A 72,089-nucleotide genomic window follows, 5' to 3' on the forward strand; every position below is an offset into this window, starting at 1 on the left:
TACTGAAGGTCGTGAGGTCAATTCAAGTTCCTTCGTAGCGATTTTTACTACAGCCTTCTATCCTAATCTATCCTCGGCCTTTCTGATAGCTTCCGTGATCGGGAGGCCTGTGAGCGACTTTACCTAATTAGACCAGCGACGAGGTGATCGGCCACGTGGTCTTTACCCTCCACCTTACCTATAAGTATTAACTTATCCATATTACTGGGCAGGCGTCGAGCAATCGTCGAGTAATAAGTACAATAGTTTTGAGTAAATAACGTTTTTATTTTGAAAATGAATCATAGCAAAATTCATTGTTAAAATATTAGGGTTGGGAATCCTGAAGTAAGTTTTAAAATAATATAATACCTGTGTTTCAAGGTAAAAAAAAGGGTGGATATTTTGATTGAATTATAAATAAGATGAATTCAATAAGTGAAATTATTAAAAATTACAGTTTTTATTAATACTTATAAGATAAAATGTTTGTCAAATACGTGACGAAAAAAAAGACAAGGTTTCGTGTTGCCGATTTGACCTATCGAAGCGAGATGTCTACTTCAACGAAAACAATGCACTGTCTCCAGCTGTATGAACCATTTTGTTTTTCTTTCATGGGGAAATCTTTATGGATGCCGCCGAAATTCGGTACGAATTTCATAATAACAATTAAAGTAAAGCACACACAATAAATAAAGCGGTGAAAATACAAAGGCCATACGCTACGCAAACGACATACGCTTGCAATTAGCTTTAGTAAACCAATTTAATTGAAAAAATAAGGACATTTTTTTACTGACTCTACCGCAGTTAAATCCGCGCTAACCGAAAAAAAGAAATTATTTTCACAGAGGCAAGAGGCAAGAGCAAAAAATCTGATTTTCAATTTCGGAGACTGAATTAAAAAGTTCCTAATATAAGGGACCCAGATTACGAGGGGCACATTGATATAAAAAAAACTATAGACAGGTTGCTTACAATATCAGATATTATTAATTTTAATTAATTTCTAGTGGTTCGCCTACTATAAGTCGCGTTAGATGATAAATTATTCTTTTAGTTTTTGAAAGTAACGAAATGTTATCCTTAAAACGAAAGACAAAGTTCAATTCCCGGTACGCACCTCTGACTTTCCTTAACTATGTGCATTTTTAATTTAAGCAATATCACTTGTTTTAATGATGAAAGGAAACATCGTGAGGAAACCTGCATGCCTGCTACCAATCCGCTTGGTGGACTTGGCCAGCTTGGTAGACTACAGCCTAAACACTTCTAGTTCTGAGAGGAGACGCGTGCCCAGTGGCGTGCATAGAGGGTATGCACAGGGTATGAAGATGTTATAAAATGAAGAAAATCTCCAGTACGGGTTCTAAAAAACTTAAGGATAGGCATTGTAACAGTTATAAAAAGCCCTTTAGTGTTTATAATTCGTACTGGAGATTTTCCTCATTTTATAACATCTGTCCGTGCCCTGTTTTGGACCAGTAATGGGTTGATAATAACGGTACAAAAGTTACAGTGTATGACTATTAACTAAAAAATAATTAAATAAATAAAAGATTGGCATTACCGGAATAATACATATCTTAGGTTTTCTATGTCAACGAAGGGACATAATTTTTGTCTTAGCAAATTGAATTCCGGATCTTGGTAGAAGATTGACTGACCACAAATTGGGGATTCGTTGTTGGGAGAGATAACATCTAAGGAATCTCATTACAGTAGAGCATTCGTCCTGGGATGACCTTGTGTGCTTTTAGTTTCTCCTGGAATCTCGAGGGATTAGTTACTTGGACTTTAAGATCGGGTTTTGTCTTGTCGGACCTCGGATATTAACTAAACCGTAATAAATAATTACGGTTTAGAGAATTTACTTTTATGGGTATGAGATATTCTACTACGCATTTTGTTTGCTGAGTAGTTCTAAGGAATTAAAGCGTTTGATTTTATGTTTACATGTGGCGTAGACGTAGCGTGTTTTTCATACCAACCCCCACCTCAGGGGTAGGTACCCCAGAAGTATCGTTGTGGGTCTGGGCATTAGACTATAAGTTAAATTAAATCTATCAGGCTAATAACATCGCCATGTTGGGCACAGGCGTCGGCTCTTATAGAAGAGACGGTTTTAGAGCATAGACCCACCACGCTGCTCCAATGCGGGTCGGTGGACTTTAACGACTATTATCACAATTAAGTGATAATAATAGGGACCGACGTCTTTAAGTGCTCACCGAAGCGAGGCAAGCGAGCTGCAGCAGCAAGAGCCCCAAAGGCCCGAAGCGTCTTATGATCTGCAAGAATTCCAATAACTACAAAAGCAGCAAGTCCCAGAAGCCGCAACATTTGCAAGTTCCAAGAAATACCAGAGCAATAAGAGCCGCAAGGTCGCAAAAACAGCAATAGATATAAAAACCGCAAGATTTGCAAGATTCGCAAGCATACCAGAACCACAAGAAAAAAAAGTCCCAGAAACAGCAATAACTACAAAAGCCGCATGACCCAAGTCACAGGCAAGGGCCACAAACTCACATCTAGAAAATCACAAAAGCAAAACGCCGTAACAGACCTTGTGATCCGGCGTCGAACTTGCCAACCACTAGACATTCAAGGCAAATCGTCTGACATGCGTCTGTAGACCGACTCGTCCTTACGTCATTATTTATTTAGCACTACAAAATGCGCGATTCGGCTTTTGCGGCTCCCGCGTCATGCAGATCAACAATAAAAAGGCTTTATTCCCGAGATTTGTTTCGCAAAACTTAATAATATACGTCGTTTTAACTGTGCGCGATTGTACCGCACTGCAAAGGCCCCGCTGGCGAACGGAAAATTAAAAAGCAAAACGAGCACCGCTTTCTAGCCCATTCTTTTTAATTTTTTCCAACGCGATGGGCGATGCGATGTGGAATCATTAAAAATTCTTATGGTGTGTTTATATGGCGGGAATTTTGAAGGAAATTTCGGAAAATCCATTTTCAGGGAAATATGGGTCACTAAATTAACTATGTCAAATTTGCTCAATTTGCCCACCCCCATAATTCATAACATTTTGCGATCTGCATACAAATGAGCAACGGTTGTAAAACTTTAAACAATGAATTTTGTGTGTAGTTGCGAGATATAATAATGGACTAAATGTAATTTTTACTAGCGCTTATGAAACTTTTACCCAAAGGTTAGACGTTTTAAAATACACTCGGAAAAATAAATTGACCCACTTTCCAATCTTACTGGAGAAGTCCTATACGCGACAGTAAATCAATCATCAAAAATTTATAGAAACAAAATGAATGTTAAGTTTTTATTTATACAAAGCTTTATGATATGGAAGAGTTTGATGGCCTTGGGGTAATTTGGACACGCATTGCCACAAAAAGATTTCTTGGAAGAAAAGGGGGAAGGCCTTTGCCCGCATTCGGGATGACCTCTAAACATTGTGAGATGGTGATAACAAAAAAAAAAAACACCCGGCTAAGTTTGTTGTGGGCTTCTTCTTAGACCAGGACGCGTTTGGAACCCTCGTAGCTTTAGTTTTAAGTTTACGAATGTGGTTATCGCCATCATCTCACTACCGTGTGGTTCTTATGTACGCATCAAAAGTGCCACCTGTGAGCCTACTTGAATAAAGATATTTTTGACTTTGACTTTGACATTATAATGTTAAATTAAAAAAAAATACTATACCTAAATATATATTTAATCTTCCAATTCAAATTCATTTATTTCAAGTAGGCGTACTTTATAAGCACTTTTGAAACGTCAAGTATGTATGTTTGTAGTGACTCTACCACCGGTTCGAAAAGCAGATTCTACCGAGAAGAGCCGGCAAGAAATTCAGTAGTTGCTCTTTTCCAACATCAACATTTACAATCATTTTTATATCTTGCGGGAGATGAGTGCGAGGCTGGCTGCTACCTTGTCATTGAGGAATTCATCGAATGTATAGTAACCTCGCTGTACCTACTAGATGCGTTTTTATAAATTTTTTAAATGTATGCATTGGTAGGTCAAGAATTTCCTTAGGAATCATGTTTAAAAAAATCTTATCCTGGTTCCGGTATGATGTCGTGTAAAAAATATTAGGTGCATGGGTTAAATATTATTACCATACTCCTTAACAGGTTAGGTCGCTCACATCTCATACTGCATCATCACTTACATCCAGGTGAGATTTCAGGCAAGGCTTGTAGATTTTTTTTTAAACCGGCTACCGTTTTATTGTGAGCCATACTGTGAGGGCACGGATCTGTTTAGATTTTGCTTCGGCCGCGTTTGTTTTTGTTTTTTTAGTAGTCATCATTTAGTATATTGTTCCTTTATTTACCACAATAAAATCATCTTACTAACATTCTGAGGTAGCTGAAAGAGATCTCTTATAGAGATAACCTTTCCTACCTATACTTCATGTATAATATGTTCACAATCAAAATGTATGGTACATAAATAATAAAGAAAGAAATAAATAAATATTGGTATAGGTATATATATATATATATATATATATATATACCATATATATTCCTCAGAATACACATGGGATACTGAATATTATAATGGAGACCATCAACAAAACATTCAGCTTGTCGTATAGGCAGTAAATTCATCACAACCGCGGTAAACAAGCCGACAAAATGTTCCAATATAGACGCGTCCTTACCACCCTCACAGATTTATTCGATACGAAATGACGAAGTTAGACGACTGATATAGAATTTCCAATGAGATCGCATTAAATCACTAAGTCTGAGTGAAGATTGGGATTCGATACGGGTATTTGGGTAAAACAATATTTTCGGTTCGCTCAAACAAAAGCGGAAGGCAACCTGAATAGATAGATAAAGAAAGGGTTCCGATTATAATATTTGAGCTTATAATATTTTAAAATCGAACTTATTTGTCTTATTATTTAATTATACTACAACTCCATACATAATATTTATGATATTTCACACACGCAAACACACACACACACACACACCCACCCAGACACACATACACACACACACATAGCCTCATGTGCTTGTAATTACACCGACTCCCACGCCCTTAAGACCGGTCACAGCATTGTAACAATGCTACTTGGCGGCAGAAATAAGGTGGTAGTACTTCCCCGGTCGAGCTCTGTCACAGAAAACTCTACTTCAACTAATTTAACCAAACCGATTCAACAGCCACTACAACTTATTTGGCCATATACAGGTAATTGCAAAAACGAAATAGAAGTATAACTTAATCCTTGAAGTATAGAAGTATAAAACATAACGTTCCCTTGATTTGAGGCTATCGGTAAAAAAGCAATCCAACCACACTTCCCACCAAGTAAAAATTATGACATTACAAAATAATAAAGAAACCGGCCCATTACTCCCCATAAATTCACAGTAATCCTCTTAACATAATGCCAGAGTAAATAGGATTTTGGGCGCGAACCAAATTAAATACACGCGTAGGTAATAGTATTCATAATCGTAATAAACGGGCCGCCATTAGCACACAAATTCTATAATTCTATTTTTGACGGCCGATTGGCGCAATTTGTAGCGATCCTGCTTTCCGAGTCGTGGTTCCAAGGCCGTGGGTTCGATTCCCACAAGTGGATAATGTTTGTGTTATGAACATGAAAGTTTTACAATGTCTGGGTGTTTATTTATATATTATAAGTATGTATGTATATTATTCATAAAAAATGTTCATCATTCATCTTAGTAACCATAACACATGCTACGCTTACTTTAGGGCTACATGGCGATGTGTGTATTGTAGTTATATATTTATTTATTATTTTATTAATATTATTGATAGACGATCTACTAGTAGTAACTGTTTGAGCCTTTTAAGCCTAACATGCCCTCATGTTAGGCTTAAAAGGCTCAAACAGTATGAATGTTGGAAAAACATATTTTTTTGTGATAGAGCTTGTACAAGGAACAATCAGATTTTTTTAAACTTTTGTCTGTCTGTCTGTTATTAAATTATCCGGAACTACTGAAATGCAATATAGTTTACTATATTAAGATACTCCGGATTAACCGGAGAGTTATAGAGAGTATGTATTTCTGTCCCACTGATTTATGTCTGATAACGAATCATGGAACACATTTTGAGGTACTGGAAATAGACGTAGATGGGCCCGCGGATTTCTTTTAATTTCGGAACAAAAAAAAAATCGTAGACGAAGTTGCGGGCGACTGCTGGTCTATTATAAATGTGTGTGTGTTCGATCGTTTGTTTATCCTTGCTGTACGCCTAACTAAGTTACGAATCAACTTATTTTTTTTGGCATGGTTACCTTAAAAGACGGAGAGTAACACATACATATGAGACTTTTCCAATGAAGCGGTGATAGCCTAGTGGGTAAAGCTTCGTCTTTCCTTTCGTGGAGACAAAGTTCGAGCCCTCTGACTTTTCGGTGTTATGTGCGTTTTAATTTAAGCAATTTATATATCACTTGCCACTTGGCCAGTTGTCCCCTTCTCATTCCGAGAGGATACCCGTGCCCTATAGTGGGCCGGTAATCGTTTGATGATGATTTTAACGAAATTAAACAAAAGATTAAAAACCTTACTAATAAATGCGGAAAAAGAACGCGGGCAACAGCTATTTTTTTACACGCTTTATATTAGTTTTACTTGTATGTTTGTATGTTTGTAACCTACTTCTTTGGACCCTATTTTACCCACTTACAAATTTTGTAGACATATTGAGGACCGATGACAATACACTAATTTCAGAAGATTATTCCAATTTTCAATATAAAAAATAAGATTTTTATTAGCCTTGTTGGTATGTTTGTAACTGACTCCTTTGGACTTATTCTGACCCTCCTCAAACGATCTGATTTCGTTCAAACTTTGAAGATATATAGAGGACCGATAACAATATACTAATTTGATAAGATTATTCCATTTTTTAATTTGTAAAATAAAATTTTTGTTAATTTATATAATTTTCAACTATTGTCACTAAGACAGGTATGATGTTCATTTTAATTTCCAACCATTATCTTTAACTTCTCTCTTTGATCTCCAATTATCTCTTTGATGGTGAATGGATTACCGATAAATTTTGCTCTAACAAAAATAATAGATCAAGAAAAACAAAAAAAATAGCTTTTATAAATATAGTAAACTAAATGGTAGAAATCAGTTTAGTTATTAATACCAAGCGTGTTTTTTAGTTCGTTTGAACTATTTAATTTATTATAAATACCAATTCCCACCTGCAATTTTACAAGAAGCATCCTTTTTGTATAATGTACTACCTGTTCTTTTAAAACAATTGCCACTCTACTAAACAAAAGCATTCATACACCTTAGGTATTTAATACTCCAAATGATAAAATACAATATATTAAGTAACAAGCTTGCCTATAAATTTACATTCATCCGTCCACTGAAATATCGATAAAGGACTATTTATTACGGCAATATTAATAAGCCATAGAGATGTTTACAATCTAATTAAGTGTTTTATGATCATTAAGTCCATTGTTCACAAATGGAAAACACATAACTCTATATTATGTATTAGGAATAGGTAGATATTTTATCGTACAGTACAGTCATCCGCAAAAGTCTTTAAAAACATGTGTTTATTAATATAACAAATTAAAAAAAATACGGTCACGAACGAATAAATATTGACGGACGCTCTCCTTTTTTAGTCGTTTTAGAATAGTTATTTTTTTATGATCTTTCATTCAAAAAAAAAATGTGTGCACACGCGTTAAAGTTATACTTCTTTGGAGTAACAAGATAATTTTTTTACTTTCGCCTTATTCTAACGTTTGTTGAGAAAACCACACCAACAATAGAAAAAAGGTATTTAATACATCGAAAGCTTTTATCTACTTCTCTTATTATCGTACAACCAAGTTTAACTCACATTCAAATTTGAGATTTTGGAATGAGTACGAATGAGTAAAAAACCAACTCCAGGGGGTCGGTTTTTTGTGACGAAAAAAGTAAAACTTTTGTGAAAAGAAGTAAAACTTCCAAAAAAACTTTCTATTCTTTAAAAAATAACGCATAATACATTTTCTTTTAATTCAATATTTTCCGAATATTGGATGAAATAAACTTAAGATATAATATTAATATTCTTAGAATCGACTAAGCTCTCAATAATCCTAAACATTTTAGTAAACACTTCAAAATATCCTTTTAAGACTGACAACAGAAAAGAGGATTTATCGTTATTTGTATCTGTTGCGTACACTTTAAATCTTATAAAAATACCAAATTATATACATAGGTACAAACTAGAAATAACCTACCTTTTGGGGTCGATATTACCTAATATCGCCTACTGTAAGGTGATGACGCACTCTAAGATGGTCCTGGCTAGCCTGTTAGGGGTATCGCAGTTATATTGAACCCATATCCCAAATCAAATCGGTTTCTACCCAGCATTGTACTGGAACGCTAAGTCGGTCATTGGCATATATTTGTCGCTAGGGATCAAGCCACGTCACGATCACAGAAGACTAGACCAAAGATAATTTCTCCTGCCGGGTATCGAATCCGGGAGCTCACATTTAAAACCACAGCGCCTGCCACTGCGGCAGGGAGGTCGCCATCCTCACAAACGGTTCACCTTATTTTAATCACAAATCATCACTTTAACTTTAATTATATTCAAAGAATAAAACATTATAACTATAAATCTAAGAGTTCTAAGTTAAGTGTTAGTTTAGTGTAAGTTTAGTGTTAATGTTGATTAATTGGTAATTAGGTAGTCATCATCATGATCATCTTTTTAACCTTTTATCGGCCACGGGTCTTCTCACATAATGAGAAGAGTTTTCATTTTCATTTCATTTCATTTCATTTTCATTTCATTTCATTTCATTTTCATTTCATTTCATTTCATTTTCATTTCATTTCATTTCATTTTCATTTCATTTCATTTCATTTTCATTTCATTTCATTTCATTTTCATTTCATTTCATTTCATTTTCATTTCATTTCATTTCATTTTCATTTCATTTCGGTTTAGACCGTAGTCACCCACGCTAGCCAAGTGCGGATTGGTAGACTTCACACGCCTTTGAGAACAATATTGAGAACTCTCAGGATATTTTCCGTCACCGTTAAAGCAAGTGTGAAATAAATATTTAGTAAGTATGATATATCTTACTTTTTTAGTAAAGATTTACCAGTAAAATAATTGGCTGCGGGCTGGTGAGCGTATCTTTAAAATACGTCAGTTTCAGGTAGTAATAAAATAAGTGATTGTTGTGCGTATATTGCTGCGTAAAGTTACTGGATATGTTCAGAACTACGGTTTTGTTATAATAAGTCCTAATGTCCGCCTTCGTGACATACTCGTATTTTAATATTGTAATCCAATATTAGATAATTGATGCGATATCTAAAATAACAGACCTGTGTTAAAAACATATGAATAGATAATAAATATTAAAACAAAGGGGATTTGCAGTAAATTCTACATTCTTAATTACATTTCCAGTGTCTTTTGTTCCCGATATTACTTGCGTGGGCCGGGATACAAATGTGGGGAATTTACTTAATTTATCGTTAACTGTATCTTAGTATATAAATTGGCAATTTCCTCGGGCCGCGCCATCATCCGATAAGATTTATGAAAGAAGAGATAACTAGGGAACCGGTTTTTAAAAAAGAACTAATACGGCACCCATTTATAACATTGTGACATTATTATTGGATAGACGAAAAGAAATGTGGGTGCTATTTAGATAAATTCGGTGTTATGCCGTTTTAAAGGTTTTACGGAAAGAATGCGCGTTTTTATTGTTGTCGACCATGATTAGGATATACCGTTGAACCATTCTATTATGGTCAGGGCAATTTATCTCTTTGATTTTTCTCTCACGTGTATTAACATAATATTAGCATTATCGTCACCAGTCTTTTAATGCCATTCAGCACGACATAGGTCTCTTTAGAAAAAGGGGAACGGCAACCAATAGTGCAGTGGTTGAGCTGAACATAGGTCACAAACAAACAGGCAAACTTTAACACTCATTTGACGACCTCACTGGCTCAGCATTGAGCACTGTGGTTTTAAGTGGGAGGTCCAGGGTTTTGATCCGGGAAGGGGCTGTTTGGGAATTTATAATTTCAGAATTTTCTCTGGTCTGGTCCTCCCAGCAGGGAGGCTCCCCTAGCTTGGCTAGTTACCACTCAACAGACAAAGACGTTCACAATTATTCATTGTAAAGTCAACATCTCCTGAGGATGCTCCGGTTTCGGAGCGAAACGTGCGTATAGGGTCCATTGCCGAAGATCTGTAAATTACACCACACAGATTCTACTGCTTTTCGCGGAGTAGAGCAAATTAAGTTTAATTTTCATAATATATCATGGATTTCCGCAAAGTAACGCCTGCTTCTATCCAATATACAAAGACGTGTCGCCAAGCAATTATGTAGTAACCGATAAGAGGTATCGGTTAGCCTTTTACCATCTTAGACATGATCATTACTTACAACCAGATAATATTGCAGTCAAGGCATATCTTGTCGTCGAATAGAAAGATTAAAATTATTAAAAGGTACCCAATGGATGTATTGAATTAGTCTAAACTCACTGTTTAAATACCCTCCTCCACATGTTTCACGTTTAAACAGTGTTATAAACGACGAAGACACCGGAAGGTATCTTTTCATCGTTCGAGTCCTTAAGTGTATTTATATCAATGTTATGAACATTGATTTTTTAATCAAATATAATTTTTATTGTTTCTTGAAAACTTTATAATAAAATATCTGGCAAATATGAATTTATAGTTATTAAAACTTTAATTATTTACCCAATTTATGAATTTACTGTAACAAGTGTTAAAACTTATTCATTACATCCATTAGGTACCTTTTAATCAGTGGCGTGCATAGAGGGTATGCCCAGAGTATGCAAGTGACACAAAATGAAGAAAATCTGCAGTACGAGTTACAAATACTTAAGGGTAGGCTTTTAATAAATCTAACAATGCTCCTTAAGTTTTTTATAACTCGGAATGGAGATTTTCTTCAATTTATATCATCTGCATACCCTCTATGCACGCCACTGCTGCTAATAATTTTAATTTTTCTATTCGACGACAAGATAGGTCTTGACTGCAATATTATCTGGTACCTCATTATCATCATCATATCAACCCATTATCGGCCCACTACAGGGCACTGGTATCCTCCCACAATGAGAAGGGGCTAAGGCCTTAGTCCAACACGCTGGCCCACTGCGGATTGGTGGACTCCACACACCTTATTGAGAAAATTATGTAGAACTCTCAGGCATGCAGGTTTCCTCACGATGTTTTGTGATATTTTAATTGCTGGAAAAACGCACATAACTTAAAAAAGTTAGAGGTGCGTGCGATTCGATTCGAACTCCGCCCTCCGAAAGTGAAGTCGAAGTCCTACCCACTGGGCTATCACCGCTACCATACATCCATAACTACCTTCTAATAATTACAATTTTTTTCTAAGGTAATTTATTTACGTTGGGCGTTTTTAAAATTTTTAAGATATCTAAAACTCAACCCATTCTAATAATATAAACGCTACCTAAGCGTTTGGTGGTTTTATTTCTTTTAAGCAGCAAAAACGATTTTTTTTAATAGAGGTATAAACTACTGGTCTTGGTAAATGCACGGATTCTATGAGATAGGTTTACAGCACATTCCATCTCAATTCGCCTCAATCAAGTCGCCTTCACGCTTAAGTGGAAAAGGAGACTTTGTAAAGTTTTGCAATACGCTAGATATATTACCTGGATAATTTTTATCCTAAAAACACCCTTTTAATATTACAAAAATATGATTTTATAAGTACTCGTATGTTGGTTTGTTCTTCTTTTACGAAGCAATTCCCTATTTATAATATTGGTAGGTCAGCACGGATCGAAATTCAAATTCAAAATTTATTTATTTCAAGTAGGCCTAATATAAGCACTTTTGAAACGTCAAATCTGTCTGTTTGTAGCGACTCTACCACTGGTTGGGAAGGCAGATTCTACTGAGAAGAAGCCGGCAAGAAACTCAGCAGTTGCTCTTTTCCAACATCAACAATTTACATTTTACATTAAAACATTCATTTTTCTATCTTGTGAGAGAGGAGCCGGATGCTTCCAAGCAACCTTGTCATTCGAGTTAAACGAATAGTACTCGCGGTTGAAGCCGTGAAAACCTATAATAAATTATCTTATAATCACTACAGAAACAAATACCTTTAACCGCAAAGGCATATTTTCCTCAGTAATCAATAAGTATTTCGTAGCCCAGTTTACATATAAAATTAGGTCAGAGCCACCCCAGTTTTAATTCTTCTACAACAAAGATACTTTGAGCTCATAACTTGAATATTGTCCAAAAATAGTTTGGTCGCGTTACAGTAAAGCAAACAGTAGGGTATTAAATGTTTTGGTTTATGATATTTCGCCAGGACGCTACTGTAACATCTGCTTGGCAGATGCTTGGCCGTTTTCTACAAATTACCCGTGTAAGGACTCGGTTATTAACTTTAATACGAACTTAGTTTAATTGTTTCAATCTCTAATCATGTGACCTATTTTTTTTATTGCTTGTTTTTAATATGTGATTTGCTATAAGTTGGGTGTTATTATTACCTCTACCCGCGGTTGTCGTACGAGGCGACTAAGGGAATATAACGGAAAACGGACAGCAGCGCCCTCTGTACTACTACTACTACTATCTTATGTGATAGCCAACCCGTCTGCCCAGCGTGGCCTTTAGTCCAGTAGTGGACTGTTGTGTTGAATAATCATCGTCATTATATCTTCCCATTACCGGCCCACCACAGGGCACATAACTTCGAAAAGTTGGAGTTGCGTGCTGGGATTCGTACTCGGCCCTCCGAAAGTGCAGCCAAGTTCGTACCTAATGCGCTATTACCGCTTCTTTTAATTTTTTTTTTTCGGCATTTAATTTTTTATATTAGTTAAAAATTAGAGCTCTGGATCGGTACCAGTCAGTGGCGTGCATAGAGGATATGCACAGGGTATGCAGATGATAAAAAATGAAGAAAATTTCCAGTACTAGTTATAAAAAACTTAAGGATAGGCATTGTAAGAGTCATAAAAAGCCTTAAAATTATGTATTTATAACTCTTACTGGAGATTTTCTTCTTTTTATATCATCTATACAACCTGTGCATACCCTCTATGCACGCCACTGGTACCAGTCCCAAAGTTTTAACCAGTAGATTACCACCACTTTTCTATTGTCGCTAAGCACAATTAAATACGTCTCTTAAGTAAGATATCATTATCCAAGAACAGTAGCTAATAGTAATTTATTATTTACCGTTCCCACGTATATAATTACGTAAATCAATTCAGCTAATTTCGATAGCACATCCAACAATAACATCAGCAATCGTTCTTCGAAATAGCCCTCGACTCGACTAATAAATAAGTCAACAGGATATTTGCATGGTTGGTAGCACAAAGAAGTCGATATCGGTAATTATGGAACCCGACTCACGACAATAAATTTATCTCGAATTACAGGTTTATGAATCTAGGTCTGCGTGTTAGATATTAAGGTTTCGTTTGAATAATGATGTTTATTTTTAATCGAAAATCTTGACGTTATTATTACGTCAAGATTGTCGTATTTGTAATTTTTCGTTTCGTGTTATTATTACTTGACGTAAATTTCTAGCACTTGATCGCAATATCACCTGGTTAGTGGTAAGTTATGATGCAGTCTAAGATTGGAACGGGCTAACCTGATAGGGGTATCACAGTTATATTAAATCATTAATCGGCTTCTAGGTGACATCGCACCAAAATGCTAAATCGATTGGCGGCACGTCTTTGTCGATATGGCAGTGACTTGCCTGATATGGCAAGCCATTCCATAGAAAATTCAGATATTAAAATTTCTAAATTGCACCCGCCGGGATCAAACCCCAGACCTCCCATGTAAAAGAACTGTGTTACAGAACTCACCGCTGCGCAATAGAGGTCGAAAAAACATTAATTTTGTGTGTGTTATTATTGTATTTGGGAGTTCTTTAAAGACTAGCGAACTCGACAATGCCACAAAAATCTTGCTAAATAATGGCTTAGACTATTTTCAGAACATATTTCAAGGAATAACACAATGAGTACTTAATGTGTACATTTCAGTTTGCTTTCTTTAATTTAAAGAAGTTAAGAAGTAATATTAGGGGAAGAAGCAATAGCTTAAGAAATGCGGCTCTCCAATCTTCTTACAGCAGTATATAGAATTATACGTAAGATAGGAAACCTTTGCAATTTGGAATATGCGTTAATTATTTATTTTTATTAATTTAATTCTTATATATTGTTTGTTGTATTTTTAACATTTAAGTAGTCAATTCTGCGTATTAATTTAGTATTTAAATTCTAACTAGGAATTAGTTAACGAATCAATTAAAACTATAAAGCCTAAGAATTCGTAGCCCGTGTAGCTAATAGCAATTTTTCTTTACAGAATCGGCCAGCTACTTCCGCATTGATCTAATAGGAAACACGTTTAACTTACGAAGAAAAGATCGTAAGTTGTCGAAGCAGAAGAATCTAAGGTCACGCATTAGGTTTTCTGCTATAAAATTCCTACCAGGCCAGAGTATGGAAATCGGTTGTTTCCAAGAGAGTATGGGTGGAGAGTACTCTAGGACGTTGGTCTCTTTCATTAAGACCTACCTACACCTGCTTAAAATAAATCACTACGTCCTATATTAACAATCTGTCATACGCAAAAACAGTTTTTTTTTTTGTAAACATAGTACCTACTTAAATAAAGAAAGTTAGCGCTTAACTGTAATGTAGTAAGTGATGATGATGATGATGGTAGATGGTAGCGGGCTAACCTGTTATGGTTTATGGTAGTCATACCCCTAATCGGTTTCCACGCGAGAACGCGACACACCGGAACATTCAATCCCTTAGGCACGTCTTTGTCTGTATGATGGTAACTAGCCACGGCCAAAACCTCCCACCAGACCAGACCAGAGAAAATTCAGAAATTATAAATTCGAAGAAGGGATTCGAACTCGGTCCCCTAAGTGAAGTCGAAGGAAGCCGTGATATCCACTGTGCTATCACGGCTTCCTCAGTCCGATGTTGAAATATTAAACGGGCCTACGTTATGGTTGTTGTTATAAGTGAGAATAATGTCTAATACAAAAAGGACTTATGTCACTAAACGGGCCATTTTATAAAATACTTCTACACCATTATTACAACATCAAAATGTGTAATGCCATAATATCGCGTAGCAAAGCAATGATCATACGAGCACGCCTCGATTACAAAACGCAATTTAGTTTACAACAGTGATTTATTCAGCCAAGATGCAGCGAAATAAAGCGAATAAGGTCTAACGCAGATCGCCGATTTTAGGTCAGAGGACGCTGTTTGTTTGCTACTTGTCAATTGTCATCAGTCTGGGTTTGTGGCTGTGGTTCTGGCGCCTGTCACTTGGTAACATGTAACGAACAAAACAATCGATTAAAAGTAAGGATGCAATCTAATAAATTTCATTTTTTTTAACATAGGTAACAAATAAACAAACTATAATTATACTATTAGAATAAGCTTTTTATTTTCGGAAGTTTTAATACCCAAACGGACGATTAAAAGAGTATTTCGTATTTAAACTTGATAATCACTGGACTTTTGGTTTGTTTTATACCTAATTCTTGATATCTATAGTAATATTATAAAAAGGAACGTATTACGTTATTTTGTTTGTGCCTAATAGGCTCTTAAAGTACTGACCGATTTAAGCATTTCTTCGCCAAAAGAAAACTAAACTATCATGAAGTATATAGGTTATAACTTTTTTTATAAAAAGTTTGGAGATCCTTAAGAAAATTTCAATAATGTTACACAAAGATTTTAAACTAAGATTTTCGTGGTTAATCAACATATTATTTTCCTCAATATAGTTCAACGGGTACATTCCACGATAATATTTAGGCTTTGTCGATATTGGTCCATGCAACTGGGTCGAAATATCGACAAATCGATATCTATAGCTAAAATATATATGCTAGTAGAAGTGTAAGGATTCCTAAACTTTTAAATATTGGTCTACACGAATCGAATGGGGCCTTTCCCACCATTGCGCGTATGCACTTTTTTTGAGCAATAAATACTCTATTTTTATCCGTGGAATTTCCCCATGTGAACATAGAGATAGTCGGTTGTCTGCGTTAAGCCTAAATATCAAAAATTATATAGTCTCGGACGCGTAAATAAAAGAAAATATGATTGCATTCGCGGTGGTATAGGATAATTGAAAAAATGTCTCCAGGATTGTTGGCAGTAATAAGACGGGATTACCCGGGCGGTTACTGCTTGCAACTGAGTCGCATAATTTCATTGGTATCCAATCCGCCATTTGCTTTTTAGTTATGCGAGAATTTCTTCCGCTTTGCATGAACTATAAGTAATAAAATAGCTAAAAGAAAACGTTGACTTTAATGACACTAAAAAGTGATGTTATAACTTTTAGGTCTTTTATTTTATAAAATGCGTACGTACATAGTTCGTTTATCATGTATTACAATACTTTATTTATAATATAAACTCTAAAAACCTTTGACGGCCTATTAGTGAAGTGGGCAGTGACCCGAATGAATTAGTACGAGCACGGAATTTGGAAACTGGTGGTAATTAACCCCCGTGCCTCGGAAACCGCGTAAAGCTGTAAGTATTGCACCTGATCTCTTTCCGATCATTTGGAGTTGCCGTCCCATCGGACTAGGAGTGTGAGGTGATAGAAGCACAGATAGTGCACCTGTATTTGCAAAAACACTTGAATTTGCAATTTTTTTATACGCGGGTGGTATATATACGAGTATGTTATAAAATATTGCAGTGCACATCTCTACGCAGACGATACACAATTATACTATCATTTTAATCCCAAATCCACAAAAGACGCGGTGGAATTAGTCAAGCGGGACCTAGAGTCCGTTGCAAAATGGTCCGAGGACAATATGCTAGTTCTTAATGCGAAAAAGACTAAGTATATGATTCTGGGTAACAAACATCAAAGGGCAATGATACAGGGGAGGAACCCGTTGATTTCGTTGAATGGTGAAGTTTTAGAACGCGTCGCTGTTGCAAAAAACCTAGGTCTCTACAGAGACGAAGACCTGAGATTTAGTGATCACCTTAATATCAAAATACGTAACGCGTTCTATAAGTTAAAGGTACTATACTGTGCACGACGTTTTCTGACAGAGAAAGTTCGCCAGATTCTGGTGGAGTCTCTTATCTTGTCTCTGAAAATGCTATACAACGTGTGCAAAATGCTTGTACAAGGTTCTGTTACGATTTGCCCCGTAGAAGTCATATCACAGTCACAAAATTCTAAATATGAAATCACGTAGGAACCTGCACCTGACAATGATGATATACAGAATACGAGAAACTGCACTGGCAAAGAGATAATGATACAAGGCGGGTTATTAATAAATGGAAACTAGCCACCCCAAAACACAAAAAGGCAGGGTTCAGTGGCTGCTTTCGATTCGCTGCGGCCAAGATCTGGAATGATCTTCCTCCTCCTTTCCGTACATGTGATAATATTCTTGGCGAAATAGTATTTAAACACAAGCTAAAAATTTATACCTTAGCTTACAAATTGAAGCAGCGAGATTTGTCTATGCAAAATGAGTACTGTTTGGAATAATTATGTATTTATTTTTTGTTTTTTCTACAATTTTATTTTATTTTCTTTAATTACTTTTATTTACCTACTTGTTTAATTTAAGTTTGTGTTAGTTTTAGTTTTATTGGCTCTCTTTTACAGTTTATTTGGATTTATTTTTTTAATTTAAATTTCGTTCTTAAATTTACTCGGGCGTAGCGGTTGTTTGCTCAATCTGATACTGGTGCAGACTGAAAATCAGCGCTGAGCATTGTTGCTAATGCACAGCATAAGGCTGAGTTTGCGGCCATTTGCTATATTGTTAATATTAATTGATGATTCTTTTAGTTATTAATCTTGTACTTATTAACAATAGTGTATGGCAATAAAGGGTTTTTATTATTATTATTATTTATTATACCGCCCACGTAGTCTAAAAAAGGTAGGTAGGTAGTAGGAAAATGTCTCTTAAGATTGACCACCGTGGTCAAAATCAAAAGTTAGGGTTTTTCTTTGTCTTTCAAAAACTGCTTACTGTATGCGTAGTTTGGCCACATCCCTGTATTTTTTTATTACGTCAAAAATAATTTTAATTGACTGTAAAGATTTTTTTTAGTGTCCCTAAAACCGCCCGTCACGAAGGATAATCGACATCATATCAACTCATTGCCAGTCCACTACAGGGTTAAGGCCGTAGTCCATCACGCTGACCTAGTGCTGATTGCTGAACTTCAACTACCTTTGAGAATATTATGGAGAACTCCCAGGTATGTAGGTTTCCACACGATTTTTTCCGTACGTTGTTGAAGCAAGTGATATTTTAATTGGTTAAAACGCACATAACTTAGAAAAGTTAGTGGTGCGTGCTGGGATTCGAACTCCCCCCCCCCCCACTAAGCTATCACCGCTTCAAGGCATGTCACGCAGGATGCTCAAAGTAAATTAATTATGGGCTCGATTTTTTCCCCCCAAAATTGGAAATTCTTGTTAGAGTCGCGAACAAATAAAGAACAAGACGCCGATATGTTCATCAACGTGGTTCAAATTCCCTTTGGTCCATTAGCCAGATATTTTAATTGTTTGTTGGCGTCCCTTCTGAAACTTCGCAGCTGGGACGTGCCTACCGCGGCGCGCTATTTCGAGACAAATTACTTTCCAGTTGATGACTGTTTCTAAAGTGTTCGAAGTTTCTTCTGCTCAATAAAATGTACCTACTTCGAATGGGTTTATTTTTACTGCGAAAACTTTAAGTGATGCCTGGATTTTTAGAACAACTTTTTCACTGAGTACACAGTTCCATTGAATTTCGAAGCAATTCGTGATTTTTAAACAAAGTCTTGTGCTCCATTTCAAAGTTTTATCAAAAATTTAAAATTAATGCCAGAAAAATATCAGAGGAAAAGAAAAAATAGAAAGAGATTAAACTTCAAAGTAAGAAATTAAAATAACTTATTGTCTCTTAAGAAAGAGAGAGTCAAATTATATACTCGTACCTACTAATGCCCGGAGACAAAAACAATAATCAATGTTATCCTAAATCTTCAGATAAAATAAAAAAGTTAGTAGAGCAATCCTCACAGGGACAAGGAAGAGTAAGAAAAGGTTAGTACATAATCGATCAATTTCATTCTTTAATTAAAAATTATTCTTTTTAATTGAACTGTGTATTCAGTTTAAAGTATTAATACTTTCCTACCTACTTACCATCTAAAATATGTTCTTCAAAGCTTAGAAAACAAACTTTACAAACCGTGCTACACCAATAGATTATGTTTTTATCTACCTGCAACATATCCTTGAATGATAAGTGGGAGGAATTCATAGTTTTGAAAACTATGCAATACTTGTAAAATATATTTCTATTTTGTATCTACTGTTCGTTAGTAGACTAGAAGGTTCTTTTGAAACACTGCTATTCCTTAAGTGGTATAGAATAGCAGTGTGTTTCAAAAAATAAAGGACAAAATATCGATATGAATCAATAAATAACGAAGATTATAAAACTATTGGCTTACCAAAATTCGTATGAAATTACTGAATGTACTAATTTTAGAGAATTATTGTGTTTTTATTGATTTTGTGTTCATTAAAATAATAGGTATTATGGTAGTGTTTAACAAAATACATAAGCTTTATCTATATTTACTTGTTTCAGCTACTCCATAACTAAATGTTACGATAGCAGCATCTTACTCAACTACACCATTTCTTCCGCCGTTAACATAAAACCGTTCTTAGTATGGACTCAGTCTAATGATGCCCCAGTTAAAAGCGTATTCTCTACAAAGCCATTATCCGAAGTTCAAACAGTATCACAAGGAATCGGAATATCAAATTTCGTGGTAATATTTTATATATAATCAGACAAACCCTCAAAATTTCACAGCGATTGTCCGCTACCCCGGCTTTCGCTATCGCTTCGTATATCAAATTGAAATGTTAATTCAATAAGCACAACTTACGATCCGCTTCGGGGCGAGATAAAAGAATATAATCCGAATAAGCATAAAATTATGACTGCACGACTCACTTGGGACAGCTTATTTGAAATAATTTATGCTTTCATAGATACTTGTAACAATAACACCCTTGCGACATGACGCAGAACAAAGACGACTTCAATTCAGTGCGTTTTTTTTTAAATATCCACTATGATTTTTTACACCACCGTGGAAGGAAATTCTCTCAAATATATTTATACATGATTTTAGTTAATTTAGGGAAATAAATAGTTTTTTACTACTTATATTTAAGACGGTATTATAGATTTACAAAAGTCCAAATAATTTTATATTAACCATTCACACTATTGAGTGTTTTAGGCAGGAAACTGGAATTGGATTTTATTACAAATTTTGGTCAATTTAATTAAAATAAATTTAAGTAATTATAACTAAATAATACAGGGACGATTTATAAATGCCCAGTAATCATTAATTTAATTATAAATATGACTTTTCCATCTTAAATGAGTTTGTTTTTGTACCTAATTAAAAAAAAATACCTTCAAAAAATCCGTCTTAATAGTTTCGTCATGGCACACTGCAAGCGACATGACAAAATGTGTGCGCACAAAATGTCGCCACTGTGCATAGCGTTATTGGGTTATATTTTATATTTTCTGAAATAACTTGCGTATGGTGATTAGCGAGCTGGGAAGCTAAATAGATAAAATTTATGAGCGGTCGCTTATCTTTGTTGCTACTAGTCACGTGGCGGTTTATTCAATAGAAACTATTCAAATTTGATTAAGAAACATTAGAAAGTTATTCAATTGACACACTGTGCCCCCAGTCTCATTATCAAAACGGCAGTTAAACATTATGATGAATAGTTAGATTAAAAAATATTATTATTAACTATTTCACTCATTGGGGGAACATGTATTTATTTTTTATAAATTAAAACATATTGAATGTTTTGATACTTCTAACAAAGTTAAGACTTAATCATATTTGAGGATTTTGAAATCTTTTTCTACGTACTAATGTATTTTTACTATTAAATTTGCTCTCTACATGCTGCTATACATACACATTTACAACGCTTCTATTAGCTGATTAAAACTTGAACTATGTCTTATGAAGATATTTCTATTTTAATACGGGAAACACAAATATGCAGGGTGTTTTCAAAATATATAAAATTAGCCTTCGGAGATCTGTAACCTGCGTTATTTAAAATTTGTGCCGTTTCTGCCTCTTCCTTTTCTTTCCTATGTTTAGTGCTTAATAACAGTATAATATACTGTATAGATAGGTATAATATAGTGTACAGATAGGTGTCTACCGCAACTATTTTTTCTTATCCGTCAACCGAATGGGAAATTAAATGATGCGTGCCAAAGTATGAAATACAAGATGCAAAAACTGTCGTAGTATTTGAAGGAGCAGAGCAAATACGGAACGGGAATCGGGAGAGAGCATTATGGAGCTTCTGTCCGTCGTATTCGGTTACAAAGTAAACCGCCCACAACGAACCATCAAGTATGTTCTCGGATGACGCTTAAGTGACTTGTCGACCACCGCAGAATATTCCATTAAATTGTTTTCTTTGCTAAACACAATCCATCTCACGTCTCTCTCACTATTATCAGAATCAGAATCAGGATTATTATCATACTTATTTCATACTCTTTCGAATTGATCAAGTTTGCAAAAAAATATTTTTAGATTGTTGTGATGATAATTTTTAGTCTTTAACCGGACCGCTATAAGACTAGATATTCTCTCAAAATGAGAAGAGTTTTGGCCGTAGTCCACCACGCTTGCCTAATCCGAATCGGAAATGTTCAGACGTCCTTAGGAACATTAAGGAGCACTCTCATAATGTGGTTTCCTTACAATATTTTCCTAAACCATCAAAAGAATTGTGATATTAAATATCTCTAAACCAAAGGTAAAAATTATATGAAAACATGAATGAATACAGTTTCATTTTACACCACATAAATAAAATGCATAAAAAAAAACAAGAAAATAAAGGGCAAGTTAGATATAGGGTACAATTTGTCTTACAATATATATAAAATATCGGGTATTTTTATTTGTTTTGTGTAAGCCATCCCTGAATTTCGCCTAAAAGATTACGTTAGGTAATTGTTATTCACTGTAGGGTTCATATCAAAAATGTTGGCATCGACGGACAAGTGGACGCTTAAGTAAATTGAACGACTAATTAAAAAGAAAAGCTTTTAATTTTCAAAAAATTTTAGCTCAAAAACGTGAATACTGTTTCGCGAATAAAATATCGTTGTTATAAATTAAAAACTTTTTTCTGGTTAACCGTACTGCGCTAAGTTTGATTACAATGGGATGAGTAGACCCCGAGACCTTAACCTTCGCGGAGCAACTTCATTTAGATAAATTAAGCAGGTCAGTTTAATTGGTCAAGTATAAAGACCTGTACACTTATAATATACCATTATTCTTAAAGCCAATGTCAAAGTTATAATCGAATATTTCGTTATTGAAATAGGCACATAGATTGCACTTATGATGCAAACGTTACAATAAAATAAATTTGTTGAGTCCATCAATTAATATGTAACTGTCTGGTATCAAAGTATTTTGTATACGGTGGGTAAGAGCGAGCATCAATTAGCCCCCAAATCGCGAACAGACATTGGACAAGACTGTCGGCAAATAAACTTAATAAAATTGGTAACTAACACTAGTAAATAAGAAAGTTCCTGGCCCTTCAGTTCATGCGGGCTAAGACTAAAACAAATGTATTTAAGCATAAAAAGTATGTTAGCTGTAATAACCCTAAAATTGTTGACTGAATCAAAAAACGCTGCACCTAACCCAATTTTCCTAGTTTGTTTAAGCAAAAAATGTTTTCAATTAATTTTTGCAGTGCAGATTCATGATTTTTATAATGAATAGTAATTTGTTAGGTACTTTTAGGAATACTGTTATTGAGATTTGTGCTAAAAGAAACACAAGACAACTTTTTTTATCTGCCATTATAAAAAAAGAAGTTCTCACAAAGATGCGTACTATCTTCTTTGTTTTTTTATTCGGTGTGGTTAGATCTCCAATTGGTGATACTAACATTTTGTCAAAGTTATTTTCATAATTACCATCTCTTCATTCTTAATTTTTCATGCTAATTATTACATTTCTATTATTTTGAAAATAAAATGAAAAAAAATTGTCCAGGGATCTTTAAAAGATTGTCATTATCGTAGTCAATCTTTTAAAATTTCTCTGGTTTCCAATATGGACTAATTAGAATACTGTGTGGTTTGAATAGATGACGCTATTTTTTATTTTTGGTGTTTGAATATGTCAGTCAAAGATTCGTAGTGCCATGCCATCTTTGCTTTGTATATAATAAATATGTGGCTTTACATTATATGTTCCTAGAACCGAACTCTTCAAACCGACAGCTACAGAGTTTTCGTTAAACTGTCTTTGTATGGAGTATCAAATAACGACGTCAATAAAATGTCATACGAAAAATGTCCAATAAAATGTCTACTTGAAAACTTACACCCAGAATATAGATGTTTGCTTTGAGTTGAAGAATATGTTTTAGTATAAAAATATATAGTATACGTTTACAATTAAAGATAATGCCTAAGAGAATAGCATCATTAATTGGTATCAAGATAGTAATATTAGTTTAAATACATAATTAACAGTTATGTGCATTTAATATAAATCCTTTAATCCTGATCATCAGTGTTACAATAATTATTATCGTTAACGTAACAGTTATGTGTTATGATATGGATAATATGCTGCTTTGCTACCAATTATCTCGTTTTACATAACTAGTTAGTGTTATACCGTGCTATAATTTTTATATTTTTTATATTTATATTGTGGTTGGGTGCCTACAAAATTTCCTCATGATGTTACTCCTCGGCTAATACATATTGATTCTTAATATTTACATCTTTTATCCAGCTTTCAGGTGTTTCCATAATCCATCATAAATTACATTCCGGCTAGGTTACTAAAAATCATAGGAAAGATATTATTAAGAAAGATAAGAAATATTTTAGTGACCTGATATTGTATCGCAACTACCAGCAAAAAAAATCACTCATTCGCTAATTCAATTAAATTACATTTTTGACACCAACTATGACATCTTAATATGATCATTCATAAATTGTAAACTTCTTTGAGATTATATATCAGATTGTGGTTAGGAGTGCGTTGAATGCAATGAAAGAAGTAGTAACTAAAACCAAACCAAACCTAAAACCAAAAACCCCAAAATTACATTACATTTTGGGTTTTTGGTTTTAGGTAATTTTATTATTAGAAAGGCCTATCCCTAAACCTGGTTAATCGCGGTAATAACTGACATTTTATTGCATTAACGCGAATAACTTATACCAGCAGCTTTTTCGAGATAAATATATCATTTGCGCATCTTTAGGATGCAAGTTAATGTCTGTCAAATTTAATTGTGATTTCACACTTTTAATTGTTAAAAAAATGTATTGGATTAGCTTGCGATCATCGTATAAAAAAATAGCCTAAGTTTGTAGTAACAGTACCAATAATTATTTTTATTTCAGGCATAGTCAATAAGATCAATACAGTAACATTTATTATTCAGTAATCTAGTAAATTAAAAATCGTAAAGAATACTTCTCCCATACTCACAAAAATAGGTTAACGATCAATACCATTAAATTAATACCACGCTGAGAACATAAGTCCAACCTCTCTCGCACATTTACTACGAGCTATAAATAGGGATGACAATGATGCTGTGACACAAATTTCGCAAAGGATGACGAGAATTAGATTAAGCAACTTATGTTCCGATAAAAGTTCCTTAATCTAATTCTCACATTATTATTTGTAGAGCTTTTATTTATCGTTTCAGATCATATTATAATAATGGATTATCTTAATAGTATTAAGTTTGACAATATAAAAAATAATTTAATTTAGGTTTTGTCAAAGATTAACTTTCTAAAACTTCAAGAGTTTTTGGGCAAACGCTCTTTACATCACTGTGGTATTGTATGGTATTATTAGTATCATAGAAATAAAAGTTCAATATTATTTACAAACTACGAATCATACATCGTTTTCATAGCATAAAAATGTATAATAATTCACTTTTCATGTTTTCTTGCTTATTTTTATTTCTAAAGGAACATTGATTACATTAATTTAGAACGAAGACGTTAATAAAAGTGAAGAATTTCCAATGAAACCTTTATTGTTGTAAATTCACTAGTTCAGAGTATCGGAACTAATTATTATTGACGGAATAAAATATACAAGGGAGGAGATAAAGCGACCCGATAGACTGAAGATAAACAAGTCGCCTGTGGTGAAGGAACAAGGGAATATAATTGGTTCGTTAAACGTGCCAACTACGGTTAATTGTTGCAAATGACCGTCAGTTAGATAGCTATAAAAGGCGTCGCGATCATTCTGGATATAAAAGTTTGTTCCCATTTTGGTGGAACAGCCGTTTGGACGCCCACTTCTTGTCTTGACTTTTAGTTGAAACTAGTAATATATTTACTTGGAGTTGCTGCATTTTTGGTGCTTTCGCAATCCGCACTGGGCCAGCGAGAGAAGGGCATGGGGCCCTACTGTCATTCTGAGAGGAGATTCGTACCCTGTGGTGGGCTGGTAATGCTTGGATAATAAAAGGTTCGTTTTCGTAGATTCAAAGTTTCAGGTTTCTTGATAACCTTTTTTCATGTGGTTTTAAAATTAAGCGCATGTTACGTATGTTATGTAACTTAGAAAAGTAAGAGGTGCGTGCTGGGACTCGAACTTGGCCCCCTGAAAGTGAAGACGATTTCCTACCCAATACGCTATCACCGCTTCGTTTAATATTTTTCTATTAGGTATCCTAAACCTTCCAATCCAAACACAGTCGTCATTTTTGACGGTACGGAAACATTTGATTATAACGAAAACGGTCTCCGAGTGCACTTGCCGTATCTAGGGCATCTAGTATTCAAGATGCATCCGTTGATTATTTGATCATCTCTAATTGCGATTGAAAGTAGGAAATATAGCATGTGCAATTGTTCGTGTCTCATTTTCTTCATTATTGTGTCAGTTACAATATATATTTTGAATGTTAACTGACATTTTGAAGGATTTTCAATCGAAATTATAGATGCGACATTTAAAATTAGAATCAGAATCTATTACTTGGCTCTTGGGGGCCGTAACACTAAGACCAATACAGGCACAGTTTTTCAGTCCGTCGATGCTGCAATTTCCAAATACATTTTTTGTAATCCACTCGGATTTTTATATTAATTTACTAATAATACTCCAACCAGCAAAATGTAAAATTTTCGACGCATTGTTTTCATTCATTTCCAATAAATTTATATCCCAATAGTCTATTAGTGAGGTTTGAAAATTTGAACTTAATTCAGCACTAAACATTTTAGTGACTGGTACATATATGATATAATACTATTATAATGTAAGCCTAATGCTTACCTCCCTGTTAGTATCATAATTAGATATAATAATAGTTTAATGTTCCAAATTATCCATTGGACAATTATCTTATCCTAATTAGGTATTAGGATCTGGATTTATGCGACATAAATTCTTGTTAATACTATTTACGTATGGATGTATTATTAGTAATAAATTTCAATTTCAATTAGCCAATTTATCGTAAACTCCACTTTAATTTTGCTATAAAAATAATGTACTTAAGAGCTTATGAACAATAATTTTCAATTCGTACTTTTCAATTTGCTTTACTTAAATCGGATGTTAGCAGGACACTGGCACAGTCAGATTAAAAAAAGAAAAATTACGCACTTGTCTTTTTTTTCGTTGATAATATCTCGCCTTCTTTTACGATTGTCAATATCATGTAGGTTTCTTCTCACCCTGTCCCCTATTCCTGGCAAAAATCCCCCTATTTAAGCTAGAAATTAGTTACGGAAATCTTGTGAATATCTACCTACCTGCAATGCGTTTCGCACGAAATTATAACTTCAGTGACATATAGAATACTATTCAAAAAGGATATGGCTTTGAATATTTTCTTCACTCAAATCAGCTTCCTGTACTTTTGTAAGTAACAAGGTAACAGCCGTCTTAGGTGCTCTAATTTTTTTGTTAAATTACATATATTATTTTATGCAAAAAATATACAAAAATGCTCGTCATAAACATTAAAGGCCTAAAACATTTAAAATCCTCAATCTAGAGTCATGGTGGAATTTGTAAGGACCTAAAAATTTTATGATCGCCATTTTTCATTTTTAGATTAAGGGTTGAGAACGGACTGGCTTGTCTTTTGTTTTTGATTGATTAATGAAATTGCTCAAGTAATTCACGTTTTTTTAAATAATGCGAAAAAGATAGTCTTCTTCGCAGTTTAAAAAAAATATTAAATGTGCGTAATTGTTTATGACTCTGTTATTATAAAAGTTACGTCGCAACTATTAATATTTAATACCTTAGTTTTGACTAACTCACGATTATTTTAAATATAATATGAAATACAATTTTTTTTAATTCAAAAATGATTTAAAAAGTAAGACACTATATTGAGGACAGAAATGTAAACAAAATTATATTTATAATCATTATATAAAATATAATGTTCATATATAGTATATTAGTAGCGGTTGTCGATAAGTTCACGATTATGGAATATAATTGAATGTCCAACCCGCAGGTTGGACATTCAATTATATTCCTTAAATTCTACCTATACCTGTACCTATGTACGAGGCATTTCGAAACACAAAGTACATTAAAGATCGATACAAGACGGGAATGGAATAAATACAAGCTCCTCTTTTTTAATTCTCTTTGCAGTTGGTACTCAGCCAATTATTCCATCATTGCCAATTTCAAAAAGATACAAGTAATTCGAAAAACAAGTGTTCAGGAGAGGTTTTGATGAATAAAACCAGATATTAATTGGTTCCGAACTTTCGGGTTCGGGTTGAAATGTTTGCAGTTCATAGTTTTTAAAACTGCCAATAAAAAAGGAGTTCTACTTCGAACAATCAAGGTTCAAATTCGCGTGATTGAAACTGCTCCAATGATTAAAAGTGCACTTTTTAAACGTATTTACTTTGCAAATATTTTTATTTATCGACGTATAAAATTGAATTAATTAATAAATTGCTTTATGCTTGCAGTTTTTGTGCTAAAAGTGTCTCAACAGATTCAACGTTTTATTGATCGCCTTCAGAAAAAGGTGGAGGTTATCATTTCGCTGGGTATTATTCCACGATTTTACTTATAAAATATATCTCCTACTCTTCTTCGTAAAATACTCAACCGTATTCTATGATACTTTTTTATCATCTAGAGAAGTAAATCATTTTTTAAATCTCATTTGAATTTGATGACGATGCATTGAGCTTTGAATTAAGAACTTACAGAATCCTCATTCTGTCATTATTTTATGCAGTGCATTGTGTCCAAAAACAGTGAAAACGCCTCGCGCACGTCTCACTTTACACCCGCGGAATGTTGCTAGCTCACAAACTTTTTACCATTTTCCCTTTTTATGGTGAACATTTAGAACATTCGAGGTAAAATAATTACTGTCAACTGCTAAATGGTATGCAGTGACTAACCGTTTTTTCGAGAAACCATTCTAAAGTGGAGTGGTTTTTGATGCTTCAATATTATACGTTTTCTGTATGTTCATAGTTTTGTAGTCATTGAGAATCATTGGGGATAAAACAAGCAAAGTCATCAATTCCTAGTTGTCAACAACAACCTGTTTTATCATGTTCATATTTTCCAACGGTGCTTATAAAATTTTTTGGAGTAGTATTATTTCTACAATAAACTACCCATTGACATCTTGGAGATGCCTCTTAAAAGTTTAAAGTTTGTATTAAACGTAAGCTTATAGAAAGGTCCTTTTATAGTATAAAGGACTACGAAATCGATAAAAAAGCTTGGGTGAGAATTATTGCTCTAAACAGGTTGCTCTTCTAATAATTTTAAATGACAATGTGAGATGGTGATAACAAAAAAAAACACCCGGCTAAGTTTGTTGTGGGCTTCTTCTTAGCCCAGGACGCGTTTGGATCCCTCGAAGCTTTAGTTTTAAGTTTACGAATGTGGTTATCGCCATAATCTCACTACCGTGTAATTTTCATGTACGCATCAAAAGTGCCACTTATAGGCCTACTTAGTATAGTACAAAGAAGAACTTGATTTTTTTTCTTGTAAACAATTGACGAAGTTAGTGGGAGTCCGTTGCCTATAACAAAAGCAACACATAGCAAGACATGCAAGGAACACTTCCTCCTAAGAGGCATAGATGTTTAAGCCTCAAGCCTTTTAAACCAATTACAGCAGTTGCGTCAGAAAAAAGGATGAAGGTAATACACCCCGGACAAGCTCTTATATATCGTTAGATAGTTTAGATTTTGTGCAGTTTTGTTATATAATTTTGAATAAGTACATACTGAATCACGTCATAAAGGAATACTTATCAAAAGTATCTACTATTTCGGAGAGTGTGCTCAAGAATTATTTGCTCTAGTTCCCCCCTCGCCTTTATACCATCGAACCGCGAGGCACCGTATGGATCTGCATCCCTACGTGGTCGATAAAGCGCAGACGCGTACGAAGCCCTTCGCGAAAAAGCATTCCAGAGGAATGCTCTTGCAGCTACCATTTTCCCTAGTTCCTACAATATGAGTACCATCAAATCAAGAATAAATAGGCATCTTCTAGGCAAGCGCGATCCACCTTTGGCTACATCATCGCTTACCAACAGGTGTGATTGTAGTCGAGCGCTCGTCTATAAAAAAAAAATACTGGTATTAAAATAACTTCAAACCAACCCGTAAAATATTTACTTTGCATATTCTAATACTAAATTAAAGCTTCATTTGACAACGCGTGTTGGTTTTTGAAACATTAGGACCAAGTTCGGGCCAACACAATAATAGAAATATGCAAATATACGAAACAAAGAGGTGATGTCCAAACAAGATTATGAAGGGGAACGTTCCAAACGTAATATTTTATGAACGAATCGCGTCGTTGTCTACTTAATGAATATCATTTCAAAAAAAAATTACAGATTTATTTCTGACCTGTTTGCAAGTATATTTTCTTCTTTTTTCTTCATCTGTTCCTGGGCCTTTTCCGCACTTGCTTGGTCTGGAACCGTCCGTTGTACGTATGGCCACTGATGCGGCTCCCTGCTGGATCACTCCAGCCAGCCGAGCTCACTCCAGAAGCTTAGCAGGCCGCCCAGGTCACCGAGTGCTTCATGGAGTGTTGCTGAGGAGCCAAGGTGTGCTGCGCGTTGTTCTGCTACTCCATTGCATTGGAGCATTACGTGTGTCGGTGTTTCTTCCGTCTCCATGCATGCTCTGCAGAGAGGACTGTCAGTTATACCTAAAATGGAAAGGTGTTTGTTTAGTGGGCAGTTATCATACCTACAACTGTCCATAGTTTAAACCGATTTAGTTGCAGTAATTTTGTTGTTAATCGTGGGTTGAGGTCTGGTAAGGCCTCCTTCGAGTGTTTGCAATCTTTTGTTTTGAACCATAGCTCCGAATGTGTTGGTGTTGCGAAGATATATGGATGTAACTCTTTCACGCAAAAACTTCAAAACTGATTTAATTGATATTCGGAAAGGAGATGGAATATACCATGAATTAACACGTAGGATACTTTTTCTGAGAGATTTCTGAAAAACAGAATTTAATGTCTATGAGCTATGTAGCTATAGTTTTGACGACCCCCCTGGCGAATGCTGATGAGTTCTGTGAATTTAAGCAGGTATATCGCAAGAACTATAATTTATGAACAAATAACTATCACCATCATCTCTACCGTTATCGCGAGTCACCATAGTACCTGCAGGTAATAAATTTAATCCCTTTATAGTTTCTGAGTGGTTTAAAATAAAATTAATTTAATTTAATTTTTCCCCCATTAAAACGTGCGTTATGTCGTGTTATCACGCGAACTATTAGTAGGTGGATATAATTTATCGCCAAGTTGTGAATAGCTTAGGGTAATTTAAGTTATCGCATTGCCGTAGAAATCACGAGTTTGTTTGCAAAAGGGTTGGAGCGAATTTTATTTTATGGAAAACCAGTAAAACTTTAATTTACCTTGCTGTAGTTTTTGTTTGTTTCGAAGAATAGGTTTTTTTTTCCTAAAACGAAACCGATTTGCATCTTTACCAACGTAGATTACATATTGTAGGTTGGGATATTGGCTTTGAGAAGATGCTAAAGTTATTTGCAGTTTTTTTTTTAAATCTTAATTTAAATACACTACGACAATACGATTCTAGCATATTAAGCGTAGCTTGTGTTATGAGTAGCTGATGAATATGTTTATGAATATATTACAAATATATACGTATAATACACAGATACTTACCGAGACACTGACAAACACTCATGTTCATCACACAAACATTTTCCAGTTGTGTGAATCGAACCCTCGGACTCAGAAAGCAGGATCGCTGCTCACTGCGCCAACCGGCTGTCAAAAATCCTGCGCGGGCTATTCGTTTTTCCAGGATAAAGAGTATCCTTGGTCCATTTTCAGCATTTAAATTTTAAACATATTGTGCAAAACATTAACCATAGGTGAAAAACAAACAAACAAAAAAACCCAACAAACACACTAAATATTTTAAAATTAGTACGGACCATTTAAAAAAAACCTGGCACAACATGTCACTTAAGGAATTAATTGAATTCATCCGTCTGAACCACAGCCGCTGAAAACTGATTTCAAGTTAATCAAGAATTTTAATCGTACCCACGATAAAGCATTAAAATATTCGTATAAAATTAATTAATAATAATTTAATTCGAATTGTTCTTCATATATATATATATTTTGCTTTTTTATGAAGTTTAATTTTTTCCGTTACTTTGCCTGAATAATATAATTTTTTGTTTGATAATTTTAGTTCCATCTTCATAAACGAACTAGCCCGCGGATTCGCTTGCGATTGATTTCAAAATCACATGTGATCTGTTAATTTCTCCGGGGTGAGATAGGGAGGGTCTATCATATCGCTGATTGTTCTACCACAGTTTTATTAACTTTGCTTTATAAACTGGTTAACCAGTTTGTCCAGAAATAATTTTATGTAACATCTGTTCTTTGTTAACATCCTTTTTCATCTCTCACAAGATAGAAATTAAATTTTAAAATGTAAAATGTAAATTTTTTATATTGGAAAAGAGTAACTGCTGAGTTTTTTGCCGGCTTCTTCTCGGTAGAATCTGCCTTCCGAACCGGTGGTAGAGTCACTACACACAGACAGACTTGACGTTTCAAAAGTGCTTATATTAGGCCCACTTGAAATAAAAATCCTCCTCTTATTTGGGCTATATATAAATTTTAGGGTAGGCAGTGCTTTTGTGCTTGTATTAAGTGCACGTCACTGGGCATCTCTCATCTCTGATGGTACGTGGAAAACCATCTCTTATAAACACAGCAACAGTAATTAAACAAATCAGGCCTTGACTGCAATCTCACCTGCTAGTAAGAGATGATGCAGTCCAAGATAGTAACGGTCTAGCCTAGCGAGTATGTTAGTTAAATTAAACCCCTAATCGGTTTCGTACCGGCACGCTGAGTCGCTTAGCAGCACGTATTTATCGGTGGGCTACTAGCCACGACCGAAGCTTCCGCCCGAACTTCGATTGGCATGCTAGGAAAACGTCCTATAAAGTGCCGCTATGTGTCCATCAACCTGAGGCGTAGGTGTTAAGCCTCATGTGCCTTTAACACCAGCAATCAGAACGGAAAACAGCATGCTGCTTGGCGGCAGAAATAAGTATCCCCTGACAAACACTGTCACAAAAAGTCCTACTACTAAAACTTTTATCGGTAATCGAACCGAGACATAGTTCGAATCCATGTGCCTCATGGATGCTTGTAGATGGCAACCCTAAGAACGGACAAATACTTGCCTCATACGGGTTTTAGCAAATGTATCCGTAAGCCCGAATCTCTTAATTTACGCCCCAAAGGGATTTGCTAAAGCCAAACATTGTTCGCTAATTATAACGGGACACATATGCTGGGTCCCACGAGTATTCCGCCAACTTAGCGAAGACGAGTTTGTTTGCGAATTAATGTCGCACGCGAAAATTTTAATACGTGCACCGGATTTTGTGATCGGGGAGTTTTGACGACCACCCTGTAGCAGCAGTGTTATTTTGTGGTCTTGTCTTTAGTACCTGCTCAATAGGGACAATTTCAGCATTCATCTTAATGTGGAGTGTAATATTGTTACGGTGAAGGAAAACATCGCAAGGAAACCTGCATGCCCGAGAGTTCTCCATAATGTTCTAAGCAGCGTGTGAAGTCTACCAATCCGCACTAGTCAGCGTAGTAGACTACGGCCTGAGCCCTTCTCACTCTAAGAGAAAGACCTTTTTCCTCGGAGTGGGTCAGTAGTGAGTTGATAACGATGATCATCAATAGAGAGTTAGTTGAAAGAATGGAGGGTAACAAAAGGAACTTTCTATCCCAATAAAAATATACGATTCCCACAGAATTTGCTGAAAACCGTCTTTAGATCAGACAAAGAACACGGGAATCTGCTATTATATATACAAAAGTTAGGATGGACGTTTGTAACACAATTATGCTAGATCGGGTAAACAGATCAGGATGGAATTTAAAACAAAGATATAATATACTCTAGACAAGCACATAGGCTAAATTTGATCCCGGAAACGAATAGGATCCTCGTGGCGTAACAAATGGGATTTCTCATAGAGCACGAGACCAATATGTTATGTATTGTGGTGCTTCAGGGGTCATAGACTAGTATGGGCATAAACATCCCCATTTCCTCATAACCGAAGTCACAGGCAACCAAAAGCAAAGGAAGGGTTAGGGAGTTACCAAATTAAACAACGTGTAACGGAATTATGAAGTAAATTTGAAGAATGCAAAAGTATATTTCATAAGGAATCACCCTGTAAAAATATTATATCAAAAGCATTATATGTACGAGTATATATTTCCGTATAAACGATTTAAAAAAAATCTAAGTGTTTACATGACAACCCTATTAAAGATGAAGGACCGACGCGCATAATGCCTGTGCTACGCGACGCGTACCTAATAAAGTGACAGGAGTCACATGATTTAAAATTTGCCAGTGATGTTAGGGTTGTATCTAATTTATTTCAGTAAAAACATGTATGACAGTGGTTTACTCAAAAACTATTAGGTTTTCGGATTCACAGATAAGTCTTAGAGACGGCATATAATGTACTTCTAAAGCCTGTGTAGTATTATTGCGGTTTTCATTTACACGTTGTATTTTTTAATTCCAGGCTGGCACTGGAATTTTTTAATAGAAAAACTCAATACCTAAACACTCTTAGAGTGGGTAATATAAAATATTTAAAATGGCGAAGTTTTACAAATATAAAACGAATTGTAAACCCCAACTTATCTAAATTTCAAATGTAAAAACGCAAAAAGAGGGAATTCGTAACGAGACTATAATCCGTTCAAATTAGTTTTATTTCATTCGTACCTAGTCTAGACAATTTGTCTGTACAAAATCTGGGCAACTTTCCCCTGTTGCCCCTACATTAACAACGTCCCATCATACCCCTTTGTCTCGTCAAAAACACTATACACCCATACATAGTTAATGGAACTTTTAAACAAAAATAAACCTAATCTGTCAGGAATAAGGTTCAGAATATAGTGATATAATTGTCATGGGGACAGCTAATCTGTCAGCCAATCCTCTGAAAATCGTTTAAAAGCTGTCGCTTTGTTATTGTTTATTTAGGATGACTGTGGAAGGTGCTTTTTGAGGCGAACCCTAATGCGATTGCCCGTTGCCAAGTGCCAGTTAAGGGGTTAGTATTGCAATCGCAAAGATTAATGCCAAAAATTAATAATATCAATCTAAAATCTTGTTTGTTGTTTTGAATTCTTGATTGCACTCACGAAAAACAAAAATGTTTTGACAAAAAAGTATCGACTTCGTGAAACCACTAAAAATAATATTTTCTACAACAGTTTAAGTCGGTGCCAAGTGAAATGTAATGTAAAGCAGCAATAAAAGAAAAAAGATACAATAGAGAAACTTTAAAGCTAGTTTAGGTGTGCAAAGGCGGTCTTAACGCTAAACCGATCTCCTCCCGGAAACCGTTCAGTCTTCAGATTAATCTTCAAATGGCACATTGAATTTCATCATCATCGTCATAACTTCAATCGATTGACGTCCGCTGCTGGACATTTATCTTTTGTAGGGAGGGAGGGAGTTGGATTGAATTTCCTACGCTTTATTGAATACAAGCGGTCCCTCGCGACTTTGTCCGCGTGTGAGTCAACACAAAAAAAAAATATTAAAAGATAGATATATGCCCTTGCGGACTTTTTTAAAGACTTTTAAAGGGGAAAAACATTGTCATGCGTTATTTTATCAAAACTTTTACCTGTCGCACGTGTTAGGAAATAGGGAATTACAGCACTTTATCTATGATAAACACGATGATTATATTAAATATATCAACAAATCATAGTTTGTATACTCATTGATAATGTATTGAAAATAGAATAATGGACTTTAGTAGACTGTCAAATAAAAGTATAGGATCTATGGCGGGAGACGCGAGTTTGACAAGTTAGATTGGCGGCAAAGAAAAGTGAGGACGGATTTAAATTAATGAATTGAGAATAGAAGATTAAGTAAAGTATTGTGGATAGAACGTTACAAATTGGGAATAGATGATTTATAATGGAAACGACATACTTAACGAAATATTGTTGTGGCAAAACAAGAGTCGTATATACTGGTGATGGAGTTGAGATAAGTTGTTAAAAGTTGTTGGTACTATGGTTGTACCTGATGTAGCATCAGATAAGTATATCTCTTATATCCTTTGGGTTATTCAGGTATCTTATATGGAGCCCTAGCATTATTTCATACAGATAGCTTATGTAGCATACGTTGCTCTATACAAACAATTTGTTTCAAAAGTCCTGATGTTATAAGTGATAATAGTAGTTATGTTTGACCTGTCTTATATGTCTTGTATCAAAGGGCCTAGCGTTATAACATATGATAATGTTGTAATTGTGTTTATAAGTCTTGTTTTAATTGATTGAATAAAAGAGCAACGGTAGAGTTTCTTGCCAGTGGTCTTCTCTGCCGAAGACAGCATTCCGAACTGGTAGTAGAGTCATTTGAAGGTAATAAGTAATATGAATTATAGAGAAGCCTAATATACAGTATTAGAGTCAGTCTAGTTGTTTTATTTCACTCCTTGGGAAGTCAGGTTTATAGAGTACAGACCCACAACACTGCTCTAAAGCAGGTTGGTGGGCTTTAATGATGTCTTTTATAAAATGAATACTTTAATATAAGAAACTAGGTATTTAGCTTCAATAACACTGTTAATTAATGAAAGATCTAAGTGCCATCCTGAACATTGTGGGTATTGAAGTGAATATCTGAATACCTGGGCTTTCCATATTCTCTATATTTTTTTAGCACACGCAGCGGAAGCTCTCAAAGTTGTATATTTAGTATTTTTATTTTATCCCGGGAAAAAAAACAAAACGCAGATGAAGTGGCGGGCAACTGCTAGTGTATTATATTATAAAAGGCTTGGGATACTATTCTACGCCCTCTACAGTTTAATCTAATTTTAGTAAGCCCAGGAAGAATTTGTGGCACGCAGTAAATTCTGATTTTAATATTTAATGGACACTAACTTTTCATTAAGTAGAGCCTTTAAACATTACATTATTATAGGAAACGATTAATTTTAATATCAGCTTTAAATTGCAGCGTTTTAGCAGTTTATTTATAACGACATGTTTTTTACGTAAATATAAACAGTTTACTTTAAACGTTTCATTTAATAGAAATATTAGTAGTATGTCTCAATTAGCTATTTTTAAAATTTATTTGGGTACCGCAATAATTAGCTTTACCTTTTATTATGTTAGTTACCTTAGCTCAAGAACAAAGAAACAAGTGTTACACATTTTTGTTACTACTCTATATTTGTACGCCATATGGAGTAAAACAATTATACAAGGAGACAGAATCATAAAAATAGAAACAAAATTCAGAAGGCGGCCTTATCGCTTAGGAGCACATTGATTAACAATAATATCATGCAAACTCTAGTTGCAAACTAGTAAAAAAGGAAATGAAAAGACGGGAAATACAAGAAATACAGGCACATGAGGTAGTTATAAGCACATATTACACCTACGTGTCTCTTTGATGAACACAGGAGATTTCATAGAATGTGTTCCTTCAACGCCTTGCGAAGTGTTAATTTAGGCCTATAAATTATAGGCGACGTTTTTCCATCATCAGCTTGATCTGTTCATTATTTTTAAAATAACTTACATATTTTTCTTTCTCTTTTATTATTGTAATTCTCATATTTATGTAATAGATTGTTACCAGAATGATCTAATAAAAAAAAAAGTAAAGTAATCTCCAAATTAAAAAAAATAGTATATCCCTATCCCTATCCCTACTAATATTATAAATGTCAATGTAAGTTTGTTTGTTATACTTTCACGCAAAAACTACTTAACCGATCCTCATGAAATTTTGTACACATATTCTTTGAAGTGTTAGAAGTAATATAGGGTACTTTTTATTACGACATTAAGCTCGGTTCCTTTGGGAGAGGGGATCAAGTGTTTGACGATTTTACACCATAACTCCGATAAATTATAACCGATTTAAATAATTATTTTTGTACTATAGAGGTTATAATATGTGTTTAATTTTGCCCAAACTTTGTGTAGATCTGATTAATGTGGTTGGAGATAGAGGACAGAACTCCTCAGCGGACTGCAGCGAACCCCTCATTTAAGGCTTAGCGATACTGAATACTTAAATTTTATTAGAGCTATAACTAAATTGAATGCCACATAAAAAAACAAAATCTAACGCAGACGAAGTCGCGGGCAATAGCTAGTACCTAATAAAGGTTTTGCCATGAATTAAGTAGTATGAAGCACGTCTGTGAGCACGTGCGGTTTCTTGCTGAGGCGAGACCCTATTTTTCCACATGCTTACTGGACGTACTTTTGTTAGATATATTTTTGTATACTTATTTTTATATACATTAGCAATTATGTAGGCGAATAACTATTTCCCGTCTTTCTTTCTTTATCCACTATTAAGGTATTTTGACTTTTATTTTATTTATCGACGGCCGATTGCTGCAGTTTGCAGCGATCCTGCTTTCTGAGTGCAGGGCCGCCGTACGTTCCCACTACTGGAAAATGTTTTGTGTGATGAGCAGTTATGTTTTTCAGCGTCTGGGTGTTAATATTTTTATTTATTTACTAGCTATCCCCGCGAATTTCATTTCGCCTTAATATATTTTACATCTCAATGTCTTTAAAAAGTACAATACATAAAACTCATCTTACTCCGAAACCTCTCTATAGGTCACATCAACAGTTTTACGATTAGGTATAGACAACTTGACGAGCGCTGTCAATTGTGTTTTGTTACTAATGAACGGCTAGATAATTGTTTTGATTTTAAATTAAAAAAAAATATTGTTTAATACTTATTCTCCTATTCCGGATTAAAAGGAATCAAAGAAGTCAAAAATAATGAAAATCGGTCCATCCGTTTTCACGTTATAAATGGTGTAACTAACACGACTTTGTTTTATAGATGTAGAATATAGATATATATATATATAAGGACTGTCGAACGGGATAAACAGTATCCTATGTCCGTCTCCTGGTTCTAAGCTACCCACCCACCAATTTTCAGCCATATCGGTACAGCCGTTTTTGAGTTATAAATAGTGTAACTAACGGGACTTTCTTTTATATATATAGATTTAGAATATTGGTAAGGGTACAGAATTAACACAATAAACATGGTGCCGCGATAACTGTTGCAGGTGCATAAACTCTGTCAAGCGATGCGACGCAAAAAACAAGCGATGCAGCGACTTATTTGTGTGTATGGGTGTGTTATTGCGTGTGTGTGTGTGTGTGTGTGTGTGTGTGTGTGTTTGTGTTTGTGTGTGCGAGTGTGCGTGTGAGTTATGTGAATGTCTATAGTTTGGGCCTAGGATATATATTTAGAGAATATCATATAAAGAGTTACGCAGGTGAAGTGGCCAGAATCCGCTAGTCTAAGACACGAAGCCAGTTGCAAACAAGTACCAATTAAACACACTGCAATAATAAACGTTGACAGAAAATCCAGATACGATAAATATAATCAGTTGTGTTATCTTAAACCCAAGCTGGACCAATCGAATGGCGGACCGCAAGGATGGGCAAAAGCACAATTAAGTACAGAACGACCGTTAACAAAGGCGGGAGCTCAATTTGTTGCAGCCACCTTTATCTCGTTCACTATTGACCCCTTTACCCTATTTAACTATCTAACCCTCCTAAAATACCCTATGGGTCATGTGGACCCTGATCAAAAAACTTTCTACCTTATCCTGATTTCAAACGTGGAATGCTCACCCTGTGTTGTAATTGGTTAGGGTAATAAAACTATTATTCGATGTGAACAAAACATGTGGCTGAATTATCTACGCTTTAGCGACATTTCAAGAGTGATTTGCAATTTATATATCGCCCCTCGTGTGATGATAGAGATACTATTGATTAATTTAATGTGCACGTGCATCTTTATGGATTATTCGCATAGTAGGGAGAGGAACAAGGTGTATATTATTACTAAATTACGCTATAGTTTTCAACGCACTTGTTAAAACATGTAGTATGTACAAATGTAAAAGTATTAAATTCAATAACAGTTGTTGGGGATAGGCTTGTAAAAAATGCAAGTTATGCATACGGCCTGCTTGTATTCTGAATAATATCACAATATACTCAGACCCTCCGCGTCGCATCGCTCGCCTTAAAGTTTATTTCCTTTTCTCGGTTACTTAAAAATTTGTTTACGTAGTAGTTAAACTATGTTATCCTATTCTTTTAAGTTTTAGTTGCAACATTTTTAATCTCAATTAAAGTAGCATCAGTTATCTGCCAGTAAAATTTTCGTCAAAATTATTGACAGACACAATAATTAAAATCATATTTTTTTTTTTATATTTAGTACCATACACATGTTTTACAAACTAGAGATAAAACTGTTTACTTTGATATGCATGAGCCGCTATTTTGACATTAAAAACTATTGTTACAAACAGGAAATTCAGTGTTTTTTGTATAAAACCTGGTTTTTGATTGATATATTCTACGTTAATTATGAGTGGCGTTTTGTCACGTACAAATATTTCCGCTCCGGAAAATGCTTTGCACCAAAAACCGGCATGACGTTTTACTCGCCACCTTCGCGTTCATTCCTTCGTCGCCCATTCCGCGTCAACGCATGAACTAATTAGTTGACACCAGACACCGACACATTCCTAGTTCCCGCAGCTAACTCATTAAGGGGGAGAGCCAGGTGTGAACTTGTCAAGTTATAATATCACTTAAAATGACTCTCTAACGAGGTTAACATTTTTGGACTAACATTTTCCTAAACTCGCTTTACTAATGCTTTGCATTTGTAGTTGTTTACTGTAGTTTACATTTCTTATTCATGATCATCATTATAATCTCCTTCAAGAATGAGAAGGGTTAACGAAGTCCACCACGCAGGTCCAGTGCGGATTGGCGGACTCCACACAGCTTTGAGAACGTTATGGAGAACTTTCAGGCATGCCGGTTTCCTCGCGATGTTTTCGTTCATCGTTGAAACTAGTGATATTTTAATTGCTTAAAACGCACATAACTAAGAAAAGTTAGAGATGCGTGCTGGGATTCGAACTCGGCGCCCCGAAAGTGAAGTCAAAGTCCTACCTATCACAGCTGCTTCAATTTTTATTAAAGAATACAAAAATCTTTACTGAGAAAACAGGTTAACTTTTCTAAATATATCAACTAGTGCTTGGCTTCAAACTCACTTAATGGCAAATTATGTCAAAGTTGGCTCTCTTGATATATTTCCATAGACAAAATCTTGCAACAATGACTAGAGGCGATTTTGTTTTGTTTTATTCAACTTCAAGTCAGTCCTTGACTGCAATCTTATTTATTACTCTTTTTAATTTAATTTTAATTCTTTTTTATTTTTCAACATTATAACCTTATTAATTAGTAGTATTTTTAGATAATTATAATTGTAATGCAATTATATTTAAAACGAAATTAATGTTGAAATTATTTGTATATTTTGTGAAAACCTGTAATAAGCTGAACATTCACTAAGCTCACAACGTAGAAACTTGGACATGAAAAAATGTAGTAGCTGTTGGTTTTCCTAAATAAATCAATCTCACCCGGTGGTGAATGACGATGCAGTGTAAAATGGTAGCGTGCTTACCTTTTTGGGGTGTAGCACTCCCAATCGGTTTCTACGCGCCACCGCGTAAGCACGCTAAATCACAGTGATAGGATGATAACCAGCCACGGCCCATCAGACCAGACCAAAGAAATGTCTGAAATTATAAATTCCCACATTGTCCCTGCCAGATATGGACCCGGAACATCCACTTATACTACCCATATGTCAGGCAGGACGTCAAAAATGTGCCTTACTATAGAGGTACAGTGTAGTGATTTGTCTATACGATTTCCTCAAACTTCTGTATGAAAATCCTTACTCTGTGCTAAGTTGTGGAGCTGTTCACTCTTGACTCAAGATACTAGACAATGGGAAAAACTGGATCTAGAAGCGCATTGAAACTTTTTCATTGAAATTTGCGGTGCGCGTTTTATATTGCTCTAACCAGGTTGATCTTCTAATAATTTTAAATGACAATGTGAGATGGTGATACCTGAATAACCCAAAGGATATAAGAGATATACTTATCTGATGCTACATCAGGTACAACCATAGTACCAACAACTTTTAACAACTTATCTCAACTCCATCACCAGTATATACGACTCTTGTTTTGCCACAACAATATTTCGTTAAGTATGTCGTTTCCATTATAAATCATCTATTCCCAATTTGTAACGTATATATATGGAGCCCTAGCATTATTTCATACAGATAGCTTATGTAGCATACGTTGCTCTATACAAACAATTTGTTTCAAAAGTCCTGATGTTATAAGTGATAATAGTAGTTATGTTTGACCTGTCTTATATGTCTTGTATCAAAGGGCCTAGCGTTATAACATATGATAATGTTGTAATTGTGTTTATAAGTCTTGTTTTAATTGATTGAATAAAAGAGCAACGGTAGAGTTTCTTGCCAGTGGTCTTCTCTGCCGAAGACAGCATTCCGAACTGGTAGTAGAGTCATTTGAAGGTAATAAGTAATATGAATTATAGAGAAGCCTAATATACAGTATTAGAGTCAGTCTAGTTGTTTTATTTCACTCCTTGGGAAGTCAGGTTTATAGAGTACAGACCCACAACACTGCTCTAAAGCAGGTTGGTGGGCTTTAATGATGTCTTTTATAAAATGAATACTTTAATATAAGAAACTAGGTATTTAGCTTCAATAACACTGTTAATTAATGAAAGATCTAAGTGCCATCCTGAACATTGTGGGTATTGAAGTGAATATCTGAATACCTGGGCTTTCCATATTCTCTATATTTTTTTAGCATCAGAAGTAGGATCCTATTCATGTCCAATTTATGCCTTTCTCTAATGCAGATTTACTTTTTTTAGAACCATCCCGTCAAATGTGGACATAGTAAAGAGTTTGATGTTTTTAATGATGCCTCAACTTTTTGCTGCTATGTGCTGAAACAGAAACACTCTGGAGACAAAGCACCATGCTTGTTGAAATTCTATATAAGGATATGTGATCCGGAGAACCAATTGATGTGATATTTTTATTTTTTATTTTTGTTGTTTCTACTTTGCAAAGATAGTACTTATTATTTGAAACTGGTATGGCCTAGTGGCTCTTTTTTACTTGGAGTCAAAAATAGATTTGATTTATATTTGTTTTGTTTGTTATAAACCAACTAGTCAAGTTAGCCAAACAGAATGTGTGATAAGTTTGATTAATTTGAATTATCAAGTTTTATTTAATTAATAAGGTTAGCCAAATGGAATTTGTGCTAAGTTTTATTTTATTAGACTGTCCAGGTTAAAATAATTTAACTGGTCAGGTTAGCCGAACGGAATGTGTAATAGATTTTTCTTTTGATTCTTATTTATTACATACAAGATTTCAAGTTTATATTGAGCAACTAGTCAGGTTAGCCGAGCTGTTAACTTTTATTTAGGAACTTTTCTATGTACTTCGAGATCGAAGTACTTGTCAGGAAAGCCGAGATACGAGAGATTATGTAAATTATTCAGAACATATAAAAGAATACACATAAAAAAAAACAAAAAAAAAAAATTTTGTTGGTAGAATAGAATAGAATATGATTATGTATCAGAACAATACATATAGGGAAAATTACTAGTGAATAGCTAAATGAAATAGTTTAGTGTCTATGTTGGATTGTGCGAAGAAAATAATTGGGAGTCAGCTTAAATGTTATGGGTTAGGTTAGTAATCTTTCAGTATGATGGTTAGAGAAGTTCTTAAAATTATCTAAATAAAATACAATTATAAACTAAATTAATGTTGCTGCCGCAAAGGAAAATATATTAGTTGCATTATAAATAATTAGATTATACTTAGGTTTACAGTTGTTTGAATTATCAAATTGTATGTGAAATTTTAACGAGTCCTTGCATGATAAATGATTCTGTTAAACAGGTGGTTTAATTGATGTTTAGATTGAAATAAAACATTGAATAATAGAAATAACAATTGAACATATACCTTGGCTTTTTTGATGATATGATAAAAAAAAAGGTAAACCCTCCATAATAGAAATAATTCCATCTTAGCGTTTTTATATTAATTTATTTATATTTATCTTATATATTACTTGACTTGGACAGTGAAAAGAATATGAATACCACCAGTGGGTGATGATTATGTTGATATCATCAGTAGGAGTTGGTGTTTTGGTATTGGCTAAGTAAGTCATGCGTCAGGTTCTTGCCCACAGCTGATTAAGCTTCAGTGTTTGTGAGTAAGGAGCTGTTGAGACTTGTATTGCACATTGTTCGAATTGCCTTGGCTTATTTGGACTGTACCTATTACATCTGTGACTAAATGAGACTAACAATGCAAATAACAGAATTGAGGAGAAATACAATTATGTGTATATTTTGATAAAGTTGGACTGGAGGCAAATGGATAAATTGTTTGAGATTTATATTGAGATGGAAATATGTGGATTGTGATTGTACATGTTAAAATGTACAAGATAAATGAAAATGAGTATTTTTGATTTACATTGTTGAAAATTAATCATTTTTGTTTTACTTTAAGAGAAGTATTACATTGTTATAATTTGTTAAATGGTGTGGAATTTTGATTAAAATTTTTTTTGGTCTCTTTCAATTTAATTATAAAATGTTATGATTATGCCTATCTTTTGATAAAATATTGTTTACAGTTTATTGATAAAAGTATATACAGAATGTAACTGATTTGATGATTTTTTAAGCTTATATACCATTTGAACTAATTTTATAGAGGTGTACATAAGATGATTTACTTATAAGGATGTTCTTTGAACCTAAAGACTTATGATACAATACATATACCTAAAAAGAATAACCCTATGTACTTCGAGAACGAAGTACTTGTCAGAATGGCCGTGTTAGGAAATAGGGAATTACAGCACTTTATCTATGATAAACACGATGATTATATTAAATATATCAACAAATCATAGTTTGTATACTCATTGATAATGTATTGAAAATAGAATAATGGACTTTAGTAGACTGTCAAATAAAAGTATAGGATCTATGGCGGGAGACGCGAGTTTGACAAGTTAGATTGGCGGCAAAGAAAAGTGAGGACGGATTTAAATAAATGAATTGAGAATAGAAGATTAAGTAAAGTATTGTGGATAGAACGTTACAAATTGGGAATAGATGATTTATAATGGAAACGACATACTTAACGAAATATTGTTGTGGCAAAACAAGAGTCGTATATACTGGTGATGGAGTTGAGATAAGTTGTTAAAAGTTGTTGGTACTATGGTTGTACCTGATGTAGCATCAGATAAGTATATCTCTTATATCCTTTGGGTTATTCAGGTATCTTATATGGAGCCCTAGCATTATTTCATACAGATAGCTTATGTAGCATACGTTGCTCTATACAAACAATTTGTTTCAAAAGTCCTGATGTTATAAGTGATAATAGTAGTTATGTTTGACCTGTCTTATATGTCTTGTATCAAAGGGCCTAGCGTTATAACATATGATAATGTTGTAATTGTGTTTATAAGTCTTGTTTTAATTGATTGAATAAAAGAGCAACGGTAGAGTTTCTTGCCAGTGGTCTTCTCTGCCGAAGACAGCATTCCGAACTGGTAGTAGAGTCATTTGAAGGTAATAAGTAATATGAATTATAGAGAAGCCTAATATACAGTATTAGAGTCAGTCTAGTTGTTTTATTTCACTCCTTGGGAAGTCAGGTTTATAGAGTACAGACCCACAACACTGCTCTAAAGCAGGTTGGTGGGCTTTAATGATGTCTTTTATAAAATGAATACTTTAATATAAGAAACTAGGTATTTAGCTTCAATAACACTGTTAATTAATGAAAGATCTAAGTGCCATCCTGAACATTGTGGGTATTGAAGTGAATATCTGAATACCTGGGCTTTCCATATTCTCTATATTTTTTTAGCACACGCAGCGGAAGCTCTCAAAGTTGTATATTTAGTATTTTTATTTTATCCCGGGAAAAAAAACAAAACGCAGATGAAGTGGCGGGCAACTGCTAGTGTATTATATTATAAAAGGCTTGGGATACTATTCTACGCCCTCTACAGTTTAATCTAATTTTAGTAAGCCCAGGAAGAATTTGTGGCACGCAGTAAATTCTGATTTTAATATTTAATGGACACTAACTTTTCATTAAGTAGAGCCTTTAAACATTACATTATTATAGGAAACGATTAATTTTAATATCAGCTTTAAATTGCAGCGTTTTAGCAGTTTATTTATAACGACATGTTTTTTACGTAAATATAAACAGTTTACTTTAAACGTTTCATTTAATAGAAATATTAGTAGTATGTCTCAATTAGCTATTTTTAAAATTTATTTGGGTACCGCAATAATTAGCTTTACCTTTTATTATGTTAGTTACCTTAGCTCAAGAACAAAGAAACAAGTGTTACACATTTTTGTTACTACTCTATATTTGTACGCCATATGGAGTAAAACAATTATACAAGGAGACAGAATCATAAAAATAGAAACAAAATTCAGAAGGCGGCCTTATCGCTTAGGAGCACATTGATTAACAATAATATCATGCAAACTCTAGTTGCAAACTAGTAAAAAAGGAAATGAAAAGACGGGAAATACAAGAAATACAGGCACATGAGGTAGTTATAAGCACATATTACACCTACGTGTCTCTTTGATGAACACAGGAGATTTCATAGAATGTGTTCCTTCAACGCCTTGCGAAGTGTTAATTTAGGCCTATAAATTATAGGCGACGTTTTTCCATCATCAGCTTGATCTGTTCATTATTTTTAAAATAACTTACATATTTTTCTTTCTCTTTTATTATTGTAATTCTCATATTTATGTAATAGATTGTTACCAGAATGATCTAATAAAAAAAAAAGTAAAGTAATCTCCAAATTAAAAAAAATAGTATATCCCTATCCCTATCCCTACTAATATTATAAATGTCAATGTAAGTTTGTTTGTTATACTTTCACGCAAAAACTACTTAACCGATCCTCATGAAATTTTGTACACATATTCTTTGAAGTGTTAGAAGTAATATAGGGTACTTTTTATTACGACATTAAGCTCGGTTCCTTTGGGAGAGGGGATCAAGTGTTTGACGATTTTACACCATAACTCCGATAAATTATAACCGATTTAAATAATTATTTTTGTACTATAGAGGTTATAATATGTGTTTAATTTTGCCCAAACTTTGTGTAGATCTGATTAATGTGGTTGGAGATAGAGGACAGAACTCCTCAGCGGACTGCAGCGAACCCCTCATTTAAGGCTTAGCGATACTGAATACTTAAATTTTATTAGAGCTATAACTAAATTGAATGCCACATAAAAAAACAAAATCTAACGCAGACGAAGTCGCGGGCAATAGCTAGTACCTAATAAAGGTTTTGCCATGAATTAAGTAGTATGAAGCACGTCTGTGAGCACGTGCGGTTTCTTGCTGAGGCGAGACCCTATTTTTCCACATGCTTACTGGACGTACTTTTGTTAGATATATTTTTGTATACTTATTTTTATATACATTAGCAATTATGTAGGCGAATAACTATTTCCCGTCTTTCTTTCTTTATCCACTATTAAGGTATTTTGACTTTTATTTTATTTATCGACGGCCGATTGCTGCAGTTTGCAGCGATCCTGCTTTCTGAGTGCAGGGCCGTGGGTTCGACTCCCACTACTGGAAAATGTTTTGTGTGATGAGCAGTTATGTTTTTCAGCGTCTGGGTGTTAATATTTTTATTTATTTATTTAGAATATTGGTTATATTGCTCTAACCAGGTTGATCTTCTAATAATTTTAAATGACAATGTGAGATGGTGATAACAAAAAAACACAATAAAATTTGAAGTGGGTTTTTTCTTAGACTAGGATGCGTTTGGAGCCCTCGTAGCTTTAGTTTTAAGTTTATGAATATGGTTATCGCCGTTATCTCACTGCCTTGTAATTCTTATGTAATGTGCGCATCAAATGTGCCATTTATGGATATTGAGTTGGATAAAGATATTTTTGACTTTGACTTTATATATTATATGACTTAACCTGAAATAGAATACTAATTAAAACAATATGGTAAAAATGACATCATCATCATAACGTACCGACGCACAGAATAACCATTAATAGCTAATTAGTTAATGTTGTTATTCTATATTATTTCAGGAAACTAGTTAATCTTTTCAGTCGTATCAACAAAGTAGAACTTAACCACAAAATGGCGACAAAGCTTCACTGTTCTGGTGCTGCCATTGCAAACTTTTCTCTTTTGTGGCAATCGGAGTAACCAAAAGTTACTAAATAGGACCCCCGTACCGACAAAGTTTGTAAGACATTTTGAAAAACCCTATTTTCTTTAGCTTGTAGGGAATAATACCTATCTTTTAACACAATGCGCTTATTATAAGGCACATCATATCAATCCATTACCGGCCAACTACAGGTCACTCATGTATTCTATGTGCCTCATAAGAAGGCTGAGAGTCACTCAGCGGGCGATGGAGAGATACCGTGATCAAATCAGAAATGAGGTGATCCGTAGAAGAACCTGAGTTACGGCTCAGCGAGTCGCAAAGCTGAAGTGAAAATGGGCGGGGAAAAAAGCTCGATGAGAACATATAATAAGAATCAATGGACATTGAGGTTCCAAGGTGCTGGCGAGCCAGCACACACGCAGCGTTGATCGGCCCCTAACGACGACGACATCAAACGAGTGATAACAAAAAAATAAATTTACGCGGCTAAGTTTGTTGTGGGCTCTTCTTAGAACAGGGCGCGTTTGGATCCCCCGTAGCTTTAGATTTAAGTTGGCGAACGAAGTTATCACCATCCCGTTACAATTATGTAAACAAATATGTATGAACGCTTCATAAGTGCCTGTGATAGGCCTACATGAATAAAGAAATTTTGAATTTGAATTTGAATTTGAGTCGCTGTAAGCAAGTGGCCCAGGACTGTGGATTTTAGAAGTCCCTACAAAAGATGTACAGCAGTGGACTTCAATCGGTTGAAGTGATGATGATCATGATGGCAGGGCACGGGTCACCTTCCAGTATGCGAAGGGTCTAAGGCCTTGGTCCACCATGTCCACCATGCATTAGTGGACTCCGCACATCTTTAAGAACTTTATCGAGAACTCTCAGGCATGCAGGTTTCCTCACGATGTTTTCCTTCACCGTTTAAGCAAGTGATATATTAATTTCTTAACGCCCATAACTTACATAAGTTCCAGGTGCGTGCTGGGATGAACTTGGTCCCGTGAAAGTGAAGCCGAAGTCCTACCCACTGGGCTATCACGGCTTCCCGTTACGCTTATTAGGCACGTAGTGCTCTTTATTCACATTGCGGTAAACAGTGTTTTATATGTTGTGCTCTTTCGTGTATATATAGATATAATGTCTATCTTTTTTTCCATTTGATGCATTGCAGTACCAAAAATACAAGATAAAACACAAACATAGACGTTGTTATATAACTTCGGTAAAGTTATGTAACCAAAAGTAACAACGTTAATTAAAATGAACTAGTGGGTAATACCCACTTTTTTGTGTACAGTTATTACGGTTTATTTCAAATCCCATACAAACCGTTTGTTTTCCTGGGATAAAAAGTAACTTTAAACTAGTAATAATCAACCTTTAAAATAACTCTTTGCCAAAAATCGGTATTGGAATTAATAAAGCTTAATTTTTATCGTGCAATTTCATCGAGTAAAGAGTCAGCCCTTTAAAGGCCATCGCTGCAGGATATGGTGGCGCTCCGCAAGGCTATTGAAGCAGGTCTAGTGAGCACGGTACGCGATTGGATATGGGACAACCTGCGATATCTTGTTAGCAGTGGAAACACGCCGGCTATTGTGCAGGTATAAATATATTATGTGTTTTTTATATCCGTAAAAACACTAACAAATTTTACTTGGTTTTATTATTTGTATTTGCGCTCTAGAGTGTGTGAAACGTATTATCTCAATGTCCCTTCGTTATAACAAAATACAAACAACCAAAAGTACCAACAGCATTAAGCTAATGTGTTATATCGATCGCAAATTCAATTCATAGTAATCCGTAATAAGAAAGCAAAAGCAGCAGTTACCAGCCATTGTCATACTTTGACTGGTTATAAAAGAACATAAAACTGGGCTGCAGCCTAGAAATAAAGCGAAGTGGCGTAAAGGTTTACTCGTTAAGTGAAGCAATCGCAACTTCACTTATTTTAGTCATTGCTTATGGTAAAATGTAACCATGTCCATAGTTTATTTTGGAATTTATTTGCAGACTCGTTTTTCTTTTTATTTTAATTTCCTTGTTGTGCCAACTCTCGCTAGTTTTGTGTGAAATATGAAACATGAAAGTTGATTGATGCCATAAAATTAGCAGCATTTGCAAAAAACTTCGAAAATAAACGTAAGTAACCTTTAACAGTAGTTTGAGAAAGTTAAATGTGTTTTAAAAAACATGTATAACACATAAATAAAAAAATTTAAAAAAAAACCCCGATTTTTAGCATAGCGTGATACCCATTTTGAGGCAGTTGTGTTAAAATGTTAAAATATATAATCCGCCATTTTTTGTGGGGCGGCCATCTTAGACCGATATTCATCAAACATAGCTAAGAACTCATGCACACACACACACACTCACACACACACACTCACACACACACACTCACACACACACACTCACACACACACACATAAACATACATACACGCACACAGGCACACAAAGACAAACTTTAACAACCCCTTGTTTTTGCGTCGGGGGCTACAAATTAAAATTCATTGTATGCCGCAATCAAATACGCAGCCATTGTATACTTTCACCGGTTTTTATACTGAGTGAAACTCAAACGTGGAATGGCGACAAAGGATACTGACTACAAAGCTTCATTCGTTAATGTCACCATCGCAAACTTCACTCTTCCCTGGTACTTCGCGCGACCGAATGTACTAATTAGTGTCCGTGCCTAGACTTATTTGCAGGGTGCAGCATAAACTTTACAGTCAGTCTAGCCGTGCTGCGGCACTATTAATTTGTTCCCTCACCTTGATTTTTAATAAGATTGTCTCTTGTCTATTTTTTTTTATCATAAGAATTTTGGGATTTGTTTTTATTTTAATCACTTAAGGTTTATATTATTCTACTAAAATTTTTCAATCACGTAGTGGTTAGGGAAGCGGTGATAGGCCAGTGCTTACGACTTCACTTTGTTTTCTGTGCGTTTTGTTCGCGGTGCTAGATTCGTCAAGGTTATGTCACAGCCTGATGGATCTTACAGCTTATACTCTCATGTCTCTCTTAATTGTTTTTTCCTTCTAATTGACAATATAGTTTTGTATTCGCAAGTTGTGGCAGTCTTTAAATAGGTCAACAATATTAAATTTCAATGTTTTTTTTTATTTTTTGTTTAGTTTTATGAGAGTTGTTGTTGTAACCTGTTGATTGTCCATTAAATAAAGAAATAATTAATGTATCACTTGCTTCAACGGTAAAGGAAAACATCATGAGGAAACCTGCATGCCTGTAAGTTCTCAATAATGTTCTCAAGGTCGTTTAAGGTCCATCAATCGACCTTTCTCATTGTGGGAGGAGACCGGTACCCTGTAATGGGTTGATATGATGATAACCAGTGGCGTGCACAGAGGGTATGCACAGGGTATGCAGATGATACAAAATGAAGAAAATCTCCAATCCGAGTTATAAATACTTAAGGATAAGAAGGAAGGCTTTTTTATAACTCTTACAATGCCTATCCTTAAGTTTTTTTTAACTAGTACTGGAGATTTTCTCTATTTTATGTCATCTGCATACCCTGTGCATACCCTGTATGCACGCCACTGATGACGATGTAGATGCATCATCTAAACTGCTGACAGCCTTTCAAGGTCTTATGGGATTTAGTAAGTATAAATTATGCGTATAAATCATGAATTATTAAAGGGAACATATACATACATTATACATCATCATATCGACCCATTACCGGCCAACAACATTACAAGGTCCTCCAATCCACCACAGCGAGGCATAGTCCTAAGATGCTGGCAGCATTGCCCCTTTGAATAGCAAGCCAACTACCAGCTCTAGGATTTAACAAGAATTCGAGTTCCACGTCCCCAAATTCTCTACACCAGAAGGTAGTTTTAAAACTCGTTTTATACTTTATACACTCGTTTAATAAACTCGTTTTTTATTTTAAGTTTTAAATAAGTTTTAGAAGGGTTTCTTAAAGTCCGGGTTGTTATAAAATTTAACGCCAAACGCCAGAAAATTGTGTACCTACATCATAATGAAATCGTAATGCAGTTAGTTGAAACTGAAGCGAATAGCACAGCAATAGAATCTAGGTCGCAGATTCAATGTACCTACTTCCTAATTAATGGATGTCGCTTGCATCGCTCGTATAGTTCTCAACGAATGTGTTAGTGGGAAATGAGACATTTTTAATGCGGCGCGGCGAGGTAAATATTGCATAATAATTTTTACTGCACACTCCTACTCTTGGTGCTGTGTGGCCGATATACAGTTACAGTTCGTACTATTTACTATTTGGACAGCCGACTGGCGCAGTGGGCAGCAACCCTGCTTTCTGAGTCCAAGGCCGTGCGTTCGATTCCCACAAATGGAAAATGTTTGTGTGATGAAATTGAACGGTTTATCAGTATATTAAAAGTATTTATGCATATTATTCATAAAAATATTCATCAGTCGTCTTAGTCCCATAACACAAGCCAAGCTTACTTTGGGGCTAGATGGAGATTTGTGTATTGTCGTAGTATATTTATTATACAGTTGGCACAATCCCTCCTCTACACGCGGGTTTCGTACGAGGCGACTAAGGGGATATAACGGGGAACGGGCTGCAGCCTACTCTGTGCTACTACCATATTTTGCGATCACCAACCCGTCTGCCCCGTGTGGTTAACTTAAGTTCGGAGCGTGGTGACTTAAGTTCGGAATGGACTGCACTTATAGGCTATAGACGATAACTTCCACTTTAGCTGTGTAGTTTCCTATCAAATCCAAGACCTCCCCGGTGCAGCGCTGCGGTCTTATAAGTGGGAGGTCCTGGTTTCGATACCCGACGGGGTAACTTTCCCCACCCTATCAACAAAGACGTGCCATCAAGCGATTTAGCGTTTCGGTACAATGCGTAGAAATCATATGGTATGAGGTTTATGTGAATTTGGTACCTCTAACAGGTATTGCCGCTACGAATTTTGTCTGCATCATCACTAACCACTAGGTGATATTACACTCAAGGGCTCGCTTGTAGCTTGCTCGCTTGGACATAAAAAATACCCCGTTTTAATTATATTTTAATTATTATTCCGATTCAGAGTCCAACACGCATTGGAAAACAACGAAGGGTTTATTATAGCATAATAATTGGCAATATCAGAAATGGGCATTACATTAATTTGACATATACGTGTATAAGTAAATAATATGCTGCATCATCATAATTATCGACCCATTATCGTAACACTACAGGGCAAGGGTTTCCTATGAGAATGAGAGTGGCCGTAATAAACCTCGCTGGCGAAATACGGATTGGTAGGCATCACTCGCCTTGGAAACATTATGGAAAATTAGGACTAATTGAAAACATTAAGGAGGTATGCAGTGCAGGTACGCACGATGTTTTCCGTTACCGACAAGTTCGATGTGCATGCTGGGAATCGAACTCGATTCCCCCGAAGCCGAAGTCCTATCAACTAAGCTATCGCTACAAATATAATAAAATTTTATTAAATTATAATTATAAATTATACATTTGAAAAAAATACCCCGACACTAAATGATTCCCTTTCGATACAGTTGACATTATTCTATCAGAGAAGTCCTCTCAGATGTTGAGGGATTTGTAAAAAAATATGTAAGTAATTTGCCATTTTGTGCCAGCGGACATCTTGAACTGATTTTCATAAATAGCTAAGAACATTTCAGATTACTTAATTTTTCAATAAAAAAAAGAAAATCAAAATTGGTTTATCGGTTTGGGAGCTACGATGCCACAGACGCACATAGAAACACAGACACGTCAAACTTATAATACCCCTTCGTTTTGCGTTGGGGGTTAAAAATGTCCCAATCGATGGACGTCCTCCGTTGGATATAAAGCTTTAGAGATTTCCACATCCTCACGAACCTTTCCTTAATGCAGTATTTCTGACTATATTATGTTTTATTCTAGTAAATAAATATTCATCATCATCATCATCATATCAACTGATAGACGTCCACTGCTGGACATAGGTCTTTTGTAGAGAGTACCAAATTCCACGGTTCTGTGCCGCTTGGATCCAGCGGCTACCTGCGACGCGCTTAATATCGTCCGTCCACCTCGTTGGGGGTCGACCAACGCTGCGCCACCAGTTCGTTGCTGCCATTCCAGCACCTTGGGACCCCAACGTCCATCCTTTCTCCGAACTATGTGCCCGGCCCATTGCCACTTCAGCTTCGCGACTCGTTGAGCTATGTCGGTAACTCTGTTTCTAAACTCTACGGGTAAATAAATATTAGGTTAAATATTAGGTATAAACAAACATAATCATTATTTTATTTAAATCGACCTCATTGTTTTGGTGTTAGGTAACTCGAATTAATTGTTCTTCGCTTTTTTCTCATCACTTGTCTGAATTATTACAAATGAATCTCCGTGACTCTGATACAAGCAGTCATACTGCAAATTAAGTTAAAAGCATTTTAATGCAAAACAACTCTTAAAATTATTGATATAAAGACTTTTTTGCAACGAACTTTATTTTTTCTACAAATGCATTTGTCTAGGCGTCATTTGTGTAATTGTTCTTAAGTACTTTTTAATTGGTGATTCAGCGACACGCAACAATTGAAGTGAATATAGGTCACTTCCTTGAGTTAATTGAATTAATGATCTTCTTCCTAGCGTAAAATGAAAAATGTATTATTCGAGTGAAGTGCACTGAAACTTTTAGTGCCTATACAAAATTACTGCATTTAAACTGCTAGCTAGTAAAAGCTTTGTAGCTGTTCACAGTTCAAGCACGCGTTAGTATTTACAAACGCGCTAATACGTTACTAATGTGTAATTTTCAAATGTTAGTAGAAAAAAGGGTTCAAGGGTTTTGAGCCCCAGCAGGGCTAGCACAGGCAGGAGACAAAAATCATATCCCCCGATTATGCCCCCTGACAGGGGATATAATTAATTTTCCATCTGCTAAAGCACGGGAACATGGAATAGGAAAGGTCACCTCCGTTTTTTATTACACATATATTATTTGGATATTATTTCCACTGGTGTGCTAGTGCTTTGAGAGTTTATAAAGCTGTGGGAGAAAATAAATTTATATCCTTTCCCCGGGGATATAATTGTCTCCTGCCTATGCTAGCTGTGCAGGGCTCGAAGAATATCAGGGTGCACGTCCTTCTAGGGGTGTCACCTGCGACCTCGGCACCGGTCGACAGGATGAGTGGAGTGATCGGACGGTGATTAGTCGGTATGCCGGGTGACGTAAGAAATCGGGGACCTCGTCTTTGCTGGCGATGACGTTGTGTATTATATAAGTCATCGGTGTGAAGCCCTAATGCACTAGCGTATGGATAATTCTCGGGGATGCAGGTTTCATTACGATGTATTCCTTCAAGTGCAAGTGAAAAGAGCAATCTGCTGAGTTTCTTGCCGGCTCTTCTCAGTGGAATCTGCTTTCCGAACCGGTGGTAGAGTCTACAAACAGACTGACTAGACGTTTTAAAAGTGCTTAGTGATACTTAATTACTTAAAGCGCACATGACTAAGAAATGTTACAGGCTGGGATTCAAACTCGGCCCCCCGAAAGTGACGCCGAAGTCCTAACTTCAGGCTATCACCGCTTCACCTATCTAGTCGTGATTCGTAGTTACAGTAAACATTACATGTTGGAGCATGCATTAAAAAAGAACAAAAAAGCAATCCTAAAACTGCTGCAGGAGAAGACGTAAAAATGATAAAACACACATAGCTTTAGGCAACTGCAGCAATATCCTCTGACGAATGAAATATTCTATAAAAATACTGCACTTGTATAACTACCGTGCTTGTAAACAATGCTCACACAGGGGTCCGCTTGCACACGCCTTTGCAAGAAAATTAATGTTACCCAGGCACTAATTTGTCTGGATTTTGTAGTGATATACTAGACAGTGTGTGCTTTTGTGTATTTTACAGACACGACGATTTCATGTATATATAATATACATGAAATCGTCGTGTCTGTAAAATGCTATAAAATTAATCAAATTGCAGTGTTTTCTAAAATAACTCTTCTTTAGCTAACATTAACCAGCTCGCCTATTTCTAAAGTGCCTAGTAGTTTAAATGCTTCATTTAGTAATGATATTATAATTGTTAATATTTTTTTTAACATCAATCAATCTTAAAATGTTGTATGCAACCTACTTTATTATTATGTAACATTGCATTCCAAATTACTGGCAACACACTGTACTCTTAACCAGTGGCGTGAATAGGCCTTGGACCCAAAGTAAGCACAACGCATTAAGCACACAATAACTTTTATCTAATACTAATTTACTAAACCACATACCCAGATTTGGCGTCAAAGATGACGACGATGACGATACACAGCAACTTCTTTGTTTAAATTATATCGAAATCACCTATCTCTTATTCAAAGTTATAAGAATGAGATTAAATATGGCGCATTTATTTGTTTTACTTATAGTTTATTTAATTTTTTTGAAAACCTTAATCTTCGCATTTCTAAGAGCCTCGAAAGGTTCTGAGAGTAGGGTCAGCTTTTACGCATGTATAAAATGCACGCCACTGCAATAACCTAATATGTAAAACCTTATTGACGTGTATTTTGCAATAAATGATTATTAGAACGGTAGCATAACCTAAACCCGTGTTTTAAATCGTATGTCAACGGAATGCCATTAAATGACAACGAATTTTCGCTCAACATTTTGAAACAGGATTATGCAACAACATCATCCTTGGCTTTAACCTGCATCTAATCAGAAGGAAATTGTTAAGAATAACTAAATAGGTATTAAAAAGACTGACAGGGTGGAATAGGACTATAAAATGACCGACATGGTTTTTTTGACGTGACAACGTATTATAATTCGATGGAGCTGGCTGCACGCACGAAAAAACATGACGTATGCGGCGTTACCTCGCTCTGAGGCGTTCCATTCAAGGCTTGAAGTGCAAGCGAGAGCGCGGAACGAGCGACAAAGAGGCACAGTCGGCCCCCGCGTTCGACATCTGTCTCTCTCCTACTTGAGTGAGCGATGCGTCCGCGTGGACAGCTTCTATACAATAATACATTTACATGTTTTCGGCAAGGATGAAGTGCAGTGAAAAGTGAATGTGGTGTCAATTGTTTATAGCAACGATAATATATATCAAACAAATAAAATTAAAATTTTCTTTTGAAAAATGCAACCATTCCATCAGTATTTTCTTACGACGTTGTCACGTTCAACTATCGTCAACAAGCCGACTTTACAGACAACCAATTTTTTTTAACTTATAAATATTAATTCAGTAAGCCAAGTTTAATTACATTTGCTTTAGATATTTTATATGTGTGTAACATAACGATCCCGCAGATGGAAACGCGAGGCTCAACTACATAGTTTTTGTTTCTATATTATTTATTTTTTGTATTCCACTTCTAGTATTTATTTTTTCATTTATTTTTAACAATGACACCCTAAGTTTACCAAAAAGTTTCGAAACACGATTGTTCCGAGCAAGAAATTAATGTTTCTTTATTTTAGTCTCGACAATTCCATTGTTGGGTAAAATTACCAGAACATGATTATTCAACTATGTCGGAATAAAACAAGTTTATTCAATTTTTATGTCTCTGATTTCTCTGAAATTTTAAGTTATTAATTTCCTATAAGTAATATATTAGTTTTTAATTTCCCGTAAATATAACATTAATTTGATAACAATCTCTTGTCTGTCCTTTTGTATATCATCTCTCTCCTTTTGTATCTCTTGTTTTGTTTGTTTACCTACCTTCATTTTAATGTATTTTGTTAAGTTTATTTTAATTGTAATGGAAGAGCGGAGTCTTCTGACACAGGGGTAGTTATACTACTCTTAAAAGAGGGCTTCAGCGATATATTGATACCACTTTGTTTCTTACCGAAATAAACTATTTTTATTTTATTTTTTAATATTACCTAAAACTAACGGTCTCGTTTTCTGAAAAATCTGTAACAATAGAGTAATCATGTTTAAAAGTACTCAGTCAGTTGTTAATAAAAATCTGACTCCAATAGAATCCAAATAGTGCTCCGTCATCAGGGACTATTCGGATATTTTATTCGGCTCTGATCGTGCAAAGCTCTATTGTCTAGACCCGTCAATTGTCTGGATACCCGCAAGATTCAGCTGAAATCGACTACAGCGTCAATTTATTGTGTGGTCTTACTAAGCTTATTTTATTTCGTCCCAATCCTGATAGGTATCTTATCTATTGTCTTAGTTTAAATATAGTTCTCGAAATGAACCGAATTGGAAATTATTTATTTCTATCTTGAAAAAATTGAAGTTTGCCAATCTACATTGGAGCACCGTGTGTCTAAGCCCTCATATCAAAGCCAAAGTCAAATATTCTTTTAATCAAATAGGCACATATATGGCAGTTTTGATGAAACATTACTAGTAAAATGTGTTTTTACAATCGAGGGGCGGATAAACAAATACCTTAAAAGCCGGCCACCCATCGCTCTGGTGCTGCAGATGTTTATGGGTGGCGGTGATCACTTAACATCAGGTGACCCGCTTGAAAAAAATGAAACTAAGTAGGAAAGAGATGATGGTGATAACTACATTCACAAGCTTAAAATGCTGGATATAATGATTAGATGCTTATCTAATTAATTCATTGGATTATAATAGAAAAGAGGAGTTTCTTAATCTGGGGGTCGATTAAACCCAAAGAAGTTAATTTTTTTTTAAATCAATAATAAATAAATATACAATACACACATAGCTTGTGTAATGGGTACTAAGATGACGGATGAATAATTATATGAATAATATACATAAATACTTATAATATATAGATTAACACACATACACTGAAAAACATTCATGGTCATCACACAAACGTCGTAGATCTTATTAAGTTATGTTAGACTTATTCGAGTCTGACGTTGGCCGATAATTTTTTAGCATTTGTTCTACCAACCCTTGGTTTGTTTTGGTTTACAGTCCCGATTATAACCACATTAACAAATAAACGGGACCTTAAAAGCCCGATTTAGTGCCGTGGTGGGTAGATGCTTTAAATTATTCTCTCTCCTATATTAAAGGAGGTATTTTCCTAGTAGTGTGACTAAGAAAGCCAATTAACAAACAACAAATTATTCATTGAAAATTAATACATTAGTAATAAGAAAAACTAGATAAGTAGTACAACTCAACAGTAAAGTATACCTAACCGAAAAATTACTACAACCTTATAAAAAATATTTAAAAATATATTTCCAGATCCATCATTTCTCAAGCAGTTTACTAACTTTAAGGTAATTTCAATCTATTCATTAATCCTTTCCCTAAAAATATATGTAATATATTATATTATGCCAAACTAAAAGCATTATCGAAATCCATATCAAAAGTATGACTTTTGCCAATAATATAAGGATCCCGTCCATCTAATTTTGAACCTTTCATATATTAAATCCAACATTTTGCAATTTTTACGACGTACGTCCCTTTATTGGACGGAACGATATATGAAGCCCCTTTGTGATAAAGGCGATACTTCAATATTACAGGTTATAGTTCAAACAGCACCGACGTAAAGAAAGGATAACTATTGGATGATTTAGAGTGGTCATATAATCTGGATAATCGGTGGTTAGCACTTAAGGTCTCGCTATTAAACTTAGTAGGTTGCGGTGAGGTATGTATAGGTTCAAAGTTTTGAGCACTTTTCAACCGATTTTCATGGAAATAGAGCGGTACCTTTACAAGCTAATATAAGCTAAATTTCCTTACGATTAAATTCGTGGAGTTGGTATTTATGTGAAATATTTGAAAATTCCGGCAAGTTTCACTAAAGTTAAAAAATAGCTCCTTTTAAGGACTTCGGCGGAGTAGTTTCCTCAGGACCAAAAATGATTTCATGGTATAAAAGGTATAATGTATTTTAAACGGATGTAACAGCTGTTGAAACGTATGGGTAAGGTATTTTGATGCGGAAACAGAAATTCACATTTATATTATATACGTGTGTTGCCAGCGTTTTTCATCCGTATTTATTATGGTGTTTTACAAATCCCTATGCTACTTTCCGTACTTTCAACTAACTTTGCGCCAAAGATCAAGTCAAATAGTTTCTTAGTTAGGGCTTAAGGTAAGGAACAAGCAAATACACTTTCGTATTTATAATATTAGTATGGAAGTATATGTAAGTGCGAAGTGTAATTTTTGTATTACTTACCACAACGCAACCTCACTTTCATCGGAGTTACAGAATATTTATGTGCGGAGCAAGTTGTATCAATGGGTCTCTCTTTTCGAATTTTTATGTACATCTTATTTTTCCTTTCCCTTTGTCATTATTAAGTAGCGGTCACGTAATATATAACTTAACACGTCATCCGTATGCTTTATATTGATAATAACTTAAATAAAAGTATAAAAATTTATTCTATAATTTATTTTTGTTTCAAAGTATCTCATTGTAATATGAACTTTTCAAAACTAGATCCAAACTGCAATGTTTCCTACTAGATGACGCTCAGTACGGCACATTTGCTATAAGGTTTATAAAATGTCATGTTATATCAATTTTAGTAAATCAACGAAGCCGCGATTTCCAGCGAGTCCCAGGTTCCATCAATTCTGTCAGTTCCTAAAATTATATGCATTTTGACGGCCGACTGGAGCAGTGGGCCGCGATCCTGCTTTCTGAGTCCAAGACCGAGGGTTCGATTCCCACAACTGGAAAATGTTTGTGTGATGAACATGAATGTTTTTCAGTGTCTGGGTGTTTAACTGTATATTTTAAGTATTTGTGTATGTTATTCATAAGAATATTCATCAGTCATCTTAATACCCATAACACAAGCTACGCTTACTTTGGGACTAGATGGCGATGTGTGTGTGTTGTCGTAGTATTTTTATTTTAAAATTATAAATTTGATATATTCTTAAAGAAAAAATAAAACATTTCAATAAAAAATATGAAATTAAAAAAAAAATGCTTTATTTAGGTGACTCGCTTATAGCAGGCTTACTTGAATTTGTTAATAAATTTCAAAACGAAGTAAGTTACTGATAATTTTAAATAAAAGCGAGTTAAATAAAACGTGTAAAATTTTGGTAGATATACAGTGATAGGTACCTCTTATGACCCAGTATCTTAGTCACCGCTACAAGCAATCTTATTACCGTAGTCCATCATTATAAAGCTGTTACGGACAAACAAAATAGAATATAATTATTTATATTAGCATTTAATTTTCCGGACCAACGATCGTCTGTCGAACTTGATATGTTTCGTTCCCACAAAGTTAGTTTAAATTACTATCCGTATAAACGATATTTAGGAACGATTACGTCTGGAGATAATATTCTGGTGGGTGAAAAACATTTTATTATACAAATTGCCTTTTAATTTTTCGAAGCGTGGTCATCTCTTTAACATTATACACCTGATTATATGTTTCTTGTAGTAACGCTGTGATAGACTTTTTTAGTAATGGAAACTGATAAATAGGATCAAACACGACAGATAACGCTCCACTTAAGAGGGGAGTATTTTAGCAACGCTGGTAATAATTGGTACTAACATATTTTGCATTTAAAAAACCAAAATTTTTTTTTCATTCTCATCTAACAGTAAGTATAATATAACTAAGTTGATATATTTTGTCATGTCGTCTTGTCTTGTACTTAAACGGTTTTGCATATTGTCTGAAAAAAAAAAAAAAAAAAATTACTATTTGAATGATTAACACTTGTATTGTAACATATAAAAGTACTGAAAATCGAAAAACAAGCACAAAACAATACAAACTATTAGGCAGCCTTAATGCCACACAGCGATCTCTTCGTCATATATATGAAACAAAAGTTCAGTAGATTTGGAGAAAATCATATGATTGAATGAATGAAATTCATGTCATAGAAATAAGTACGGGTACCTATAACTAAAACCAATAAATACAATATTAAGTTAAAAAAAATAAAATTAAAGGTATTGCAGCTCCATGTTTAAAAATTAGAAGAAATATAAACCTCGCTTAGAATTTTTATAGGTCAGGAACAATGACCATAAAAGTTTTTTTTTTATGAAATATATATGTTCTTGATAATATTATGTACGTATATTATGTTACTGTGTGATAGAGTCACTACAAACATACGTACTTGACGTTTCAGAAGTGCTTATAAAGTAGGCCTACTTGAAATAAATGAATTTTGAATTTTGAATTTGAATGAGGTTGAATTGTGACTCACTAAGTTAATGATCAATGACTCATAATATACCTAGTATTGAAGGCATTGCTGAACATTCATTAAATTTAATTAGGTATCTCCGAGCATTTTACAACATTTTATATCCCGCATAATTAGGTTTAATATACTTTCCTCTTGTAGCGGCTCGATTATCTCATGACCAAAAAATCCGGATGGATCAAAAATATATTTGTGGTATCCCAAGAAATAGTTAGATTGATCCTAGAAGACAATTTTAGCTTGTATTTCTGTAAGGTGTTTATTTGTATCAGAAATTTATATGTGTTTCCACTACAATATCTCACTTGGACTCAAGTCAGATAGACGATACTTTTAGAAATATCTAGGTTGTGATAGCAAATGGACTTCCCACTTAGCGAAGTGCAAATAAAATCGTTCACAATAGGTAATAGTCATGCTACTACTGATAGTAAAAAAACTGTATGAGTCCAACTTCATTGAGAATGACTAAGCAAGAAATTGAAAATAAAAAATCACCAATTTTTACTAAAATTTTTTTGCTGTTGATTTGCACAAGTTGTGGTAACTTTTATATTGTTGTAAATTGTCTTTTATCTTTCTCTTCTGCTATAACTTCTTGAAGATTTAATGCAGAGAAATATGAAGAAAACGTGAATATGTTGCAATTCATAAAGTTAAAGTGCAAAAAAAATTCAATCATAAGGCTCGCAACCACCTTTAGCTGCTATAAAACTATTAAACCAACCAATAGAAGATCGTTTAAGTGCTTATTATAGGTACAAACAAAACCTAATCGTCCATGATGTACCATTAAGAAGGATAATACAAAAAATTTGATTCATAAAACGGTTGATGACATAATGGGTTAAATAATTTCAGGTTCGCGCGAATGCCTGATCGCCGATAATCTTTGGTAGGGCTCCCAATGATATATATAAAACCAAGATGTTAAGTAGAGATAATGTAGCATATATAAAAAAAAATAATTCATATAACTGCAAATAACTGAAATACCTTTTTTATAATAATGATGGCATGACAAAAAAAATTGTAGTTGCAAGAAGCATGTGCTTTGCTGACTTTTTCTTTAGTTTGAGGGCGTGAAATTAAGGTTTAAGAATCGGGTGCTACTCGCGGTAATAATTGTTGTTTTTGATAATAAATATTTTTTCATTTTGTTTTTTAATTAAACTTAACGTATACTTCAATCGCTCAATAATTTTGTTCATGGGTTCAAATACGAATCAAATACTCCAATTTTATGGAAAGAAAAAGGTCATTTATGAAAATATGAAATTTATTTTATTGTATAAAACTTGCGCCGTTTTTAACTAAAAAATCCCCTGTCTGTAACAAGGCATTTTTTTAGTTTGTTTCTTCAGAACATTGTCATTTACTAACCAATTATTCCTAGTTACTTTTTAGTTTAAAACAGGATACTTCCCATGGTGGTTCCATTTTCATCAGATCAGGATCTATAGGACGGATCCTAGAGAAATTGAGGGAACTCTTCAAATATTATAGGGACTCTGGTGTAGCAATATGAGTATTTTTTAAAGTAACTTTAAAGAGCATTTGCTTTCGAAAACTAACCTATACTATAACCTACTTACTATATTTGATTTTACTCGACATCGACTTGAAAATGTTGGAGAAAGTATTTATTTTCTGGTTTTTAGTTGTGGGTAGTTACAAATTAGGTTTTTTTGTGGGGTTTACTTTGAAAAATGGTGTAAAATGGATTCATGTAAAAATGTTTTTAATAATTTTGAAGCTATATTTCTAAGGATCCGTGTATCTATGTCATTATGTATGCGGTACCTCATGAATAAATAATGTGGAGTCACAATTTGGGGTCGTCATTAAGCAATTATACCGCTGTTATCATTATAATGTTTTGAAAATGCTTTTAATTTTTTATTAGTCCAAATTACGTTGATCGCTGAGGTGTTTGATACAAGATGGCTATTATATATCAATCAGGCTCGCAATCTTGACCTGATGTGAATATACTCGTAGTTAATGCCTTCTTAACATAAAGCAATACGGATGGCCTAAGTGAAGACATAGCGCTCTCGTTAATAGGGGCCTCGAATAAAACCCGTTAAGTATGTAAATAATATTAAGGTTTCGTATATATCGGTCGGTCTATTACTGACTCAGTAATGGGCATAGTGGTGATAGCTCAGTAGATAGGGTTTCGGGGGAACAGAGTTAGATACTCGAAAGTTTCAGAGTTATGCGCGTTCACAATTTAAGCAATTAAAATATCTCTTGCTTAAGGAAGGAAAACCGGACGAAACCGGTTTGCCTGAGAGGTCTAAACCCATTCTGAAAAGAGACCCGTGCACTGCACTGAGCCGGTAATAGGTTGATAATGACGATAATGATGTATTGGGGCATGGTTGGGCTCAAAGTTTTAGAGCACAGAACAAAAAAGTAAAACAAATCTTAAATTATCACTTACAGAATTCTGGAGTATTATGGTATACAAAAGTAAAATCAATTAAACACAGACAAACACGGATAATATAGCTTATATTTCGCCTTCGCTTTGATTCTATTTCACACAGACAAAATATCAAACTCACTACAATAATGCTTTCTGTTATAATTTTAGACCTACTGGGCCTGTGTTTTGGTAGTGAACATTGCGTAAAACTCCTCCCCGTTTGAAAAAATTGTACTTTTCTTTTTGCCTTCCAAGTATACTGAGTCAACTAAGTAACAAGGCGGGTAATTTGCGGTCATTACAATAGAGTGGTTTGATCCAAATTTGCCTACAGGAAAAGTACTAAATCTCTGATCTCACTCAAGACACTCGTGTTTTGCATTACAGCAATGTGAATACAAATAATATAATTACTTTAGACGAAAAGTATGTGATTATGAGGTGAAAGTGGTTTTATTTCTAGCTTTTGGAAAAGTCTATTTTAAAAATACACGAGCAGTAAAAATAACCCACTTGTAGTGAGTAGACGCTACATAAAATGAAAAGCTAAATAATTTAAGGCCCGACGACATATTTTAGACAATCGTATAACCGCAGCAGTTTCTTAAAGAGCCGTTGCCAAGAATGTTGATAAACCTGCCCTTATCAAGTAAGGTACCACCGACCGCCCATCTCAGCATCTTCATTTAGTAGTCAGTTCTGTAAGCAGCCTTGAAATCTGCATTTTCTTCTAGGCCAACTTTTGAACCGTAGACTAAAGCTGACCAGATGTCGGTCTTATGAACTTTACCTTTTTTGAATAATAGTAAAAATTTAAGCTTAAATACACTAAATAAATTAGAAACAAAGTCGAACGCCAAAGGACATAAAAGTTCACAACAACGATTCTTGTCGATTCTGAATAATGTACAATTAATTGTTTTTGTTCATAACATAAAGGAAATTGTTTCGAAATAACCACTTTCCGGCTTCGTTTAATGGACAATTTACTTAAACACAGTTTAAACATACGGTTCCTCACAATTGCGTCCTTGGAGCTACATTATATGAGTTACTTATTAAATACGAGCTTTGTCCCGTGGCTTGGCTCACATTCAGTTCTATTTCTTTATCTTCACACAAATTGCAAACTCCTATTTTGCCCCTTTAGGGAATTAATTTTCAAAAAACCTTTTTTTATCGTTAAAGCTATTAGAATGAAAAATTTAGCAATATCCAAATAATAACTGATTGTATTGACTGAGCTAGGTCAGTCAGTCTGTATGCAACTCTTTGGTTCAAGAAAAAAAAAAGAGCCATGTGCTGAGTTTCTTGCCGGCTCTTCTGACAGACATACAAACAGACTGACTTGACGTTTCAAAGATACTTTTAACTAGGGCTACTTGATATAAATGAATTTTATACTGTTTGCTTTCCTTTATGTATCTCATGTCCGTTTGCAGCATAAAATTGATCTCAATTCCAGATTTAACGAAGTCAACCAAGGTATTTTACCAATATTTAGTCAAATTCCTGTGGGATTGGTTTCCAGGTGCTTTTACGGTATATAAAGTAACTTTGATCCATTCAGTACGCAATCTATCATCCTACATTATGCGCGAAATTATCTGTGTGTTAGTATTAAATAGACAGACAAATATGTTCACGTTTTTTATATTATTATGGACGTCAATAACCATGTAAGTTATGGAAAATTTCATCGGTACATACCTGATTAGTTTTCAACTCAAATAAGTTTTTTTTATATAGCAATAATTGAATTACCAAGCAGACGGGCTACCTGATGGTTAGTGGAAAACCATCGCCTGTAAACAGAGTGTCTAACTACACCAGAAACCAAAGCTTTCATACTCGAATACAGCAATGCTTGTTGGCGGCAGAAATAATCATAAAGGTAGTAGGTACTTCCCCGAACGAGCTCTGTTACTGAAGTTTGAAAAAGTTTCTATGCTCCTTGAGAGAGTTGATTTGGTCCTAGTTTACCACAGTTTAGCCATGTGGTGACCAGTGGCGTGCATACAGGGAATGCACAGGGTATGCAGGTGATAAAAAATTAAGAAAATCTCCAGTACGAGTTATAAAAGTTATAAAGGTTAGGCATTGTAAGAGTAATAAAAAACCTAACCCTTAAGTATTTATAACTCTTCATTTTATATTATCTGCATACCCTGTGCATACCCTCTATGCACGTGTTAGGAAATAGGGAATTACAGCACTTTATCTATGATAAACCCGATGATTATATGAAATATATCAACAAACCATAGTTTGTATACTCATTGATAGTGTATTGAAAATAGAATAATGGCCTTTAGTAGACTATCAAAGAAAAGTATGCGATCTACGGCGGGTGAAGCTAGTTTGACAAGATAGATTGGCGGGAAAGAAAAGTTAGCAAGGATTTGAATTAATTAATTCAAATCTTTCCTAACTTGAATCATCCGCCATACATTGCTTAAATTGCTTTGGGGCTACATGGTGATGTGTGCGTTGTCGTAGTATATAAATTGTTTATTTATTAATAACCTCTCCTTTCAATATATATCTCTATAGATATCAAATATATTATACCACCCAAGAGTTTCACCCACGTCTGTGTTTTATACAATTCAGGCTATACTCATCGAAGTAATCTAAACTATTGGCTATAGGTACGATAATGATGCAGAGAAAAAATACCCCAGCTTTTGCTCTATAATATAAAGGTACGGCTCGACTTTTAGCGTATGAAGCATACGCATAGCATTTTTAAGTCATGCTAAATTAAGCATGAGTTCTATGATAACAATATTGTACATCCAAACTAATACTATGAATGTGAAAATGTGTGTCTGTTTGTAAAAGTAGTTATAATTACAATATTAAAAGTATATAATCATTTGAATGATCAATCAAATATTTATATTAATGGCGGCCGATTGGCGCATTGGGCAGCGACTTTGCTCAGCGAAAATGTTTGTATGATGAGCATGAATGTTTTTCAGTTACTTGGTGTTTATCGGTATTTTATAAGTATTCATGTATATATATATAATGTATGTATGTAGCGATGTGTGTTTTATAGTAGTTATTTATTATTTAATGGCAAAATTTCTAACACTAAAATTATTTTTAAACCAATTCTCAAACGGCTAGCAAGCAATAAGTTGGCAGTGCTTTATAACTCTGATAAATCTAAGCTCATTTGAAGTTTTATTTTTTCATTTGGAATGATTATCTGTCTTATAAGTCCTATTCAGGATCTGTTGAAGATCTTCGGAAGCAGAACAGTTGGTAGCTATGCACTCACAATTAATTCAATAGTAAACACTATGCTTTCAATTATTCATTATCATCATCAATAGCCTACAAGCATCCCTTACCGAACATATTTCTCTCCAAAAGCGTATCAATACACACGGTCCTTCGTCTTTTTTGACCAAAGCAATAAAAAAATAATTTTAATACCTACTATCATCTTTTCGATTGTGATTAAACATCTAACAGTAAAACCACAACTTTATATTGAATCACGCAGGAACTTTAACGACCACCTTTTTTCCAAGATTGTGTGCGTATTTGAAGACGCGTGGCTCATTTTAAGTGTATTTTGTTTATTTATTTTTTTACGACTTTTGATCAAATTATTTAATTTTTTCTTTTCCGATATAGAATTTTATTTAAAACGCAATGCTCGAAGTTAAAAGTTCGAAGCATTTTGATACAAAAATATAGTAGTTTCATTGACTAATGTCATACTTACTCGTACTATTATCTTTATAATGTCTATACTATCGTTTAGCTGCAATCACAACTGTTAGTGGGTAGTGAGCCTTAGGTGAAGTCGCGAGTTAGTGCGCTTTCCTAGAAGATGCCTATCCGTGGATTCGATTCCCACTACTGGAAAATGTTTGTGTGAAGAGCATGTTTTCCAGTGTCTGGGTGTGTATATGTATGTGTATTCTAAATATCTATGTATTGTATAGTTCATAACATATTCATCAGTCATCTTAGTACCTAAAACACAAGTTACACTTACTTTGGGGCTAGATGGCGATGAGTGTATTGTCGTAGTATATTGATTTATTATTTATATTATAAGCATCGGAGATAAGAAAGCTGGAAGAGCATCGCAATGATCTTGCATATCGTCATCGCGGTTTGATGGCAGAAAGGCGTTAGATGGTACAAGATTGATCAGAAATATATCTTGTAGAATACCGAAAGACAGGCAACTTTGCAATGGTCTTCTAAACATTGAAGACTACTGACTATTGCCTCGTCACCGATGAATCTCTTAGCACTGTGATCAATTACAACCCGTATGAGCTTGTAAGGGGAATCATTTCACTAAATCACTTGGTATCATACTTATATATTTTCCGGTAGGATGTCAACAGAGTAGGTACGTAAACAGACAAAACCTGGCATAATTGCGCTATTTACGTCGTTTAAACATTATTGTTATCCTACAACAAAGCTTGCAATAAGTCAAATTCAAATAGTTCATATATTTCTTTATTTAAATAGGCACGTCGAGGACACTTTGGGTTACATTACGTAACAATTTTAGGTACACTTTAGTGAGATAATGGCGATTACTAGATTCGGACACATAAAACTTAATGTGTGAGTATTGCAAACTTGCCCTGGTCTAAGAAGAAGCCCACAATAAACTTAACCAAATTTTATTTTTGATATTACATCTCACATTATATTTTAAGTAAAAGTATAATTCACACCCAAGTTTTTTTATCGTTTACACAATCCTTTATGCTATAATAGAACTTAATATGCTTACGTGTAATACAAACTTTAACTTTTTCAAAGACATCTCCAAGATATCAACCGCTAGTTTATCGTGAAATTGTACACAATAATAGCTCATAGATAGCATTTTACTAAAAGTATTATCCTCGAAAAAAAAAGCCAATAGAGGGCATTCATCACAATCAATCATTGCACGACTAGGTAACTATAACTTATAAGATTAAGCAAAAACTTACGCAGATAGCCCTCCCGTCACTACCGCTCAAATTGTAATCCTTTTAAGTAATGAGTAGATGCAGGCTATAGAGTTAACAATTATTTAAACGGTCTATGAAATAATTATATTATTGTTTTCTCATAAAATGCAAGTCTTAAATAGTAAATAGTTCAAGATATTTATTCATTTGGATTTATTAGATGCACATTTCTTAACAAGTCGTTACCCGAGGTGTAAACGTTTGATTGCTTTGTAAGGACGATATAATTTTTGACATACACCACCCTTGGGAATTTGATTATATATTTTTCCAGGACCAAAAGTAGCAAATGTTACTCTCGGTCTTTGAACTAACTCCATTGCAAAAAACAATAAAGTCAGGTTGCTTAGTTATGGCGTGAAGGAAGGACAAAAAATTCAGCACACTTTCACATTTATAATGTTAAGTATGGATTTAATAATTCCTCAGTTAATTGGTTAGTTATTAATTAAGTTATGTTTAATATTATTACGATTAATTATATCGAAGATCGTGAGCTGATAACAATATTTTGCTTAAATATCATCTTCGAAAAGCTTAGCGATAAAGCGATCGATCACAGTTAACCATTTTGCGATTTCATAACTATAACTTATTAAATTAAGCAAAGACTTCACAGATAACTCGTCATTATTACTGGTCAAATAATTATCGTTGAGTGAAGCTTAAGTGGGTAGGCAACAATAACTGATCATTTCAGTTAACATAGAAATAAACTAATAAATCCATTACAAAAGTTATGCGTCGAAATTTCCCAATTTTTACAACATTTCCCAATTTAATTACCCAACTTTCCAGACAAAAAACTTTTGACACGACCGTAATGAATGTTAATTTATATTTTCATTTGATTTATTGGCTAAAGTATTTTTCGCCAACTTTCTAAAGCTTGTTTCGTTAATGCAATAAACAATATTTTTAATTGCGTTGCAGTTATGACTGGACATTTTGTTTATTAAGTAAAATGTAATATTTTTCTAGTTGAATTATTTATTTGATTTGATTTGTATATTGTAGTTTACTTAAAGAAATTAAATTGTACAAGTATTTTTATTTTCACGATCTACGCCATAAAACACAACATTGTCAAACGAAAGAATTTGCTTATAGTAGCAAACACCAAATGGACAGGTGGAACGTAGGAACTGTACAATTTGTGAGCTTCAACATGAAGGCTCTTTAAAAAAAAATCTTTCCTCTTTATTTTGAAACTATGTAAATTTAAAAGCATAAGACTCTTCCAACCCCCATTTCACACATTTGGGATTACATTTCCGAAGTTAAAAGTATTCTTATATTATAATCCGTAGTACTTTACCTATCTGTGAATGTCCCGTCAAAATAAGACCAGCCGTTTCAGATATAAGCCAAAACAAATAGATGGACAAACAGACACTTACTTATGTACATTATTCTAAATTATATATTATATATTTATATGTATGTATATATTATAATGATATGTATTTAATTCATTGTATCACCGGTTGCACTATACCGTTTTCCCTAAATTAGTTCTCTACCATAAAAGGGTTGTCTGGAGTATATCGCTTAAAGTGATAAGATCGCTTTGCGCATCTTAATACTTACTTAATATATATAATACATATTTATTGTTTTTGTTATTTCTTGTTTTCACTTTTAATTTGTGCAATAAAGTCTTTATCTATCTATCTATAAATTGGGTGAAAAGCTACTATTTTGACATAGCAAACATACACTGATATTATTCATATATGTATTAACACGTGAAGCAAAAACTTTGTATCCTTTTTTACGACAATTGCGCGGATGTAGGATCATGAAATTTCCCACTCTTATACTTTATACAGAGAAGGAGTGCAGAAGACTAATATTTTTTTTAAATTATGCATACTAAATTCATTAAATCTATAAAAAATACTACACTCACTGCCACGTGTTTAACACGCACACGCATATACGAATACTCTTTTTTATTAATTTTTTGGAAAAAAATAGACAAGGTAACAGTGTCAAAGTCAGTGCCATGGCAATATCTGTGATAATCCCTATCCCTATCCCTACTTCCCTACTAATATTATAAATGTCAATGTAAGTTTGTTTGTTACGGTTTCACGCAAAAACTACTAAACCGATCCCCATGAAACTTTGTACACATATTCTTGGAAGTGTTAGAAGTAATATAGGATACTTTTTATCCCGCCATTAAGCTCGGTTCCTTTGGGAGAGGAGATCAAAGTTTTTGACGATTTTACACCATAACTCCGATAAATTATAACCAATTTAAATAATTATTTTTGTTCTATATAGG

This window comes from Pararge aegeria, chromosome 15 (genome assembly GCF_905163445.1).
Source record: "Pararge aegeria chromosome 15, ilParAegt1.1, whole genome shotgun sequence".
In the NCBI taxonomy this organism is placed as follows: Eukaryota; Metazoa; Arthropoda; class Insecta; order Lepidoptera; family Nymphalidae; genus Pararge; species Pararge aegeria.